Source organism: Sinohyriopsis cumingii, chromosome 17 (genome assembly GCF_028554795.1).
Source record: "Sinohyriopsis cumingii isolate HCF-2022 chromosome 17, ASM2855479v2, whole genome shotgun sequence".
NCBI classification, from domain to species: Eukaryota; Metazoa; Mollusca; class Bivalvia; order Unionida; family Unionidae; genus Sinohyriopsis; species Sinohyriopsis cumingii.
This window is the reverse complement of record NC_142977.1, coordinates 6,043,326-6,115,414: the sequence shown is the minus strand read 5'-3', so window position 1 is coordinate 6,115,414 and position 72,089 is coordinate 6,043,326.

Sequence of the window (72,089 nt, the reverse complement as noted above, 5' to 3'; positions counted from 1 at the left end):
AGTATTAGAATGTTAGAAATGTTGTAGTGCAAGACTGATAAAGGGAATAGGTAAAATACAATCATAATACCAGATATGCAAATGTATTTAAAACCAGATACTGCTATATAATTCTACAGGAGGAAATGAAGATATTGTAAAAGTTATACAATAAAGAATTGATTATTTGAATACCTTCATATCATCTATGTTTTGTCCATCTTAACTATTATTTCTTTTATTTTAACATTGATTACACTTTCCTCATTGTGGCCTCCAATATCTCACTGCAGTTAGACCCAATTGGCGTGATAAGATTGTTGTATGATTACACTCCTGTACCGGTTATACAGCGACTGACCTTTGTTTGCATTACCTTTACCTCACATCACTAAAGTTTACATTTACAATACAAACACAATCGCTAACCAATCCGATGGTCACGGCAATGGTGTCCAAAATATTTTATACATTGAATGGTAATATGCGGTAATGACATCAAACATTATCTAAGGTGGCAAACATTTAGCATGTACATACCCATCTTTGTTGCTTTATAATCATTTATAAACCAAAGTCATTGGCTGTAGACAAAATTTAGCTGCACCAGGAAAGTTTCGCCATGTTGGGCCACAGCAAACCCGAAGTCTCTTTGACACATTTGGTCTTGACATTCTCTATTATATTGATTTTCAATTTTCCAAACCTCCTAAACTTCTAATCCGTAATTCCAAACTTAAAAGGGTAATTGGTCTAGACTATAACTTAAATTTTCGAGTATGTGGTGTATTAATTTATGTGATAATTCTTAAAGCTATGTTTTTAACTTTTAAATTGCCCCTTGAGCTCGGATGGCTATATGATTCTATAAGATATCTTATAGTGGTTGAAACAATAAAAAATAGACCTATCCTCCCAAAGCAAAGGATTAACATTCGTATTGCCAGACATCAAGACCGTATAATTAACGTGCTTTTATATGTATGATCAAATGCAGTAGAACAAAACTACCTAAATCCAGCATCCCAAAGTGTAAAACGACCGTCAACATTACAGATGCAGAATTTGGAAACAAAATGACTATACTTTAACCTGTTCAAAATGTCTTTATTGACTATACTATGGATACGGGTTACCACAGGATTATATGTCGACATCCTAAACGTATGTGGAATATTTCCATATAATCTTGAAATAGCGACATCTTGTTAAGCATGATATTAAAATGTAGGTCACTACATTCGCACTGTCGCTATAGCCCACCAACTCTATTGGTAACTACAAAGGTAGATAAAATTCGTTGACCCAAATGTAAATATTTTTCATGGTCGACTCTTTGAGAATTCTAATTTTGCTCCTATGTAACACTGTGCGGACCGCTGAAGGTAAACAGGGTGGCCCGTCATCAGTACCCTGGCGAGTCGTTACACATTTCACATCTAGGCACTACTCCTTGCAACAAAACAATGCCAATCAATCATTTTCCTGGGTGAATATTGGACAGCAAAAACTTCTTATTAAATTACAGAGGACAAACAAGGTTCTGATAATGATATGTCGAATCGCCATACGGCAACGCTACAGCAAATATTTTCCTTGATGTATTACTCGATAAATGAATGCTGTTTCTACTGAGAAAAGCTATTTTTATTATCAAGCGTGCAATTTGCAGCTAAGACAGTTGTAGTACTATATTCGTATTTCCATTCAAATGTTCTAATTAATCTATTCCGATCATGAGTATCACGATTCCTCAATCTCAGGTCAATGGTATCCCTTACCCCGGCCGGCGATCGAACCCACGACCTCCCGCATCCTAGGCGGACGCTCTAACCATTAGGCAACCGGAGCGGTTATGTACATTGAACTGTATTTGCAACAAAATCTGATATATATGTTAATTTCTAATAGTGTAATTTCCGAACAATTAAATTCAGTTCAATTATTGCGGTCTTACAGTCGTAGGCATATAATATTTACTGCAGCTGAGGTACTATATTTGAAATAGCAAAAACTCAAATAAAATTTAAGAAGGAGTTTTATGCTGTCTGGCTGCGGCAGCGGCGTCAAATGAGAGCAGACTTGGTGCAAGCAATTATGTCAAATAATCATGAAAGGAAGATAATGAAATTTTTCGATTTCATGTTTTGCCATAGGTTTTGTTTAAAGAGTATAAAATAACGGAACGTATTACACGGAACCCTCGTTTCCAAATGTGATGTTATAGAAAATGCAAATACATTTTTGACACTATCGGCCTCGTCTCTTCTCCTATATCACTCTAAATGTCTGGGTTGGGGAAACCGTTTGTTCTACACATTTTTAAAATACACATGTTTTTATAGATTTTAGTTGTTCTATAGAAATGACTGGCTCTTTGTCAAAGCTAACATTATCTAGCAAAACTTGTTACTCTCCTTCTGCCGATATAGTATTATTTTAGTTAAATTTGATTGACTGACTGATTGAGAGACATACATATAGTGAGACAGAAACAATTCTATACACCAATGCAATATAGTTATTTCCAGACCTGCTAGCACATGGATACGGGTGATCAAGGTTATTACATAAACATAAAAGATCTCCTTTACTAATTATGTGTAAATTATTGGACTACAACGGTAGTTAATGCAATGAAGGTATTGACTGAAGACTAGACTTTAATGTTTCATATTAGTAGGCTATCGATAGCCTGACATGCAGGTCACTGACTATTGCGCCAAACTAAAGATTTCTAACGACGACATTGTTAACGTGCAGCCAACAAGCGGACTATACATATCAATTTGCTCTTGATAATATGACAAAAACGTATTACTGATTAATAACTCCTTTAACGTGGTCGAATGCCATGGAAGTTGTTCCTGCTGTCATTTTTCCTCTTATTGCACAGTTCATACAATTCCTTCAGAATTGTAAAAGTGCTAGTATTATAAAATGAAAACACCTAGGCCTTGAATGTGCTTGAAAGTTAGTGCTAAATTGAATGTGCTTGACATCTTTGCATTTATGACAAAGGTCAAGTGTTATTTGCATAATTTTCTATAGCAAAGAATTGTCATGTCGACAGAAACAGAACAAATCCATTTTGGAAATTAACTGTTTTCCCTTGAATGCAGTCAAGATTACCCGGAGTATAAATGATCAATAATTTAGTTTTTCAGAATGATCAAAAGAAAAAATAAACAACCAATACTATCACATAGGCTATAATTCAGATCTTTGAAAATATGTTCTTTACGTTAAATTACTTTTTTAATCGCTTAAGCGTCTATAAGCACAATTAATTGTATATATGAATGAATGCATAATTTGTGTTGCCGTTGTTGTTGTTGTTGTTATTAGTATTAGTAGTAGTAGTAGTATTAGGATTACATACTCACAGATCATTCATCAAGTGTTTGCTCACGTTGCGATTTGGAGATTGGTTACATTATCACGAAAATACCTGTTTATTAACTATATTAAAAAGGCTTAACTGCTCTTTCACTGAATGGTCAATGAAATTATCAGTTTGGTTGTCATTCATTCATCCCTCTTTGCTTGCTCAAGGATGTACGTTTCATTGGCTAAATTGATGTCGGACTTATGGAGGCAGAATACACGATGAATTAGTGGTTAGCGTTCCGAACTCGCGACCAAAAGGATGTGGTTTCGAATTCTGATACTGGATCGATCCATGTCAAAGTAAAGGACTTAGATCGGCAGCTCTGCCAAAAATAAGAAAGTTAAACTAAACCATTGTTTAATTAAAATTATGTAAAGTATAGGCCGTCAATATCGACTGAGTGTGTTCTTTTCCGTTTTTAGCAACGTACATTTACATCAAAAACATTTCTGGTCATGCGAAATGTTGTTGATCTAATAAACTAATTTTAGAAGGCTCGGTACTGAATTCGGTAACAAGTTCACAAGTTTACAAGTTCAAATGTATATTTACATCTATGCAAAGTACACAAAACTTATTGTCTTTTCCCAATTTAAAACCGCATGATTCAAAGATTGTTGTCTATGTGTAATTATAGTTAAGAGAATGTATGTGATAAATATAATATAACTGTCTACATAGTGGCTTTTTATTTTCGTAAATGAGATGTGATTTTAATGTTAAAAGCAATTAAATTTCAGCCCCTTAGATAGCTATGAAAAATATTATTGATATGTTTTGATGTTATGAAATATGTTCTATTAGGCTCTTAAAAAAATGACATCGAGGTCAAAGGAAAAAATAATGTTTCTTCTGGGAAGCAGCAGTGCACCCCATCCCACGAAATTTAATGTGCAGTTTTAGAATGTTAGAAATATGATATTGCAAGGTTATTAAAGGAGATATGAAAACTGAATGCACAATGCCAGAGATGTAGGATAAATACTATTCTGTATATTATCAAATGTATGTTTGATTCACAACTGAATCTAACATGAAATCCTTGTGCATTTCCTCTTCTACAACGAAGATGGAGCGTCATTTCTTGTTTCTAAATCAATGGTCAAGCCCTTGTCTCCGACTCTTGATTTCATTCTGGACCTTCCTTCCCTATTATTATTATTTTAAATAAATGCTTATTTTGTCAAATCTACCCTAGCGTTTTTGATGAATAGTGGTAAATTTGTAGCCATCCATTCTCAACATTGCTTCCTTGTCTTGAAATATGTACATTTTCGCTATGATAGTTTCATGTTCTTGTTTGTAGATGCATAGTACAGAGGAAATCCTTTGAACTTATTCGGACACTAATTGCACATACTCTAACATGAAGTATATCATAAGTCTTAAACTTTTCAACTGGCTGCTAGAGGGATACTTTAAGATGTGTACCAGTGAACATTTTTACTGTGTCTAACAGTCTATTTTGACGGCTTTATATTTTTTTCTGCTGCTGATTATATATTTATTTTCCTCTTCTAGCTTTAATGCTATTTTTCTCGTTGACCACTAACACAAACCTACGTTTTCTCTCCAGCTTGATTTTTTCCCAGTATTAGGTTTCCAGTACCTCTCTGAAAAACCAGACTTGTCGTGCTAGGGTCTGAATTGGTATGCATACGTTGCTGAGAGTTTCAAATATGTAAGGTTTCCTATGCCGTTGAAAAGAATCATAAATAGATGGTTTGTTTCATTCCTCCGTGACTTACTGAGAGTCTGCAATGTAAACGGAGTATTGTCCATTCGCTATTCAAGGACAAAACAAGAGTATAAATGTGCTCATGCAAGTTTGAGCAAAGCTAACTTGCACGCAAAGGTTTCTAATGCAAACTTCATTCATATATACTTTTCGAATATTCTTGTTTTGCTATTCCCAATAAAGGATGCCCCATGTGTTACAGTTAGTTTTACCACAGAAGTTTCCAGTTTCGAGTCTGTCAAGCAACGTCAAATTTGGTGGATAACTGACAAAGTAAGAAATCTCGTGGCCATGGTCTGTTAGACAGCGTCATTAGATTTTAACATTCTCTGCATTCCAATATGCTATTTATAAAATTGAGGTAAGTTGTATCTCTGTATAAGGTCTTGTCTAGAAGATTCTTATTTATACCATCTACATCACAATTAGCATGGCATTTAAAGTGTAAGTATCAAGCAAAATTGATATACCAATAATATTGGTATATTAAATTGTGTTCCGCCCATGATGCAATAATACGTATATATACACATTCTCGCAACCGTGTGCTATTGATTCTAGATCAACGATGAATTTCCACACAATAATCATTAGTGACATAGAAAAATAACAATAAAAAGTGTTGATAATATGGTACATAATTTCATTCCAATACTATCTTCTTTATGTTGCCCTGTTTGTTCTCATGCATTACGGAAAACACTACGTAGAAATCTGGAGTTTGAGACAAATACTGTGTGGTGGATGAAAACCTTGAAAATGAACTTACACCAAGTAACCTACAAGAATATGGTTCGTCGTATATGTGCATTTTCTTGGAATTTATCTACAACGTTTATGTAATATTTATGATAGAAAGTTACCAACTATGTCGACAGTATCCGACAAATTTCTCGGTTACGGGGTACACATACCGTGAAGTGTTTAATGTTTTGTTGTTGTTGTCCTTGTTTCTTTAACCTGTTATAACATTCTAAAGAAGTATGAATTAAGTTTGTAAAGGCCCTCCTCTTTCATTCTATCTGTCTGTCTGTCTCTGTCAGTCTATCTCTCTCTCTCTCTCTCTCTCTCTCTCTCTCTCTCTTTCTGCACTATCGTAGGAAAATAAATGGAAAATCTATGCACAGAGGAGCGTAGAGGATGTTTGCTTATGGTATCTAACGATGGCTCGGGACTTATGAATGATGGTAGAAGTTGAGTCAAACCGACCAAAGGATGTGAGAGAGAGAGAGAGAGAGAGAGAGAGAGAGAGAGAGAGAGAGAGAGAGTGAGAGAGATAGAGCGTTCGCAAGTTTCAAAGTCAAATCGACTAAAGTGCGTGAGAGGGAGAATTAGTTTTAGGGTCAGTAGTACTATTATTAAAGCGGTATAATGATCTTGATCAATTGTTCATATATTAAAATATATTAATTACCTCTTGTTGGTTCGTCATTTTGCTTAGTTTCTATTCCACATTTATTTCCATGCGATAATTCGTTCATTTGAATGGCGTAATTAACCATGTGTCTATTTCGCCTTTCTTTCTTTAGTAAAACCGTCCGTCATGTTTGAACCATTAGTATATCTTATATCGATTGAATCAATGTGAAGAAAAATCGAAACTCAAAAATGAAAACAATCAACTTATAAATATGCAAAGGTGATTGTTAATAGCCACAAAAGGAATAGACACACTCTATGTACTGGACACAGTCGGCAGCGATGTGAGGAATTCATTCACTCGGTCAGTACACAGCTGCCTGTAGTACTTCTCAACTCCATTCAAATGGCTAATATATGTATTTGCATGTGATATAAATGAAATATATTTATAGCATGCACGCAATATCAAGGATATACCAAAACTGTTCACATTTCGTAGACAATCATTAATACAGGTTACATACTATACAGATATTCTATATCTATACACGTATTTCTTTCCTCCTTTCCCGGCGTGGAACATTTCTCTTACTTCAGAAGGTATTTCAAACGCAAAAGTAATAAAATTGTGTACATTTATTGTACTCCTCTAAGATGTAAATGAATTGCTAAGGAGATATCTTAAAGAATGTAAGTCTATGCATTTTGCCCATTTCCAAATCTACCTCCCACATTCCGGAAACTCAATAGTTTTGGACACGGCAGCATGGTACATCTCCTTTTGACAAATTCCTTGTTAATAGCAATTGACGTGTAACAGCTATTGTACATGAAACATAAGACAGTACATGTAAAAATAAACAGAGTACGGTACATCTCCTTTTGACAAACTCCTTGGTAATAGCAATTGACGTGTAACAGCTATTGTGCATGAAACATAAGACAGTACATGTAAAAATGAACAGAGTCCAAAATGGAAGTGGGGGAGCCCTTAAATATTTGTACCCATGTAGGTAATTTTCTGTATGTAATGCCTACATGAATTAAAATCCCCTCTCTTCTCTCTATGTCTCTCGTAGGCAAGAAAAATTAAATGAAACGAACATGAAAGCAGTGCATGATGTCTGAATAATACATTTCGAAACCGGGTAGGCTCAGTTTCCTGTTTGTTTAAATGATGCATTTCATTTGTATTAAAAGTAACAAAACAGGCTGATAGTTACAATTTCAGACGAACATCGGCCTCAGAAAAGTCCCTGAGGCTGTGCTAAACCTGAGCTACGAGGATGCGAGAATAGGGTGAAAAGGGCACAGACAACATAGTTACAAAGACAGGTGTATAATGACCTTGAACAGCTATTCATATAAAGGTGTGATCCAGGATTGTGAGCATGAAGTAAGTCAACTGTTAGACAGTTAGCAACACCGAATTTGATCATCAAACAGGTTGGTACATCTTTTTCCACTCCATTCTCTTTCGCTCCACCACCCCCCAGAGTATTTATTAATGCTACAGATGAGTTCTGAAACACAATTGTTGAAATGTATCTGTTATAACGTTCATCAGAGCAGACTGTCTGCATTTCAGAAAATGAAGTTGTTTGCTTTAACAGCGGTGACTGCGTTGACGTTCGTCGTAAAGAACGCGATATCGGTTTGTCCGCCAAGGTAAATTACTTTGTAGTTTGTTCATTCCTTTTTAATAGAATTATCTATTTAAACAAACTGATTATAGTCAAGACTACAATTCTGATGATAACGAATAATACAAAATAGCTTATGTGGCCATTTAGAATCCATTGAAAACTACGAACCTACCGAATATAGGAGACAGTGTTTTTCTGTTTTGTTATAATGGAATTTGGAAATGTGCACCTTATATTGATATAATGTTCGACGCGAACAGCTAAAAACCTATGTCTTTACTAATGAATGCATCTATTTCATAATATAAATCAAATTTTCTACAGTTTTTATAGATATGCATTTGGATGGAGCGCTATATCGATATATTTTCCAATATAAAGTGGTATAGATGGATGATAAATTGATGTATGGTTATATATAGAGAGAAATATAGGTTGAAGGATACATGTGTATATAAATAATAGGTACAGACAAACGGATATATATATATATATATATATATATATATATATATATATATATATATATATATATATATATATATATATATATAACGATTTATTGATACATATATAATCAGATTGATTATAAAACAATTAACATCGGACGTTATGGGTATATTGATAGCTATATGGTTTCCATTTGTGATCGGCATATTGTAGACACTCACTGCATAATTCAACTTTTAATATACAATTTCCTCTCCTTCAGCGGATGCGAGTGTGGTGAATTTTGTGTTGACAGCAACAACACATGGTGCAACAGTAACAATGATCAGGAATGCTCGTGCAGAGAGGGTACTACAAATATTTCGCTTTGCTAGTTGTTTAAATACCTTTCCTTTCATCTTCTATTTTTGCTCATGAGGATAGCGTTAGCTCTACTGCTACAAATCAGTCCATTACTAATGTTTTTTCGTTACTAACTGCTACTGCTACTGGAGGTACTAATAATAACACGAAAACTAATGCTAGCACTATTATTCCATCTTCAATGACGAGGTTGATGATTATTATTATAACTACCATCGCAATGACTACCACTATCATTATTATCACAGGTACAAAAATCATCATCACCATCATCATCGTCATGATCATCATCATCAATATTATTCTTACAGGATGCCTGGTATTTGACCGAATGCTGACTCGGGGACAGAACGATAAAATTTACTGTAATTATTGCCGGTGTTCAGACCAGTCAACTGATGGAGAAGCAGTTGTAAGTAACAACACGTTTTGCTATCGTTTTACACGAAAGGTTTACAAAAATGAACATACCGTAACACCCACAAGAGAACATCAAAGTAGAATAAATACCGAAAAAATGTCATATTTAGTTTGTTGCCATATTAACACATACAATTGGTCTGCGTGCAGTGTACATGGCGATGCCCAAATGGATACTGACATTGCTATTAAGAGTTGCGTCTGATTCTAACAATAGAAAGTCAGCTTAGTTCGGCCGTTAATACTGTCTGACGTATATTCTCTCCCATATCATTTTCTAGTCTTTTGATTAAAATATAAATTCTTGAAGACAACAAACAGTAACAAATGCCGTTATTGATTGTGGTTAGAGAAAGCTCCTAACATAATTAATATAACTTTGATCAATTTGAATTTATATCTAATGCGCTGGGGGAATTGAAGTATGAAGTAAATATTCAAGGAAATCAATTAGTGGAGTGAGACCTATAAAATGCATCTATTTCCTGCAAATCATAGATTTCCAATCACATCGCCAGGATAATCTCGCTTCCTGTAAGATTTGTTTTTGTGAATTATCTTATCACGAATGTCTCTTAAGGAGGAGGCAAAAAATCTGACATAGTTTGAAAATATTAGAATGGTATTGGTTTCTTATCTCCAAACGTACCCATGCTGGGATTCCGACTAAGTTGAAACCATATTTGGTAAGTTATAATAAAAATAATAAAAGCCAGGCTTTTAAGTGTATGATTGTCTGCTCGCTACCTTCCTCTTTCCCCCTCCTCTCTCTCTCTCTCTCTCTGGAATAAAATACGGATCTTTTATTTTAGTGTACCATATTACTTATTCCTATACACCATAAGCACAAGGGGTGATCTGATATGTATTTTATACGCTTGTTTGACTCTTCGTTTCTTCAGTAATGACTGAAATGAAAAAGTGAATATATCTTGTTTCAGTGTACTCGTGCCAGCTGGTGTAAACCTGATAATCTTACTCTCTATGTCGACTATCCTCATCCTGATGAAGAAAGTCCAAATTGCCTGGATGATTACGACTACACAACCACAACAGGTATTATATTATATTATATTTTATCATATGCTCATTTTTTCTCGGTTAATGTTACATTGTCAGAATCGTTCAGTGTTTTACGTTATTGAACTCGAGCGCACTTCATATCCTACTCATAAAAGAACTACTTTTTATTTTAAACAAACAATGGATGCAGACGCCAACACTTTTGATTTGTAAACAGATGATGTAAACTCACGTAGTAGACCCTATACATGTTGTTTGATTAAATTTGTTTTTGAATGAACTAAAGCAGATGATTTGTGCTCAGCCACATACCAGCTGCTTTTATAAATTCCGCAATAAGATTTTTGATACAATGTTTTGGATTTATGTGGGCGATAGACCCTATATTTCATAAAATTACACGGTACATGCAAATAACATGCAAGTGACAAGGTATAAATTGTCTTCATTAGCTGGTAATAAGAATGACTACAAATATACTTATCGTTTTACACCCTGAATTTCCTCAGAATGCAATTTCTTAGTCCTGCAAATCCGAATTACATGAACCATGTCATGAGTTCTCAAGGTTTATTACACATTTCGATATTGCGCTCTAATTTCGACTATATTCCAAGTGCAATTACACCCTCTTTACTGCACTCAAAATGAAATGAATATTACATTGATAATTGCAAATGAAAGACTTCATATTTTTATCACATTATGATTTCAAACGTTCAATGACAGAACAGAAACATACTTGCAGATGTCAACACGCTTCTCCCTGGTGCTTCAATCCGATGTATTTCATGTAGAATTAGCACAGATAAATCCAGTCCATAATCACGACATTTCGTAGAATCGACAAAAATAGCAAATCTATTCATTCCAGATCAAATAGAGAAAAGTTGTTGCAATGTGCTTTCATTCACAATATGACTCCAACTATCAAATTTAAGTAGACCAAAACGATATTTTCTTTCAAGAGTTATGTGTTACGCGACTAAGTTCAAATTTATCAGGGTGACGTTTTGTGCTTATTAATATAATTAAGCCTTAGGTAGAATAAGAAAATGTTCATATAATACAAAGATTGCTGCATTTGTATGGGAAAATATAAACTCGTTTATTCGTTTTACTTTGCAGAAACCACATACCCTAAAGAGGAATGATGCGTCCTGTCGTTGAGTCAAAACCTAGTGAACATTATTAAATATGTACACACTGAAAATGGAATTCCGTCTTTTTGAAATTAGTCTGCGTCATCTTTCATTATATATGGATTGTGTCAGTCTCTGCAAGAATTGTTCAGGTGTACATATTATGTGCGCCATATCAATCGTTTAAAGAATTATTTAATATGACAAGGTAAAATAGATGGACATGAATAAAGTTTTCATAGGGATAAATATACCTCTCCCATCTCTCTCTCCCTCCCTCCTCTCGCTCTCTCTCTGTCTGTCTCTTTATACATAATTTGAAATCATGTTATATTCCTGAATTCCAAATTTTTTCTGCCATGCTGCTTAGATAAGTAGATGCTGTTCTCAGTGTCAACCACCCTCAAAATGTATCTATTAATTGAAAGGAGGAAATTCTTTTTGGTTTCTCCTACATACTGCATTTATCAGTTCAAGCTATGCACTACGCCGTTCGTGTTTGTGGATACTTGATAGCGTGGACCCGAAAGTAATATCATCTAGGTTCTCACCACGTTTATAAGCAGCAACCAACACGAATGTTCTGAAAGATACATAAATCTTTTGTTGCAAACTACAACAGTTTTCTTCAATCCTTTGGTGCAGATAATCAATGTCTATTGAAATAATCAATATAAGGCTCATTTGTGTATATTGCTTTGAAACATGTATTCTTGTCAAAATATCAAATTTGATTTTCCTAACATTCCTCTTTGTGTAACCTATTGGTCGCAATGGTTTCAAATGTAATCAACAAGCGCCGCAGAAGTCTTGCTTATTATTCATATATGGCGTAATGTCACTATTTTATAATTTAACGATGCTCTTAAAATTATGCAGTGGATGAAAACGATAATACGTTGCAACTGATGAGTGAGAAAGTATATCAGAAAGTATGCTGAAATAAAGATGATAGAAGTGATAGAAACTAAAATTATAAAGCATAGGCGTATAAGAGGGGGAATGGATTTTTTGGCTGCTTTATTTGCTGAATCGTCGACTATGTCACTGACTGGATCATAGATTCGTCGACTGTGTCGCCGACGTGCTTACAGAGAGGTCGACTGTGTCGCTGACTAACGTGTACTGGGTCGCAAATTGGGCCGTAGAATTGTCGACAGTGTCGCCGACAAAATCGTGGTCTCTCGTCGTTAATCGATCAAGAGCGAGAGAGAGAGAGAGAGAGAGAGAGCCCAACAGTGCGAAGTGATGAGAGAAGAGATATCTTCAGATAAAATGTGTATTATCGCAAGGTTTCTGCGTTTCTCAGACGAGCCTTAAAGCGCCCGCATCTTGGATAACAAGAGACCTAGTCGCTACACTATTTAAAATCCCATGCCATGCCATTTGTGTTAGGTGAACTACAACACAACGTGCTGGCTCTGCTGCGTGGTGATACATGATACAGCTTCATTTGCAAGGGGACTTTTCAGTGTAGCTACTGTTGGCACCAATATATATATATATATATATATATATATATATATATATATATATATATATATATATATATATATATATATATATATATATATATATATATATATATATATATATATATATATATATATATTCCTACGTCTAACCACGTGACCCAAACTAATATAATAAATGGCACTACAAAGCACGCGAACATTTAAAATCAGACAAACTTTAACGACACGAAAATGAGCTGATATGAAATGAAAATTACTATCCATGGGTTTTTCTCATTACAGTATTATAAATCAAATTGCTTTTTGACTAGTTTTTAACAGATTCCAGATACCTTTCATAGGTTACCGTTTGTTATTCATCTAAATTCTGTGACAAAAGAAAGACAGAGATAAAGAGATTGTGCAAGAGGAACAAGCATACATCACTCAACGAAATGAAAATAAGGTCGAGGCTATTCGCACGGCCACCGTACAACTTCTTTGTAACTGATCTAGAAAAATTATTTATAATTTACATATGATTCACTCTTACTAATGGCGCATACATAATCCGTGAAAAATACTCATTTTCGCTACTGAATACGTTTAATTCCGTATTTGCAAGTCATTGCTGTTAAAACTTGTACAATGTTATACTCCTTCACCTCCGGTAAAATTAGAACTTTTCTAACAAAGAGTGAATCTAGTGGTTGATCCATTCCAGTATTGTCACCTATTCCTTGAACTTTCCCATTATTGATTTAGAAGAAACAGGTTTTCTTTTAGTAATTTGCTCAAGAGAGTTGGCTAGCTCAAGTCTATGGAGAATCTTGAAGTACCTGATTTCTTTAATAATAATGTCAGCTGTTTAGTGTTTATTATTCTGAAGTGTATTGCTTACCTTTGCACAGCAACTATGAGTAACATAATTCTGTCTTCATTCAAGATAATAAAGTATACGCTGAAAACGTATATGGACACAGTAAATCTGAATAACGTAATTCTGTCTTCATTCAACATAATAAAGTATACACTGAAAACTTGCATTCACACTGTAGATCAGTGTAAAGTAATTCTGTTATCATTCAAGTTAACAATAAATACACTGAAGACGTACATTCCAACAGTAAATCCGAGTAACATGATTCTGTCTTCATTCAAGATAAATCATCCATTAAATAGTTTTTTCTTAAAAAGCTCCGATTGAGATTAGACACAGGATTTTGGGTTACATCTTTACATGTTTCCACTCTAAATCCGTGATTGTTGTGTTGAAGGAGGATATTTATTTACCTATAGGTGTCTTTTGTCAAATAATCTGGACTGTAAAGTAGAATTGAATTATCAACATTTTGGTATCTTGTGGAAAACCAGTAATTCTTTGACTAAACTGTCACACCATATCATACAGTTTATTATCCGAACTGTGAGACAGACATCGTATCAGTGCGAATATTATTGGCGAACGAGAGATGTGCGAATAGTCTTTGTTAAACGTAGCACACAGCCGCTATATGAAATAGATACTATAGAACGATTTCCATTTTTGTGGTATTTTGTAGTTTAATAAATGCGTTGCCAATCTTTTAATGGAATTGATGCATATATCTTTTATTAACAGGAATATTTTGGACTTGTCCCTAATGCACTTACTGGTAGCCGTGCGGATAGTCATTTCTATTTGGTAGAACCAAAAGTGTATATGTTTACTATCTTGCCTTCAGATAATACAAAATATGCCCCACCCCCAATTGTGTACTCCGTCAAACAAAATCAAAAACACAAGAAACACAAAAAACAAATAAAAAGAAAGAAAAAAATCAAAATAACAACAGCAACATTCCTCCAAAAATAATAAATAAACCCTCAAGACGACTAATACATTATACATGTCTACATATCTTTGAATTAAACAGTAAAATTCAAAATTGTGCAATATAATCCTTTCTTGCATAAATTTGTAGAGGAAACAACTGCAATAAATTTGATATCTAGTTCAGTTTTCGCTTTTTGTGTACTGAATGATTCCTCAAATCGGAAACGAATAATGATGCATGTTAAATATTTACAATGTTGTTCTTCTCTATAGCTTGTATGTGAATAATGCAAATTATTATTTAATATTCTGATGATGTTTGTCAGAGTTGAAGATTGTGAATTCATACCACGGTAAAATATCTTCTGAAAAGTTAAAATAATAACTCCTATTGAAAATCATAAAGGCAAGATAAATATACACGATAATCGTTATTTATATCATCATTCCTTATACTTCAGACCCTGTTAATAAGATAATACCATAAGCTGCTGTTTGTTGTTATCGTGGCTCGACTGCCTTCATGCGCATCTTCTTTAATTAACTGTCATAACCCCAATATTCATATTAAGAACAGACAGTCCAAACACTCACTCAGAAAAAGACAGGAATTCTATCCTGCATGCAAATGACAGTCGACCTTTGAATGTCAGACAGTTGAAGAAAGAACAAGCAACAAATAAAACGACCTTTTGTGTTTCTTTTTATTTGAACGTTTAGTGCAACATGGCGGCCTAAATTGGAGATGAGTTAAGATCACAGTGTGTCTTCAATTTCTTTTAGTTAGGGATTTTAGCATTTATTGTTTACTGTTAAGTTAGCCAGGTTTTCGTGCAGTGGAATTGGTGGAAAGATGTTGAAAAACAGGTGTACTGTACTGTTAAATTTTGTGTCTTTGGTATCATCTGCCCATTGTATGATTGGTGATCAATCAGCTTGCATTGCTTTAATTTGTGTTAATTATTGGAGTTTGTAGATCGCTGGCTGCATATCTGCAGTTTTGCCCAGAAAGAAAATTAATATTTGTACAATCTGATTCAATGTACGCTTAACATCTGGATCCAGACTTTATTGATAGTTACTGACCGTGTTTATTGTTGCAATAATCAAGCTCATTTTTCATTCATTATCAGTTTCTCCAGCAACTGAGTCTACCAATGATATGATAGCCTGATTCACGTTTCGAAAATATATCGTTTATACAGAGGAACAATAAATGCAAGGCATACATGATCTCCGCGTCTAAATTGTCTTTCGTCTGGTTCAACATTTCCATTTTGATGAATTATTTTCTGCCTGTCTCCATTTCAGTCTGGCTTCCATAAGAAACATATGAGTATCTTCTTTAATGACAGAGGTTCCTACCTCGACCAGGCGATGGCATTTATCCTTCCCGATTGTGTCAGGTGGGCATATGCCAATAATGTGCATAATTTCTCGTTTGTAGGAACAAGTTCCTAAAAATATGTTGTCTGGCTTTCTTTCGTCCCGAAACCGAGCTTTGATATTTACCAGTAATTTTTAAGTCGGGAACTTAAATATATAGTTGCCATATCGTAATGTTGGATGAATTTCTAAGTAGCATGCAAGTACATCACTTAAATGTGTACTTAAGGTTATTATATATAATATATTTGGGTTAATAGATTAATGCACAGCAGCTACACAGTAGTTAAGGACATTATTCGAATTCACGTATTGGTACAACTCTAGGTCTTAAACTATGTGACAGTATCTCATAAGGACCCCATTTTTCACATAATATCAAACCTGGATTGGTGTGGCTTCAGCTTCACTAAAACACTGTCTGAAACAAACGGTATATTCGGTCTCTTGTTTCTGTTAAACTATGAGCGATTGTCTTCTGTCACCCACATTCGAAGAGAGACAATGAGTAGTAAAAGCAGGATCATTGTCTGCTAAAGCAATAATTTCATCATCAACACCATTATCTGGATCTCTTTTTACCACTTATCTGTTAACTGCACAAGCAGGACACAAATCAGGCATTTCTCTATCAATTGATCCAAACAAGTCCTGTATGTTACAAGTGAATTAACCAGTACCTTATCTCCAGATAGGTCATTGCCTAGTATTAAACGGCTACCCTCAATAGGAAACAAAACTCACTGCTGCAACATTTACGGGTCCCGAAACTAAGTTTAAAGGCTAAGAAGCACTTTATGATACATTGTTTTGATCTCCAACCTACACGCGATCGCTTCTACAATGTTCAGCACAGGAATAATCGTTTTTTATACAATAAATGTGTCTTGTCTTTTAAATTGCTTGAAAGAATGTGTAGCAAGATAACCGGCTTGGGTTTCGGATTTATAACAGAACACTTTGTGATATAAATAGTGTTTACTGATGAATGACGTGAATGGAAAAAGAATAATGATTAATAAGTGCATGAATAACATCCAAATATTGGCAAAGTTAACAAAATCCGCACGAACCTAATAATGTAAAATATATGTGAATACAGTTAAATGACCTTACACAGTACAATGATAAAGGTTACTGATTCACAGTAATTTAACATGACGAAACGAATGATGTGTTTTACTCAAATAATAAAAATGATGTACTTTACTCATATAGCAAAATGCATTAACTCAAATAGTGAAAAATGAGGTACTTTACTCAAATAGTAAAATTATGAAAACAACAAGACATATTTCAAACAAATTATCTTTACAGTCACAAAATGTATGCAGTGTACACAAATCACCCTCGGGCATTGTTGTAAATATAAAACGAAACTCGAGTAGATATTTTTAATAAATAAAGGGTCTTGTACAATTCCGTGTCAGAAGGTCACATCAATTCTAAAAATTATGTTTGTATGCAACTCTGTTTTCATTGAGCATTATTAAGCAACATTTGTCCTATTAATCGCAATAATTGATCATTTATTATTGAATTACCGGTTATATTCACCATTACATTCCTACTTGATTGATGACCTTCATATATTGTCACCCTATCATCGTTGCGTTTTTTTTTTCTTCTACTGTTATCGTTCGTTGGTAATAAACCTTTCTGATAGCACTTATTTATCATATGACCATATTTTGTATCTCTATATAGCCTTAAAGTGCTTGCGTGCCGTAAGGTCCAAAACCAACAAATCTGAGAACAAACGAATGAGAAGCTCCTGTGTCACTTATTATTTTAATACAGATAGGCTTGGCAGAATCACTAATAAGGGATATAGAACCTTCCGACATGAATTGTTTATATTTCTCCAAATGAGTGATCAAACATATTGTCAGTTTGTTCGTCATTCATTTATCCCAACTTAAGTGCCCTAAGATGCAGGTCCGATACTACTAACTTGATGTCGGACTAATGGAGACAGAAAGCACGGCTACTTAGATATTATCATTCAAAACACGGGACCAAAAGATGTGGTTTCAAATCCTGCCATTGGGTCATTCCATATCGGTTAAATAACTTAAACGTGCTGTTGTGCAAGAAACAACCCATCTAAAGTAAACCATTATTTAATTGAAAGTATAAAACGTATTGGGCCTCAATATCGACTGGGTTTTGTTTATTTTCCATTTGAAATAAAGTACATTGACATCTGGAAAAGTTTTGGTCATTTAAATGTTGATTATCTAAGAAACTAGTTTTAGGTTGCTCGGTTCTGAATTTTAAGTTCAAATATGTATTTGCAGATATGAAAACTACATAAGCAGAGTTTCTTTTGCCAAATTCAAAACCATATCATTCAAAGACTGATGTTGAAGTGTCTTTATATTGAAGAGGACATTATATGATAAGTAGAAAACAATTGTCTGCATTATGGCTTTTGAGGTTCATAAATGATTTCTTATTATCAAAGACCCTGTCTTCATTGATGCGCGATACTAGAATTAATGCCGGAGGTTTTTCTAAGCACTCACAATCAAGACCATGTTGATCTAGACCCGACAAAAAACGACTTTCTACAGCAGTTTATTGATTCATTTAATCATCATAGGAAATGTTTTCCTTGCTTATACAATATATTGACACAATCATCCTTCTATCACTCTGTACGGCTCTCTCTCTATCTCTCTCTCGTTCTCTTTGTATATATATATATATATATATATATATATATATATATATATATATATATATATATATATATATATATATATATACACATGGGGGTTCATGCTAGTGTGTTTATATCGTTTTATATATCTGTCAGATGGAGTGGAAGTGGTAATTGACAGTAGTTAAATTCATGTTAATTGCCATAATTAATTTCAATTTAGACAAAACTAAATTTAGAGAATTGTGAAGATGTAAGTTGCCAATATTTATGTGATTTGTTGTGTTCTATTAACCTTTGGGAGTTTGGAATATATGTGACAAAAGGTTTTACTTTGAGGTTCTATTCGAATTGTGGGTTTGATGTTAAAAGCAATTAAATTTCACGCTCTTAGATAGCATGAGAAAATATATTTCTGATCTGATTTTATAAAATAGGCATTATTAGATTCTTAAAAAAACTAATCTCTTCTTTCAGGAAAATAATCTTTTCTTCTGGAAAAATCAATACGCACAACGCCATATAATTTGATGTGCAGTATTAGAATGTTAGAAATGTTGTAGTGCAAGACTGATAAAGGGAATAGGTAAAATACAATCATAATACCAGATATGCAAATGTATTTAAAACCAGATACTGCTATATAATTCTACAGGAGGAAATGAAGATATTGTAAAAGTTATACAATAAAGAATTGATTATTTGAATACCTTCATATCATCTATGTTTTGTCCATCTTAACTATTATTTCTTTTATTTTAACATTGATTACACTTTCCTCATTGTGGCCTCCAATATCTCACTGCAGTTAGACCCAATTGGCGTGATAAGATTGTTGTATGATTACACTCCTGTACCGGTTATACAGCGACTGACCTTTGTTTGCATTACCTTTACCTCACATCACTAAAGTTTACATTTACAATACAAACACAATCGCTAACCAATCCGATGGTCACGGCAATGGTGTCCAAAATATTTTATACATTGAATGGTAATATGCGGTAATGACATCAAACATTATCTAAGGTGGCAAACATTTAGCATGTACATACCCATCTTTGTTGCTTTATAATCATTTATAAACCAAAGTCATTGGCTGTAGACAAAATTTAGCTGCACCAGGAAAGTTTCGCCATGTTGGGCCACAGCAAACCCGAAGTCTCTTTGACACATTTGGTCTTGACATTCTCTATTATATTGATTTTCAATTTTCCAAACCTCCTAAACTTCTAATCCGTAATTCCAAACTTAAAAGGGTAATTGGTCTAGACTATAACTTAAATTTTCGAGTATGTGGTGTATTAATTTATGTGATAATTCTTAAAGCTATGTTTTTAACTTTTAAATTGCCCCTTGAGCTCGGATGGCTATATGATTCTATAAGATATCTTATAGTGGTTGAAACAATAAAAAATAGACCTATCCTCCCAAAGCAAAGGATTAACATTCGTATTGCCAGACATCAAGACCGTATAATTAACGTGCTTTTATATGTATGATCAAATGCAGTAGAACAAAACTACCTAAATCCAGCATCCCAAAGTGTAAAACGACCGTCAACATTACAGATGCAGAATTTGGAAACAAAATGACTATACTTTAACCTGTTCAAAATGTCTTTATTGACTATACTATGGATACGGGTTACCACAGGATTATATGTCGACATCCTAAACGTATGTGGAATATTTCCATATAATCTTGAAATAGCGACATCTTGTTAAGCATGATATTAAAATGTAGGTCACTACATTCGCACTGTCGCTATAGCCCACCAACTCTATTGGTAACTACAAAGGTAGATAAAATTCGTTGACCCAAATGTAAATATTTTTCATGGTCGACTCTTTGAGAATTCTAATTTTGCTCCTATGTAACACTGTGCGGACCGCTGAAGGTAAACAGGGTGGCCCGTCATCAGTACCCTGGCGAGTCGTTACACATTTCACATCTAGGCACTACTCCTTGCAACAAAACAATGCCAATCAATCATTTTCCTGGGTGAATATTGGACAGCAAAAACTTCTTATTAAATTACAGAGGACAAACAAGGTTCTGATAATGATATGTCGAATCGCCATACGGCAACGCTACAGCAAATATTTTCCTTGATGTATTACTCGATAAATGAATGCTGTTTCTACTGAGAAAAGCTATTTTTATTATCAAGCGTGCAATTTGCAGCTAAGACAGTTGTAGTACTATATTCGTATTTCCATTCAAATGTTCTAATTAATCTATTCCGATCATGAGTATCACGATTCCTCAATCTCAGGTCAATGGTATCCCTTACCCCGGCCGGCGATCGAACCCACGACCTCCCGCATCCTAGGCGGACGCTCTAACCATTAGGCAACCGGAGCGGTTATGTACATTGAACTGTATTTGCAACAAAATCTGATATATATGTTAATTTCTAATAGTGTAATTTCCGAACAATTAAATTCAGTTCAATTATTGCGGTCTTACAGTCGTAGGCATATAATATTTACTGCAGCTGAGGTACTATATTTGAAATAGCAAAAACTCAAATAAAATTTAAGAAGGAGTTTTATGCTGTCTGGCTGCGGCAGCGGCGTCAAATGAGAGCAGACTTGGTGCAAGCAATTATGTCAAATAATCATGAAAGGAAGATAATGAAATTTTTCGATTTCATGTTTTGCCATAGGTTTTGTTTAAAGAGTATAAAATAACGGAACGTATTACACGGAACCCTCGTTTCCAAATGTGATGTTATAGAAAATGCAAATACATTTTTGACACTATCGGCCTCGTCTCTTCTCCTATATCACTCTAAATGTCTGGGTTGGGGAAACCGTTTGTTCTACACATTTTTAAAATACACATGTTTTTATAGATTTTAGTTGTTCTATAGAAATGACTGGCTCTTTGTCAAAGCTAACATTATCTAGCAAAACTTGTTACTCTCCTTCTGCCGATATAGTATTATTTTAGTTAAATTTGATTGACTGACTGATTGAGAGACATACATATAGTGAGACAGAAACAATTCTATACACCAATGCAATATAGTTATTTCCAGACCTGCTAGCACATGGATACGGGTGATCAAGGTTATTACATAAACATAAAAGATCTCCTTTACTAATTATGTGTAAATTATTGGACTACAACGGTAGTTAATGCAATGAAGGTATTGACTGAAGACTAGACTTTAATGTTTCATATTAGTAGGCTATCGATAGCCTGACATGCAGGTCACTGACTATTGCGCCAAACTAAAGATTTCTAACGACGACATTGTTAACGTGCAGCCAACAAGCGGACTATACATATCAATTTGCTCTTGATAATATGACAAAAACGTATTACTGATTAATAACTCCTTTAACGTGGTCGAATGCCATGGAAGTTGTTCCTGCTGTCATTTTTCCTCTTATTGCACAGTTCATACAATTCCTTCAGAATTGTAAAAGTGCTAGTATTATAAAATGAAAACACCTAGGCCTTGAATGTGCTTGAAAGTTAGTGCTAAATTGAATGTGCTTGACATCTTTGCATTTATGACAAAGGTCAAGTGTTATTTGCATAATTTTCTATAGCAAAGAATTGTCATGTCGACAGAAACAGAACAAATCCATTTTGGAAATTAACTGTTTTCCCTTGAATGCAGTCAAGATTACCCGGAGTATAAATGATCAATAATTTAGTTTTTCAGAATGATCAAAAGAAAAAATAAACAACCAATACTATCACATAGGCTATAATTCAGATCTTTGAAAATATGTTCTTTACGTTAAATTACTTTTTTAATCGCTTAAGCGTCTATAAGCACAATTAATTGTATATATGAATGAATGCATAATTTGTGTTGCCGTTGTTGTTGTTGTTGTTATTAGTATTAGTAGTAGTAGTAGTATTAGGATTACATACTCACAGATCATTCATCAAGTGTTTGCTCACGTTGCGATTTGGAGATTGGTTACATTATCACGAAAATACCTGTTTATTAACTATATTAAAAAGGCTTAACTGCTCTTTCACTGAATGGTCAATGAAATTATCAGTTTGGTTGTCATTCATTCATCCCTCTTTGCTTGCTCAAGGATGTACGTTTCATTGGCTAAATTGATGTCGGACTTATGGAGGCAGAATACACGATGAATTAGTGGTTAGCGTTCCGAACTCGCGACCAAAAGGATGTGGTTTCGAATTCTGATACTGGATCGATCCATGTCAAAGTAAAGGACTTAGATCGGCAGCTCTGCCAAAAATAAGAAAGTTAAACTAAACCATTGTTTAATTAAAATTATGTAAAGTATAGGCCGTCAATATCGACTGAGTGTGTTCTTTTCCGTTTTTAGCAACGTACATTTACATCAAAAACATTTCTGGTCATGCGAAATGTTGTTGATCTAATAAACTAATTTTAGAAGGCTCGGTACTGAATTCGGTAACAAGTTCACAAGTTTACAAGTTCAAATGTATATTTACATCTATGCAAAGTACACAAAACTTATTGTCTTTTCCCAATTTAAAACCGCATGATTCAAAGATTGTTGTCTATGTGTAATTATAGTTAAGAGAATGTATGTGATAAATATAATATAACTGTCTACATAGTGGCTTTTTATTTTCGTAAATGAGATGTGATTTTAATGTTAAAAGCAATTAAATTTCAGCCCCTTAGATAGCTATGAAAAATATTATTGATATGTTTTGATGTTATGAAATATGTTCTATTAGGCTCTTAAAAAAATGACATCGAGGTCAAAGGAAAAAATAATGTTTCTTCTGGGAAGCAGCAGTGCACCCCATCCCACGAAATTTAATGTGCAGTTTTAGAATGTTAGAAATATGATATTGCAAGGTTATTAAAGGAGATATGAAAACTGAATGCACAATGCCAGAGATGTAGGATAAATACTATTCTGTATATTATCAAATGTATGTTTGATTCACAACTGAATCTAACATGAAATCCTTGTGCATTTCCTCTTCTACAACGAAGATGGAGCGTCATTTCTTGTTTCTAAATCAATGGTCAAGCCCTTGTCTCCGACTCTTGATTTCATTCTGGACCTTCCTTCCCTATTATTATTATTTTAAATAAATGCTTATTTTGTCAAATCTACCCTAGCGTTTTTGATGAATAGTGGTAAATTTGTAGCCATCCATTCTCAACATTGCTTCCTTGTCTTGAAATATGTACATTTTCGCTATGATAGTTTCATGTTCTTGTTTGTAGATGCATAGTACAGAGGAAATCCTTTGAACTTATTCGGACACTAATTGCACATACTCTAACATGAAGTATATCATAAGTCTTAAACTTTTCAACTGGCTGCTAGAGGGATACTTTAAGATGTGTACCAGTGAACATTTTTACTGTGTCTAACAGTCTATTTTGACGGCTTTATATTTTTTTCTGCTGCTGATTATATATTTATTTTCCTCTTCTAGCTTTAATGCTATTTTTCTCGTTGACCACTAACACAAACCTACGTTTTCTCTCCAGCTTGATTTTTTCCCAGTATTAGGTTTCCAGTACCTCTCTGAAAAACCAGACTTGTCGTGCTAGGGTCTGAATTGGTATGCATACGTTGCTGAGAGTTTCAAATATGTAAGGTTTCCTATGCCGTTGAAAAGAATCATAAATAGATGGTTTGTTTCATTCCTCCGTGACTTACTGAGAGTCTGCAATGTAAACGGAGTATTGTCCATTCGCTATTCAAGGACAAAACAAGAGTATAAATGTGCTCATGCAAGTTTGAGCAAAGCTAACTTGCACGCAAAGGTTTCTAATGCAAACTTCATTCATATATACTTTTCGAATATTCTTGTTTTGCTATTCCCAATAAAGGATGCCCCATGTGTTACAGTTAGTTTTACCACAGAAGTTTCCAATTTCGAGTCTGTCAAGCAACGTCAAATTTGGTGGATAACTGACAAAGTAAGAAATCTCGTGGCCATGGTCTGTTAGACAGCGTCATTAGATTTTAACATTCTCTGCATTCCAATATGCTATTTATAAAATTGAGGTAAGTTGTATCTCTGTATAAGGTCTTGTCTAGAAGATTCTTATTTATACCATCTACATCACAATTAGCATGGCATTTAAAGTGTAAGTATCAAGCAAAATTGATATACCAATAATATTGGTATATTAAATTGTGTTCCGCCCATGATGCAATAATACGTATATATACACATTCTCGCAACCGTGTGCTATTGATTCTAGATCAACGATGAATTTCCACACAATAATCATTAGTGACATAGAAAAATAACAATAAAAAGTGTTGATAATATGGTACATAATTTCATTCCAATACTATCTTCTTTATGTTGCCCTGTTTGTTCTCATGCATTACGGAAAACACTACGTAGAAATCTGGAGTTTGAGACAAATACTGTGTGGTGGATGAAAACCTTGAAAATGAACTTACACCAAGTAACCTACAAGAATATGGTTCGTCGTATATGTGCATTTTCTTGGAATTTATCTACAACGTTTATGTAATATTTATGATAGAAAGTTACCAACTATGTCGACAGTATCCGACAAATTTCTCGGTTACGGGGTACACATACCGTGAAGTGTTTAATGTTTTGTTGTTGTTGTCGTTGTTTCTTTAACCTGTTATAACATTCTAAAGAAGTATGAATTAAGTTTGTAAAGGCCCTCCTCTTTCATTCTATCTGTCTGTCTGTCTCTGTCAGTCTATCTCTCTCTCTCTCTCTCTCTCTCTCTTTCTGCACTATCGTAGGAAAATAAATGGAAAATCTATGCACAGAGGAGCGTAGAGGATGTTTGCTTATGGTATCTAACGATGGCTCGGGACTTATGAATGATGGTAGAAGTTGAGTCAAACCGACCAAAGGATGTGAGAGAGAGAGAGAGAGAGAGAGAGAGAGAGAGAGAGAGAGAGAGTGAGAGAGATAGAGCGTTCGCAAGTTTCAAAGTCAAATCGACTAAAGTGCGTGAGAGGGAGAATTAGTTTTAGGGTCAGTAGTACTATTATTAAAGCGGTATAATGATCTTGATCAATTGTTCATATATTAAAATATATTAATTACCTCTTGTTGGTTCGTCATTTTGCTTAGTTTCTATTCCACATTTATTTCCATGCGATAATTCGTTCATTTGAATGGCGTAATTAACCATGTGTCTATTTCGCCTTTCTTTCTTTAGTAAAACCGTCCGTCATGTTTGAACCATTAGTATATCTTATATCGATTGAATCAATGTGAAGAAAAATCGAAACTCAAAAATGAAAACAATCAACTTATAAATATGCAAAGGTGATTGTTAATAGCCACAAAAGGAATAGACACACTCTATGTACTGGACACAGTCGGCAGCGATGTGAGGAATTCATTCACTCGGTCAGTACACAGCTGCCTGTAGTACTTCTCAACTCCATTCAAATGGCTAATATATGTATTTGCATGTGATATAAATGAAATATATTTATAGCATGCACGCAATATCAAGGATATACCAAAACTGTTCACATTTCGTAGACAATCATTAATACAGGTTACATACTATACAGATATTCTATATCTATACACGTATTTCTTTCCTCCTTTCCCGGCGTGGAACATTTCTCTTACTTCAGAAGGTATTTCAAACGCAAAAGTAATAAAATTGTGTACATTTATTGTACTCCTCTAAGATGTAAATGAATTGCTAAGGAGATATCTTAAAGAATGTAAGTCTATGCATTTTGCCCATTTCCAAATCTACCTCCCACATTCCGGAAACTCAATAGTTTTGGACACGGCAGCATGGTACATCTCCTTTTGACAAATTCCTTGTTAATAGCAATTGACGTGTAACAGCTATTGTACATGAAACATAAGACAGTACATGTAAAAATAAACAGAGTACGGTACATCTCCTTTTGACAAACTCCTTGGTAATAGCAATTGACGTGTAACAGCTATTGTGCATGAAACATAAGACAGTACATGTAAAAATGAACAGAGTCCAAAATGGAAGTGGGGGAGCCCTTAAATATTTGTACCTATGTAGGTAATTTTCTGTATGTAATGCCTACATGAATTAAAATCCCCTCTCTTCTCTCTATGTCTCTCGTAGGCAAGAAAAATTAAATGAAACGAACATGAAAGCAGTGCATGATGTCTGAATAATACATTTCGAAACCGGGTAGGCTCAGTTTCCTGTTTGTTTAAATGATGCATTTCATTTGTATTAAAAGTAACAAAACAGGCTGATAGTTACAATTTCAGACGAACATCGGCCTCAGAAAAGTCCCTGAGGCTGTGCTAAACCTGAGCTACGAGGATGCGAGAATAGGGTGAAAAGGGCACAGACAACATAGTTACAAAGACAGGTGTATAATGACCTTGAACAGCTATTCATATAAAGGTGTGATCCAGGATTGTGAGCATGAAGTAAGTCAACTGTTAGACAGTTAGCAACACCGAATTTGATCATCAAACAGGTTGGTACATCTTTTTCCACTCCATTCTCTTTCGCTCCACCACCCCCCAGAGTATTTATTAATGCTACAGATGAGTTCTGAAACACAATTGTTGAAATGTATCTGTTATAACGTTCATCAGAGCAGACTGTCTGTATTTCAGAAAATGAAGTTGTTTGCTTTAACAGCGGTGACTGCGTTGACGTTCGTCGTAAAGAACGCGATATCGGTTTGTCCGCCAAGGTAAATTACTTTGTAGTTTGTTCATTCCTTTTTAATAGAATTATCTATTTAAACAAACTGATTATAGTCAAGACTACAATTCTGATGATAACGAATAATAAAAAATAGCTTATGTGGGCATTTAGAATCCATTGAAAACTACGAACCTACCGAATATAGGAGACAGTGTTTTTCTGTTTTGTTATAATGGAATTTGGAAATGTGCACCTTATATTGATATAATGTTCGACGCGAACAGCTAAAAACCTATGTCTTTACTAATGAATGCATCTATTTCATAATATAAATCAAATTTTCTACAGTTTTTATAGATATGCATTTGGATGGAGCGCTATATCGATATATTTTCCAATATAAAGTGGTATAGATGGGTGATAAATTGATGTATGGTTATATATAGAGAGAAATATAGGTTGAAGGATACATGTGTATATAAATAATAGGTACAGACAAATGGATATATATATATATATATATATATATATATATATATATATATATATATATATATATATATATATATATATATATATATATAACGATTTATTGATACATATATAATCAGATTGATTATAAAACAATTAACCTCGGACGTTATGGGTATATTTATAGCTATATGGTTTCCATTTGTGATAGGCATATTGTAGACACTCACTGCATAATTCAACTTTTAATATATAATTTCCTCTCCTTCAGCGGATGCGAGTGTGGTGAATTTTGTGTTGACAGCAACAACACATGGTGCAACAGTAACAATGATCAGGAATGCTCGTGCAGAGAGGGTACTACAAATATTTCGCTTTGCTAGTTGTTTAAATACCTTTCCTTTCATCTTCTATTTTTGCTCATGAGGATAGCGTTAGCTCTACTGCTACAAATCAGTCCATTACTAATGTTTTTTCGTTACTAACTGCTACTGCTACTGGAGGTACTAATAATAACACGAAAACTAATGCTAGCACTATTATTCCATCTTCAATGACGAGGTTGATGATTATTATTATAACTACCATCGCAATGACTACCACTATCATTATTATCACAGGTACAAAAATCATCATCACCATCATCATCGTCATGATCATCATCATCAATATTATTCTTACAGGATGCCTGGTATTTGACCGAATGCTGACTCGGGGACAGAACGATAAAATTTACTGTAATTATTGCCGGTGTTCAGACCAGTCAACTGATGGAGAAGCAGTTGTAAGTAACAACACGTTTTGCTATCGTTTTACACGAAAGGTTTACAAAAATGAACATACCGTAACACCCACAAGAGAACATCAAAGTAGAATAAATACCGAAAAAATGTCATATTTAGTTTGTTGCCATATTAACACATACAATTGGTCTGCGTGCAGTGTACATGGCGATGCCCAAATGGATACTGACATTGCTATTAAGAGTTGCGTCTGATTCTAACAATAGAAAGTCAGCTTAGTTCGACCGTTAATACTGTCTGACGTATATTCTCTCCCATATCATTTTCTAGTCTTTTGATTAAAATATAAATTCTTGAAGACAACAAACAGTAACAAATGCCGTTATTGATTGTGGTTAGAGAAAGCTCCTAACATAATTAATATAACTTTGATCAATTTGAATTTATATCTAATGCGCTGGGGGAATTGAAGTATGAAGTAAATATTCAAGGAAATCAATTAGTGGAGTGAGACCTATAAAATGCATCTATTTCCTGCAAATCATAGATTTCCAATCACATCGCCAGGATAATCTCGCTTCCTGTAAGATTTGTTTTTGTGAATTATCTTATCACGAATGTCTCTTAAGGAGGAGGCAAAAAATCTGACATAGTTTGAAAATATTAGAATGGTATTGGTTTCTTATCTCCAAACGTACCCATGCTGGGATTCCGACTAAGTTGAAACCATATTTGGAAAGTTATAATAAAAATAATAAAAGCCAGGCTTTTAAGTGTATGATTGTCTGCTCGCTACCTTCCTCTTTCCCCCTCCTCTCTCTCTCTCTCTCTCTCTGGAATAAAATACGGATCTTTTATTTTAGTGTACCATATTACTTATTCCTATACACCATAAGCACAAGGGGTGATCTGATATGTATTTTATACGCTTGTTTGACTCTTCGTTTCTTCAGTAATGACTGAAATGAAAAAGTGAATATATCTTGTTTCAGTGTACTCGTGCCAGCTGGTGTAAACCTGATAATCTTACTCTCTATATCGACTATCCTCATCCTGATGAAGAAAGTCCAAATTGCCTGGATGATTACGACTACACAACCACAACAGGTATTATATTATATTATATTTTATCATATGCTCATTTTTTCTCGGTTAATGTTACATTGTCAGAATCGTTCAGTGTTTTACGTTATTGAACTCGAGCGCACTTCATATCCTACTCATAAAAGAACTACTTTTTATTTTAAACAAACAATGGATGCAGACGCCAACACTTTTGATTTGTAAACAGATGATGTAAACTCACGTAGTAGACCCTATACATGTTGTTTGATTAAATTTGTTTTTGAATGAACTAAAGCAGATGATTTGTGCTCAGCCACATACCAGCTGCTTTTATAAATTCCGCAATAAGATTTTTGATACAATGTTTTGGATTTATGTGGGCGATAGACCCTATATTTCATAAAATTACACGGTACATGCAAATAACATGCAAGTGACAAGGTATAAATTGTCTTCATTAGCTGGTAATAAGAATGACTACAAATATACTTATCGTTTTACACCCTGAATTTCCTCAGAATGCAATTTCTTAGTCCTGCAAATCCGAATTACATGAACCATGTCATGAGTTCTCAAGGTTTATTACACATTTCGATATTGCGCTCTAATTTCGACTATATTCCAAGTGCAATTACACCCTCTTTACTGCACTCAAAATGAAATGAATATTACATTGATAATTGCAAATGAAAGACTTCATATTTTTATCACATTATGATTTCAAACGTTCAATGACAGAACAGAAAAATACTTGCAGATGTCAACACGCTTCTCCCTGGTGCTTCAATCCGATGTATTTCATGTAGAATTAGCACAGATAAATCCAGTCCATAATCACGACATTTCGTAGAATCGACAAAAATAGCAAATCTATTCATTCCAGATCAAATAGAGAAAAGTTGTTGCAATGTGCTTTCATTCACAATATGACTCCAACTATCAAATTTAAGTAGACCAAAACGATATTTTCTTTCAAGAGTTATGTGTTACGCGACTAAGTTCAAATTTATCAGGGTGACGTTTTGTGCTTATTAATATAATTAAGCCTTAGGTAGAATAAGAAAATGTTCATATAATACAAAGATTGCTGCATTTGTATGGGAAAATATAAACTCGTTTATTCGTTTTACTTTGCAGAAACCACATACCCTAAAGAGGAATGATGCGTCCTGTCGTTGAGTCAAAACCTAGTGAACATTATTAAATATGTACACACTGAAAATGGAATTCCGTCTTTTTGAAATTAGTCTGCGTCATCTTTCATTATATATGGATTGTGTCAGTCTCTGCAAGAATTGTTCAGGTGTACATATTATGTGCGCCATATCAATCGTTTAAAGAATTATTTAATATAACAAGGTAAAATAGATGGACATGAATAAAGTTTTCATAGGGATAAATATACCTCTCCCATCTCTCTCTCCCTCCCTCCTCTCGCTCTCTCTCTGTCTGTCTCTATGTCTGTCTCTTTATACATAATTTGAAATCATGTTATATTCCTGAATTCCAAATTTTTTCTGCCATGCTGCTTAGATAAGTAGATGCTGTTCTCAGTGTCAACCACCCTCAAAATGTATCTATTAATTGAAAGGAGGAAATTCTTTTTGGTTTCTCCTACATACTGCATTTATCAGTTCAAGCTATGCACTACGCCGTTCGTGTTTGTGGATACTTGATAGCGTGGACCCGAAAGTAATATCATCTAGGTTCTCACCACGTTTATAAGCAGCAACCAACACGAATGTTCTGAAAGATACATAAATCTTTTGTTGCAAACTACAACAGTTTTCTTCAATCCTTTGGTGCAGATAATCAATGTCTATTGAAATAATCAATATAAGGCTCATTTGTGTATATTGCTTTGAAACATGTATTCTTGTCAAAATATCAAATTTGATTTTCCTAACATTCCTCTTTGTGTAACCTATTGGTCGCAATGGTTTCAAATGTAATCAACAAGCGCCGCAGAAGTCTTGCTTATTATTCATATATGGCGTAATGTCACTATTTTATAATTTAACGATGCTCTTAAAATTATGCAGTGGATGAAAACGATAATACGTTGCAACTGATGAGTGAGAAAGTATATCAGAAAGTATGCTGAAATAAAGATGATAGAAGTGATAGAAACTAAAATTATAAAGCATAGGCGTATAAGAGGGGGAATGGATTTTTTGGCTGCTTTATTTGCTGAATCGTCGACTATGTCACTGACTGGATCATAGATTCGTCGACTGTGTCGCCGACGTGCTTACAGAGAGGTCGACTGTGTCGCTGACTAACGTGTACTGGGTCGCAAATTGGGCCGACAAAAGCGTGGTCTCTCGTCGTTAATCGATCAAGAGAGAGAGAGAGAGAGAGAGAGAGAGAGAGAGAGCCCAACAGTGCGAAGTGATGAGAGAAGAGATATCTTCAGTTAAAATGTGTATTATCGCAAGGTTTCTGCGTTTCTCAGACGAGCCTTAAAGCGCCCGCATCTTGGATAACAAGAGACCTAGTCGCTACACTATTTAAAATCCCATGCCATGCCATTTGTGTTAGGTGAACTACAACACAACGTGCTGGCTCTGCTGCGTGGTGATACATGATACAGCTTCATTTGCAAGGGGACTTTTCAGTGTAGCTACTGTTGGCACCAATATATATATATATATATATATATATATATATATATATATATATATATATATATATATATATATATATATATATATATATATATATATATATATATATATATATATATTCATTCCTACGTCTAACCACGTAACCCAAACTAATATAATAAATGGCACTACAAAGCACGCGAACATTTAAAATCAGACAAACTTTAACGACACGAAAATGAGCTGATATGAAATGAAAATTGCTATCCATGGGTTTTTCTCATTACAGTATTATAAATCAAATTGCTTTTTGACTAGTTTTTAACAGATTCCAGATACCTTTGATAGGTTACCGTTTGTTATTCATCTAAATTCTGTGACAAAAGAAAGACAGAGATAAAGAGATTGTGCAAGAGGAACAAGCATACATCACTCAACGAAATGAAAATAAGGTCGAGGCTATTCGCACGGCCACCGTACAACTTCTTTGTAACTGATCTAGAAAAATTATTTATAATTTACATATGATTCACTCTTACTAATGGCGCATACATAATCCGTGAAAAATACTCATTTTCGCTACTGAATACGTTTAATTCCGTATTTGCAAGTCATTGCTGTTAAAACTTGTACAATGTTATACTCCTTCACCTCCGGTAAAATTAGAACTTTTCTAACAAAGAGTGAATCTAGTGGTTGATCCATTCCAGTATTGTCACCTATTCCTTGAACTTTCCCATTATTGATTTAGAAGAAACAGGTTTTCTTTTAGTAATTTGCTCAAGAGAGTTGGCTAGCTCAAGTCTATGGAGAATCTTGAAGTACCTGATTTCTTTAATAATAATGTCAGCTGTTTAGTGTTTATTATTCTGAAGTGTATTGCTTACCTTTGCACAGCAACTATGAGTAACATAATTCTGTCTTCATTCAAGATAATAAAGTATACGCTGAAAACGTATATGGACACAGTAAATCTGAATAACGTAATTCTGTCTTCATTCAAGATAATAAAGTATACACTGAAAACTTGCATTCACACTGTAGATCAGTGTAAAGTAATTCTGTTATCATTCAAGTTAACAATAAATACACTGAAGACGTACATTCCAACAGTAAATCCGAGTAACATGATTCTGTCTTCATTCAAGATAAATCATCCATTAAATAGTTTTTTCTTAAAAAGCTCCGATTGAGATTAGACACAGGATTTTGGGTTACATCTTTACATGTTTCCACTCTAAATCCGTGATTGTTGTGTTGAAGGAGGATATTTATTTACCTATAGGTGTCTTTTGTCAAATAATCTGGACTGTAAAGTAGAATTGAATTATCAACATTTTGGTATCTTGTGGAAAACCAGTAATTCTTTGACTAAACTGTCACACCATATCATACAATTTATTATCCGAACTGTGAGACAGACATCGTATCAGTGCGAATATTATTGGCGAACGAGAGATGTGCGAATAGTCTTTGTTAAACGTAGCACACAGCCGCTATATGAAATAGATACTATAGAACGATTTCCATTTTTGTGGTATTTTGTAGTTTAATAAATGCGTTGCCAATCTTTTAATGGAATTGATGCATATATCTTTTATTAACAGGAATATTTTGGACTTGTCCCTAATGCACTTACTGGTAGCCGTGCGGATAGTCATTTCTATTTGGTAGAACCAAAAGTGTATATGTTTACTATCTTGCCTTCAGATAATACAAAATATGCCCCACCCCCAATTGTGTACTCCGTCAAACAAAATCAAAAACACAAGAAACACAAAAAACAAATAAAAAGAAAGAAAAAAATCAAAATAACAACAGCAACATTCCTCCAAAAATAATAAATAAACCCACAAGACGACTAATACATTATACATGTCTACATATCTTTGAATTAAACAGTAAAATTCAAAATTGTGCAATATAATCCTTTCTTGCATAAATTTGTAGAGGAAACAACTGCAATAAATTTGATATCTAGTTCAGTTTTCGCTTTTTGTGTACTGAATGATTCCTCAAATCGGAAACGAATAATGATGCATGTTAAATATTTACAATGTTGTTCTTCTCTATAGCTTGTATGTGAATAATACAAATTATTATTTAATATTCTGATGATGTTTGTCAGAGTTGAAGATTGTGAATTCATACCACGGTAAAATATCTTCTGAAAAGTTAAAATAATAACTCCTATTGAAAATCATAAAGGCAAGATAAATATACACGATAATCGTTATTTATATCATCATTCCTTATACTTCAGACCCTGTTAATAAGATAATACCATAAGCTGCTGTTTGTTGTTATCGTGGCTCGACTGCCTTCATGCGCATCTTCTTTAATTAACTGTCATAACCCCAATATTCATATTAAGAACAGACAGTCCAAACACTCACTCAGAAAAAGACAGGAATTCTATCCTGCATGCAAATGACAGTCGACCTTTGAATGTCAGACAGTTGAAGAAAGAACAAGCAACAAATAAAACGACCTTTTGTGTTTCTTTTTATTTGAACGTTTAGTGCAACATGGCGGCCTAAATTGGAGATGAGTTAAGATCACAGTGTGTCTTCAATTTCTTTTAGTTAGGGATTTTAGCATTTATTGTTTACTGTTAAGTTAGCCAGGTTTTCGTGCAGTGGAATTGGTGGAAAGATGTTGAAAAACAGGTGTACTGTACTGTTAAATTTTGTGTCTTTGGTATCATCTGCCCATTGTATGATTGGTGATCAATCAGTTTGCATTGCTTTAATTTGTGTTAATTATTGGAGTTTGTAGATCGCTGGCTGCATATCTGCAGTTTTGCCCAGAAAGAAAATTAATATTTGTACAATCTGATTCAATGTACGCTTAACATCTGGATCCAGACTTTATTGATAGTTACTGACCGTGTTTATTGTTGCAATAATCAAGCTCATTTTTCATTCATTATCAGTTTCTCCAGCAACTGAGTCTACCAATGATATGATAGCCTGATTCACGTTTCGAAAATATATCGTTTATACAGAGGAACAATAAATGCAAGGCATACATGATCTCCGCGTCTAAATTGTCTTTCGTCTGGTTCAACATTTCCATTTTGATGAATTATTTTCTGCCTGTCTCCATTTCAGTCTGGCTTCCATAAGAAACATATGAGTATCTTCTTTAATGACAGAGGTTCCTACCTCGACCAGGCGATGGCATTTATCCTTCCCGATTGTGTCAGGTGGGCATATGCCAATAATGTGCATAATTTCTCGTTTGTAGGAACAAGTTCCTAAAAATATGTTGTCTGGCTTTCTTTCGTCCCGAAACCGAGCTTTGATATTTACCAGTAATTTTTAAGTCGGGAACTTAAATATATAGTTGCCATATCGTAATGTTGGATGAATTTCTAAGTAGCATGCAAGTACATCACTTAAATGTGTACTTAAGGTTATTATATATAATATATTTGGGTTAATAGATTAATGCACAGCAGCTACACAGTAGTTAAGGACATTATTCGAATTCACGTATTGGTACAACTCTAGGTCTTAAACTATGTGACAGTATCTCATAAGGACCCCATTTTTCACATAATATCAAACCTGGATTGGTGTGGCTTCAGCTTCACTAAAACACTGTCTGAAACAAACGGTATATTCGGTCTCTTGTTTCTGTTAAACTATGAGCGATTGTCTTCTGTCACCCACATTCGAAGAGAGACAATGAGTAGTAAAAGCAGGATCATTGTCTGCTAAAGCAATAATTTCATCATCAACACCATTATCTGGATCTCTTTTTACCACTTATCTGTTAACTGCACAAGCAGGACACAAATCAGGCATTTCTCTATCAATTGATCCAAACAAGTCCTGTATGTTACAAGTGAATTAACCAGTACCTTATCTCCAGATAGGTCATTGCCTAGTATTAAACGGCTACCCTCAATAGGAAACAAAACTCACTGCTGCAACATTTACGGGTCCCGAAACTAAGTTTAAAGGCTAAGAAGCACTTTATGATACATTGTTTTGATCTCCAACCTACACGCGATCGCTTCTACAATGTTCAGCACAGGAATAATCGTTTTTTATACAATAAATGTGTCTTGTCTTTTAAATTGCTTGAAAGAATGTGTAGCAAGATAACCGGCTTGGGTTTCGGATTTATAACAGAACACTTTGTGATATAAATAGTGTTTACTGATGAATGACGTGAATGGAAAAAGAATAATGATTAATAAGTGCATGAATAACATCCAAATATTGGCAAAGTTAACAAAATCCGCACGAACCTAATAATGTAAAATATATGTGAATACAGTTAAATGACCTTACACAGTACAATGATAAAGGTTACTGATTCACAGTAATTTAACATGACGAAACGAATGATGTGTTTTACTCAAATAATAAAAATGATGTACTTTACTCATATAGCAAAATGCATTAACTCAAATAGTGAAAAATGAGGTACTTTACTCAAATAGTAAAATTATGAAAACAACAAGACATATTTCAAACAAATTATCTTTACAGTCACAAAATGTATGCAGTGTACACAAATCACCCTCGGGCATTGTTGTAAATATAAAACGAAACTCGAGTAGATATTTTTAATAAATAAAGGGTCTTGTACAATTCCGTGTCAGAAGGTCACATCAATTCTAAAAATTATGTTTGTATGCAACTCTGTTTTCATTGAGCATTATTAAGCAACATTTGTCCTATTAATCGCAATAATTGATCATTTATTATTGAATTACCGGTTATATTCACCATTACATTCCTACTTGATTGATGACCTTCATATATTGTCACCCTATCATCGTTGCGTTTTTTTTTCTTCTACTGTTATCGTTCGTTGGTAATAAACCTTTCTGATAGCACTTATTTATCATATGACCATATTTTGTATCTCTATATAGCCTTAAAGTGCTTGCGTGCCGTAAGGTCCAAAACCAACAAATCTGAGAACAAACGAATGAGAAGCTCCTGTGTCACTTATTATTTTAATACAGATAGGCTTGGCAGAATCACTAATAAGGGATATAGAACCTTCCGACATGAATTGTTTATATTTCTCCAAATGAGTGATCAAACATATTGTCAGTTTGTTCGTCATTCATTTATCCCAACTTAAGTGCCCTAAGATGCAGGTCCGATACTACTAACTTGATGTCGGACTAATGGAGACAGAAAGCACGGCTACTTAGATATTATCATTCAAAACACGGGACCAAAAGATGTGGTTTCAAATCCTGCCATTGGGTCATTCCATATCGGTTAAATAACTTAAACGTGCTGTTGTGCAAGAAACAACCCATCTAAAGTAAACCATTATTTAATTGAAAGTATAAAACGTATTGGGCCTCAATATCGACTGGGTTTTGTTTATTTTCCATTTGAAATAAAGTACATTGACATCTGGAAAAGTTTTGGTCATTTAAATGTTGATTATCTAAGAAACTAGTTTTAGATTGCTCGGTTCTGAATTTTAAGTTCAAATATGTATTTGCAGATATGAAAACTACATAAGCAGAGTTTCTTTTGCCAAATTCAAAACCATATCATTCAAAGACTGATGTTGAAGTGTCTTTATATTGAAGAGGACATTATATGATAAGTAGAAAACAATTGTCTGCATTATGGCTTTTGAGGTTCATAAATGATTTCTTATTATCAAAGACCCTGTCTTCATTGATGCGCGATAATAGAATTAATGCCGGAGGTTTTTCTAAGCACTCACAATCAAGACCATGTTGATCTAGACCCGACAAAAAACGACTTTCTACAGCAGTTTATTGATTCATTTAATCATCATAGGAAATGTTTTCCTTGCTTATACAATATATTGACACAATCATCCTTCTATCACTCTGTACGGCTCTCTCTCTATCTCTCTCTCGTTCTCTTTGTAAATATATATATATATATATATATATATATATATATATATATATATATATATATATATATATATATATATATATATATATACACATGGGGGTTCATGCTAGTGTGTTTATATAGTTTTATATATCTGTCAGATGGAGTGGAAGTGGTAATTGACAGTAGTTAAATTCATGTTAATTGCCATAATTAATTTCAATTTAGACAAAACTAAATTTAGAGAATTGTGAAGATGTAAGTTGCCAATATTTATGTGATTTGTTGTGTTCTATTAACCTTTGGGAGTTTGGAATATATGTGACAAAAGGTTTTACTTTGAGGTTGGATTCGAATTGTGGGTTTGATGTTAAAAGCAATTAAATTTCACGCTCTTAGATAGCATGAGAAAATATATTTCTGATCTGATTTTATAAAATAGGCATTATTAGATTCTTAAAAAAACTAATCTCTTCTTTCAGGAAAATAATCTTTTCTTCTGGAAAAATCAATACGCACAACGCCATATAATTTGATGTGCAGTATTAGAATGTTAGAAATGTTGTAGTGCAAGACTGATAAAGGGAATAGGTAAAATACAATCATAATACCAGATATGCAAATGTATTTAAAACCAGATACTGCTATATAATTCTACAGGAGGAAATGAAGATATTGTAAAAGTTATACAATAAAGAATTGATTATTTGAATACCTTCATATCATCTATGTTTTGTCCATCTTAACTATTATTTCTTTTATTTTAACATTGATTACACTTTCCTCATTGTGGCCTCCAATATCTCACTGCAGTTAGACCCAATTGGCGTGATAAGATTGTTGTATGATTACACTCCTGTACCGGTTATACAGCGACTGACCTTTGTTTGCATTACCTTTACCTCACATCACTAAAGTTTACATTTACAATACAAACACAATCGCTAACCAATCCGATGGTCACGGCAATGGTGTCCAAAATATTTTATACATTGAATGGTAATATGCGGTAATGACATCAAACATTATCTAAGGTGGCAAACATTTAGCATGTACATACCCATCTTTGTTGCTTTATAATCATTTATAAACCAAAGTCACTGGCTGTAGACAAAATTTAGCTGCACCAGGAAAGTTTCGCCATGTTGGGCCACAGCAAACCCGAAGTCTCTTTGACACATTTGGTCTTGACATTCTCTATTATATTGATTTTCAATTTTCCAAACCTCCTAAACTTCTAATCCGTAATTCCAAACTTAAAAGGGTAATTGGTCTAGACTATAACTTAAATTTTCGAGTATGTGGTGTATTAATTTATGTGATAATTCTTAAAGCTATGTTTTTAACTTTTAAATTGCCCCTTGAGCTCGGATGGCTATATGATTCTATAAGATATCTTATAGTGGTTGAAACAATAAAAAATAGACCTATCCTCCCAAAGCAAAGGATTAACATTCGTATTGCCAGACATCAAGACCGTATAATTAACGTGCTTTTATATGTATGATCAAATGCAGTAGAACAAAACTACCTAAATCCAGCATCCCAAAGTGTAAAACGACCGTCAACATTACAGATGCAGAATTTGGAAACAAAATGACTATACTTTAACCTGTTCAAAATGTCTTTATTGACTATACTATGGATACGGGTTACCACAGGATTATATGTCGACATCCTAAACGTATGTGGAATATTTCCATATAATCTTGAAATAGCGACATCTTGTTAAGCATGATATTAAAATGTAGGTCACTACATTCGCACTGTCGCTATAGCCCACCAACTCTATTGGTAACTACAAAGGTAGATAAAATTCGTTGACCCAAATGTAAATATTTTTCATGGTCGACTCTTTGAGAATTCTAATTTTGCTCCTATGTAACACTGTGCGGACCGCTGAAGGTAAACAGGGTGGCCCGTCATCAGTACCCTGGCGAGTCGTTACACATTTCACATCTAGGCACTACTCCTTGCAACAAAACAATGCCAATCAATCATTTTCCTGGGTGAATATTGGACAGCAAAAACTTCTTATTAAATTACAGAGGACAAACAAGGTTCTGATAATGATATGTCGAATCGCCATACGGCAACGCTACAGCAAATATTTTCCTTGATGTATTACTCGATAAATGAATGCTGTTTCTACTGAGAAAAGCTATTTTTATTATCAAGCGTGCAATTTGCAGCTAAGACAGTTGTAGTACTATATTCGTATTTCCATTCAAATGTTCTAATTAATCTATTCCGATCATGAGTATCACGATTCCTCAATCTCAGGTCAATGGTATCCCTTACCCCGGCCGGCGATCGAACCCACGACCTCCCGCATCCTAGGCGGACGCTCTAACCATTAGGCAACCGGAGCGGTTATGTACATTGAACTGTATTTGCAACAAAATCTGATATATATGTTAATTTCTAATAGTGTAATTTCCGAACAATTAAATTCAGTTCAATTATTGCGGTCTTACAGTCGTAGGCATATAATATTTACTGCAGCTGAGGTACTATATTTGAAATAGCAAAAACTCAAATAAAATTTAAGAAGGAGTTTTATGCTGTCTGGCTGCGGCAGCGGCGTCAAATGAGAGCAGACTTGGTGCAAGCAATTATGTCAAATAATCATGAAAGGAAGATAATGAAATTTTTCGATTTCATGTTTTGCCATAGGTTTTGTTTAAAGAGTATAAAATAACGGAACGTATTACACGGAACCCTCGTTTCCAAATGTGATGTTATAGAAAATGCAAATACATTTTTGACACTATCGGCCTCGTCTCTTCTCCTATATCACTCTAAATGTCTGGGTTGGGGAAACCGTTTGTTCTACACATTTTTAAAATACACATGTTTTTATAGATTTTAGTTGTTCTATAGAAATGACTGGCTCTTTGTCAAAGCTAACATTATCTAGCAAAACTTGTTACTCTCCTTCTGCCGATATAGTATTATTTTAGTTAAATTTGATTGACTGACTGATTGAGAGACATACATATAGTGAGACAGAAACAATTCTATACACCAATGCAATATAGTTATTTTCAGACCTGCTAGCACATGGATACGGGTGATCAAGGTTATTACATAAACATAAAAGATCTCCTTTACTAATTATGTGTAAATTATTGGACTACAACGGTAGTTAATGCAATGAAGGTATTGACTGAAGACTAGACTTTAATGTTTCATATTAGTAGGCTATCGATAGCCTGACATGCAGGTCACTGACTATTGCGCCAAACTAAAGATTTCTAACGACGACATTGTTAACGTGCAGCCAACAAGCGGACTATACATATCAATTTGCTCTTGATAATATGACAAAAACGTATTACTGATTAATAACTCCTTTAACGTGGTCGAATGCCATGGAAGTTGTTCCTGCTGTCATTTTTCCTCTTATTGCACAGTTCATACAATTCCTTCAGAATTGTAAAAGTGCTAGTATTATAAAATGAAAACACCTAGGCCTTGAATGTGCTTGAAAGTTAGTGCTAAATTGAATGTGCTTGACATCTTTGCATTTATGACAAAGGTCAAGTGTTATTTGCATAATTTTCTATAGCAAAGAATTGTCATGTCGACAGAAACAGAACAAATCCATTTTGGAAATTAACTGTTTTCCCTTGAATGCAGTCAAGATTACCCGGAGTATAAATGATCAATAATTTAGTTTTTCAGAATGATCAAAAGAAAAAATAAACAACCAATACTATCACATAGGCTATAATTCAGATCTTTGAAAATATGTTCTTTACGTTAAATTACTTTTTTAATCGCTTAAGCGTCTATAAGCACAATTAATTGTATATATGAATGAATGCATAATTTGTGTTGCCGTTGTTGTTGTTGTTGTTATTAGTATTAGTAGTAGTAGTAGTATTAGGATTACATACTCACAGATCATTCATCAAGTGTTTGCTCACGTTGCGATTTGGAGATTGGTTACATTATCACGAAAATACCTGTTTATTAACTATATTAAAAAGGCTTAACTGCTCTTTCACTGAATGGTCAATGAAATTATCAGTTTGGTCGTCATTCATTCATCCCTCTTTGCTTGCTCAAGGATGTACGTTTCATTGGCTAAATTGATGTCGGACTTATGGAGGCAGAATACACGATGAATTAGTGGTTAGCGTTCCGAACTCGCGACCAAAAGGATGTGGTTTCGAATTCTGATTCCATGTCAAAGTAAAGGACTTAGATCGGCAGCTCTGCCAAAAATAAGAAAGTTAAACTAAACCATTGTTTAATTAAAATTATGTAAAGTATAGGCCGTCAATATCGACTGAGTGTGTTCTTTTCCGTTTTTAGCAACGTACATTTACATCAAAAACATTTCTGGTCATGCGAAATGTTGTTGATCTAATAAACTAATTTTAGAAGGCTCGGTACTGAATTCGGTAACAAGTTCACAAGTTTACAAGTTCAAATGTATATTTACATCTATGCAAAGTACACAAAACTTATTGTCTTTTCCCAATTTAAAACCGCATGATTCAAAGATTGTTGTCTATGTGTAATTATAGTTAAGAGAATGTATGTGATAAATATAATATAACTGTCTACATAGTGGCTTTTTATTTTCGTAAATGAGATGTGATTTTAATGTTAAAAGCAATTAAATTTCAGCCTCTTAGATAGCTATGAAAAATATTATTGATATGTTTTGATGTTATGAAATATGTTCTATTAGGCTCTTAAAAAAATGACATCGAGGTCAAAGGAAAAAATAATGTTTCTTCTGGGAAGCAGCAGTGCACCCCATCCCACGAAATTTAATGTGCAGTTTTAGAATGTTAGAAATATGATATTGCAAGGTTATTAAAGGAGATATGAAAACTGAATGCACAATGCCAGAGATGTAGGATAAATACTATTCTGTATATTATCAAATGTATGTTTGATTCACAACTGAATCTAACATGAAATCCTTGTGCATTTCCTCTTCTACAACGAAGATGGAGCGTCATTTCTTGTTTCTAAATCAATGGTCAAGCCCTTGTCTCCGACTCTTGATTTCATTCTGGACCTTCCTTCCCTATTATTATTATTTTAAATAAATGCTTATTTTGTCAAATCTACCCTAGCGTTTTTGATGAATAGTGGTAAATTTGTAGCCATCCATTCTCAACATTGCTTCCTTGTCTTGAAATATGTACATTTTCGCTATGATAGTTTCATGTTCTTGTTTGTAGATGCATAGTACAGAGGAAATCCTTTGAACTTATTCGGACACTAATTGCACATACTCTAACATGAAGTATATCATAAGTCTTAAACTTTTCAACTGGCTGCTAGAGGGATACTTTAAGATGTGTACCAGTGAACATTTTTACTGTGTCTAACAGTCTATTTTGACGGCTTTATATTTTTTTCTGCTGCTGATTATATATTTATTTTCCTCTTCTAGCTTTAATGCTATTTTTCTCGTTGACCACTAACACAAACCTACGTTTTCTCTCCAGCTTGATTTTTTCCCAGTATTAGGTTTCCAGTACCTCTCTGAAAAACCAGACTTGTCGTGCTAGGGTCTGAATTGGTATGCATACGTTGCTGAGAGTTTCAAATATGTAAGGTTTCCTATGCCGTTGAAAAGAATCATAAATAGATGGTTTGTTTCATTCCTCCGTGACTTACTGAGAGTCTGCAATGTAAACGGAGTATTGTCCATTCGCTATTCAAGGACAAAACAAGAGTATAAATGTGCTCATGCAAGTTTGAGCAAAGCTAACTTGCACGCAAAGGTTTCTAATGCAAACTTCATTCATATATACTTTTCGAATATTCTTGTTTTGCTATTCCCAATAAAGGATGCCCCATGTGTTACAGTTAGTTTTACCACAGAAGTTTCCAATTTCGAGTCTGTCAAGCAACGTCAAATTTGGTGGATAACTGACAAAGTAAGAAATCTCGTGGCCATGGTCTGTTAGACAGCGTCATTAGATTTTAACATTCTCTGCATTCCAATATGCTATTTATAAAATTGAGGTAAGTTGTATCTCTGTATAAGGTCTTGTCTAGAAGATTCTTATTTATACCATCTACATCACAATTAGCATGGCATTTAAAGTGTAAGTATCAAGCAAAATTGATATACCAATAATATTGGTATATTAAATTGTGTTCCGCCCATGATGCAATAATACGTATATATACACATTCTCGCAACCGTGTGCTATTGATTCTAGATCAACGATGAATTTCCACACAATAATCATTAGTGACATAGAAAAATAACAATAAAAAGTGTTGATAATATGGTACATAATTTCATTCCAATACTATCTTCTTTATGTTGCCCTGTTTGTTCTCATGCATTACGGAAAACACTACGTAGAAATCTGGAGTTTGAGACAAATACTGTGTGGTGGATGAAAACCTTGAAAATGAACTTACACCAAGTAACCTACAAGAATATGGTTCGTCGTATATGTGCATTTTCTTGGAATTTATCTACAACGTTTATGTAATATTTATGATAGAAAGTTACCAACTATGTCGACATTATCCGACAAATTTCTCGGTTACGGGGTACACATACCGTGAAGTGTTTAATGTTTTGTTGTTGTTGTCGTTGTTTCTTTAACCTGTTATAACATTCTAAAGAAGTATGAATTAAGTTTGTAAAGGCCCTCCTCTTTCATTCTATCTGTCTGTCTGTCTCTGTCAGTCTATCTCTCTCTCTCTCTCTCTCTCTCTCTTTCTGCACTATCGTAGGAAAATAAATGGAAAATCTATGCACAGAGGAGCGTAGAGGATGTTTGCTTATGGTATCTAACGATGGCTCGGGACTTATGAATGATGGTAGAAGTTGAGTCAAACCGACCAAAGGATGTGAGAGAGAGAGAGAGAGAGAGAGAGAGAGAGAGAGAGAGAGAGAGAGAGAGAGAGAGAGAGAGAGAGAGAGTGAGAGAGATAGAGCGTTCGCAAGTTTCAAAGTCAAATCGACTAAAGTGCGTGAGAGGGAGAATTAGTTTTAGGGTCAGTAGTACTATTATTAAAGCGGTATAATGATCTTGATCAATTGTTCATATATTAAAATATATTAATTACCTCTTGTTGGTTCGTCATTTTGCTTAGTTTCTATTCCACATTTATTTCCATGCGATAATTCGTTCATTTGAATGGCGTAATTAACCATGTGTCTATTTCGCCTTTCTTTCTTTAGTAAAACCGTCCGTCATGTTTGAACCATTAGTATATCTTATATCGATTGAATCAATGTGAAGAAAAATCGAAACTCAAAAATGAAAACAATCAACTTATAAATATGCAAAGGTGATTGTTAATAGCCACAAAAGGAATAGACACACTCTATGTACTGGACACAGTCGGCAGCGATGTGAGGAATTCATTCACTCGGTCAGTACACAGCTGCCTGTAGTACTTCTCAACTCCATTCAAATGGCTAATATATGTATTTGCATGTGATATAAATGAAATATATTTATAGCATGCACGCAATATCAAGGATATACCAAAACTGTTCACATTTCGTAGACAATCATTAATACAGGTTACATACTATACAGATATTCTATATCTATACACGTATTTCTTTCCTCCTTTCCCGGCGTGGAACATTTCTCTTACTTCAGAAGGTATTTCAAACGCAAAAGTAATAAAATTGTGTACATTTATTGTACTCCTCTAAGATGTAAATGAATTGCTAAGGAGATATCTTAAAGAATGTAAGTCTATGCATTTTGCCCATTTCCAAATCTACCTCCCACATTCCGGAAACTCAATAGTTTTGGACACGGCAGCATGGTACATCTCCTTTTGACAAATTCCTTGTTAATAGCAATTGACGTGTAACAGCTATTGTACATGAAACATAAGACAGTACATGTAAAAATGAACAGAATACGGTACATCTCCTTTTGACAAACTCCTTGGTAATAGCAATTGACGTGTAACAGCTATTGTGCATGAAACATAAGACAGTACATGTAAAAATGAACAGAGTCCAAAATGGAAGTGGGGGAGCCCTTAAATATTTGTACCCATGTAGGTAATTTTCTGTATGTAATGCCTACATGAATTAAAATCCCCTCTCTTCTCTCTATGTCTCTCGTAGGCAAGAAAAATTAAATGAAACGAACATGAAAGCAGTGCATGATGTCTGAATAATACATTTCGAAACCGGGTAGGCTCAGTTTCCTGTTTGTTTAAATGATGCATTTCATTTGTATTAAAAGTAACAAAACAGGCTGATAGTTACAATTTCAGACGAACATCGGCCTCAGAAAAGTCCCTGAGGCTGTGCTAAACCTGAGCTACGAGGATGCGAGAATAGGGTGAAAAGGGCACAGACAACATAGTTACAAAGACAGGTGTATAATGACCTTGAACAGCTATTCATATAAAGGTGTGATCCAGGATTGTGAGCATGAAGTAAGTCAACTGTTAGACAGTTAGCAACACCGAATTTGATCATCAAACAGGTTGGTACATCTTTTTCCACTCCATTCTCTTTCGCTCCACCACCCCCCAGAGTATTTATTAATGCTACAGATGAGTTCTGAAACACAATTGTTGAAATGTATCTGTTATAACGTTCATCAGAGCAGACTGTCTGTATTTCAGAAAATGAAGTTGTTTGCTTTAACAGCGGTGACTGCGTTGACGTTCGTCGTAAAGAACGCGATATCGGTTTGTCCGCCAAGGTAAATTACTTTGTAGTTTGTTCATTCCTTTTTAATAGAATTATCTATTTAAACAAACTGATTATAGTCAAGACTACAATTCTGATGATAACGAATAATAAAAAATAGCTTATGTGGGCATTTAGAATCCATTGAAAACTACGAACCTACCGAATATAGGAGACAGTGTTTTTCTGTTTTGTTATAATGGAATTTGGAAATGTGCACCTTATATTGATATAATGTTCGACGCGAACAGCTAAAAACCTATGTCTTTACTAATGAATGCATCTATTTCATAATATAAATCAAATTTCCTACAGTTTTTATAGATATGCATTTGGATGGAGCGCTATATCGATATATTTTCCAATATAAAGTGGTATAGATGGGTGATAAATTGATGTATGGTTATATATAGAGAGAAATATAGGTTGAAGGATACATGTGTATATAAATAATAGGTACAGACAAATGGATATATATATATATATATATATATATATATATATATATATATATATATATATATATATATATATATATATATATATATATATATATATATAGATATATATATATATATATATATATATATATATATATATATATATATTATATATATATATATATATATATATATATATATATATATAACGATTTATTGATACATATATAATCAGATTGATTATAAAACAATTAACATCGGACGTTATGGGTATATTGATAGCTATATGGTTTCCATTTGTGATAGGCATATTGTAGACACTCACTGCATAATTCAACTTTTAATATATAATTTCCTCTCCTTCAGCGGATGCGAGTGTGGTGAATTTTGTGTTGACAGCAACAACACATGGTGCAACAGTAACAATGATCAGGAATGCTCGTGCAGAGAGGGTACTACAAATATTTCGCTTTGCTAGTTGTTTAAATACCTTTCCTTTCATCTTCTATTTTTGCTCATGAGGATAGCGTTAGCTCTACTGCTACAAATCAGTCCATTACTAATGTTTTTTCGTTACTAACTGCTACTGCTACTGGAGGTACTAATAATAACACGAAAACTAATGCTAGCACTATTATTCCATCTTCAATGACGAGGTTGATGATTATTATTATAACTACCATCGCAATGACTACCACTATCATTATTATCACAGGTACAAAAATCATCATCACCATCATCATCGTCATGATCATCATCATCAATATTATTCTTACAGGATGCCTGGTATTTGACCGAATGCTGACTCGGGGACAGAACGATAAAATTTACTGTAATTATTGCCGGTGTTCAGACCAGTCAACTGATGGAGAAGCAGTTGTAAGTAACAACACGTTTTGCTATCGTTTTACACGAAAGGTTTACAAAAATGAACATACCGTAACACCCACAAGAGAACATCAAAGTAGAATAAATACCGAAAAAATGTCATATTTAGTTTGTTGCCATATTAACACATACAATTGGTCTGCGTGCAGTGTACATGGCGATGCCCAAATGGATACTGACATTGCTATTAAGAGTTGCGTCTGATTCTAACAATAGAAAGTCAGCTTAGTTCGACCGTTAATACTGTCTGACGTATATTCTCTCCCATATCATTTTCTAGTCTTTTGATTAAAATATAAATTCTTGAAGACAACAAACAGTAACAAATGCCGTTATTGATTGTGGTTAGAGAAAGCTCCTAACATAATTAATATAACTTTGATCAATTTGAATTTATATCTAATGCGCTGGGGGAATTGAAGTATGAAGTAAATATTCAAGGAAATCAATTAGTGGAGTGAGACCTATAAAATGCATCTATTTCCTGCAAATCATAGATTTCCAATCACATCGCCAGGATAATCTCGCTTCCTGTAAGATTTGTTTTTGTGAATTATCTTATCACGAATGTCTCTTAAGGAGGAGGCAAAAAATCTGACATAGTTTGAAAATATTAGAATGGTATTGGTTTCTTATCTCCAAACGTACCCATGCTGGGATTCCGACTAAGTTGAAACCATATTTGGTAAGTTATAATAAAAATAATAAAAGCCAGGCTTTTAAGTGTATGATTGTCTGCTCGCTACCTTCCTCTTTCCCCCTCCTCTCTCTCTCTCTCTCTCTGGAATAAAATACGGATCTTTTATTTTAGTGTACCATATTACTTATTCCTATACACCATAAGCACAAGGGGTGATCTGATATGTATTTTATACGCTTGTTTGACTCTTCGTTTCTTCAGTAATGACTGAAATGAAAAAGTGAATATATCTTGTTTCAGTGTACTCGTGCCAGCTGGTGTAAACCTGATAATCTTACTCTCTATGTCGACTATCCTCATCCTGATGAAGAAAGTCCAAATTGCCTGGATGATTACGACTACACAACCACAACAGGTATTATATTATATTATATTTTATCATATGCTCATTTTTTCTCGGTTAATGTTACATTGTCAGAATCGTTCAGTGTTTTACGTTATTGAACTCGAGCGCACTTCATATCCTACTCATAAAAGAACTACTTTTTATTTTAAACAAACAATGGATGCAGACGCCAACACTTTTGATTTGTAAACAGATGATGTAAACTCACGTAGTAGACCCTATACATGTTGTTTGATTAAATTTGTTTTTGAATGAACTAAAGCAGATGATTTGTGCTCAGCCACATACCAGCTGCTTTTATAAATTCCGCAATAAGATTTTTGATACAATGTTTTGGATTTATGTGGGCGATAGACCCTATATTTCATAAAATTACACGGTACATGCAAATAACATGCAAGTGACAAGGTATAAATTGTCTTCATTAGCTGGTAATAAGAATGACTACAAATATACTTATCGTTTTACACCCTGAATTTCCTCAGAATGCAATTTCTTAGTCCTGCAAATCCGAATTACATGAACCATGTCATGAGTTCTCAAGGTTTATTACACATTTCGATATTGCGCTCTAATTTCGACTATATTCCAAGTGCAATTACACCCTCTTTACTGCACTCAAAATGAAATGAATATTACATTGATAATTGCAAATGAAAGACTTCATATTTTTATCACATTATGATTTCAAACGTTCAATGACAGAACAGAAAAATACTTGCAGATGTCAACACGCTTCTCCCTGGTGCTTCAATCCGATGTATTTCATGTAGAATTAGCACAGATAAATCCAGTCCATAATCACGACATTTCGTAGAATCGACAAAAATAGCAAATCTATTCATTCCAGATCAAATAGAGAAAAGTTGTTGCAATGTGCTTTCATTCACAATATGACTCCAACTATCAAATTTAAGTAGACCAAAACGATATTTTCTTTCAAGAGTTATGTGTTACGCGACTAAGTTCAAATTTATCAGGGTGACGTTTTGTGCTTATTAATATAATTAAGCCTTAGGTAGAATAAGAAAATGTTCATATAATACAAAGATTGCTGCATTTGTATGGGAAAATATAAACTCGTTTATTCGTTTTACTTTGCAGAAACCACATACCCTAAAGAGGAATGATGCGTCCTGTCGTTGAGTCAAAACCTAGTGAACATTATTAAATATGTACACACTGAAAATGGAATTCCGTCTTTTTGAAATTAGTCTGCGTCATCTTTCATTATATATGGATTGTGTCAGTCTCTGCAAGAATTGTTCAGGTGTACATATTATGTGCGCCATATCAATCGTTTAAAGAATTATTTAATATAACAAGGTAAAATAGATGGACATGAATAAAGTTTTCATAGGGATAAATATACCTCTCCCATCTCTCTCTCCCTCCCTCCTCTCGCTCTCTCTCTGTCTGTCTCTTTATACATAATTTGAAATCATGTTATATTCCTGAATTCCAAATTTTTTCTGCCATGCTGCTTAGATAAGTAGATGCTGTTCTCAGTGTCAACCACCCTCAAAATGTATCTATTAATTGAAAGGAGGAAATTCTTTTTGGTTTCTCCTACATACTGCATTTATCAGTTCAAGCTATGCACTACGCCGTTCGTGTTTGTGGATACTTGATAGCGTGGACCCGAAAGTAATATCATCTAGGTTCTCACCACGTTTATAAGCAGCAACCAACACGAATGTTCTGAAAGATACATAAATCTTTTGTTGCAAACTACAACAGTTTTCTTCAATCCTTTGGTGCAGATAATCAATGTCTATTGAAATAATCAATATAAGGCTCATTTGTGTATATTGCTTTGAAACATGTATTCTTGTCAAAATATCAAATTTGATTTTCCTAACATTCCTCTTTGTGTAACCTATTGGTCGCAATGGTTTCAAATGTAATCAACAAGCGCCGCAGAAGTCTTGCTTATTATTCATATATGGCGTAATGTCACTATTTTATAATTTAACGATGCTCTTAAAATTATGCAGTGGATGAAAACGATAATACGTTGCAACTGATGAGTGAGAAAGTATATCAGAAAGTATGCTGAAATAAAGATGATAGAAGTGATAGAAACTAAAATTATAAAGCATAGGCGTATAAGAGGGGGAATGGATTTTTTGGCTGCTTTATTTGCTGAATCGTCGACTATGTCACTGACTGGATCATAGATTCGTCGACTGTGTCGCCGACGTGCTTACAGAGAGGTCGACTGTGTCGCTGACTAACGTGTACTGGGTCGCAAATTGGGCCGTAGAATTGTCGACAGTGTCGCCGACAAAATCGTGGTCTCTCGTCGTTAATCGATCAAGAGAGAGAGAGAGAGAGAGAGAGAGAGAGAGAGCCCAACAGTGCGAAGTGATGAGAGAAGAGATATCTTCAGTTAAAATGTGTATTATCGCAAGGTTTCTGCGTTTCTCAGACGAGCCTTAAAGCGCCCGCATCTTGGATAACAAGAGACCTAGTCGCTACACTATTTAAAATTCCATGCCATGCCATTTGTGTTAGGTGAACTACAACACAACGTGCTGGCTCTGCTGCGTGGTGATACATGATACAGCTTCATTTGCAAGGGGACTTTTCAGTGTAGCTACTGTTGGCACCAATATATATATATATATATTCATTCCTACGTCTAACCACGTGACCCAAACTAATATAATAAATGGCACTACAAAGCACGCGAACATTTAAAATCAGACAAACTTTAACGACACGAAAATGAGCTGATATGAAATGAAAATTGCTATCCATGGGTTTTTCTCATTACAGTATTATAAATCAAATTGCTTTTTGACTAGTTTTTAACAGATTCCAGATACCTTTGATAGGTTACCGTTTGTTATTCATCTAAATTCTGTGACAAAAGAAAGACAGAGATAAAGAGATTGTGCAAGAGGAACAAGCATACATCACTCAACGAAATGAAAATAAGGTCGAGGCTATTCGCACGGCCACCGTACAACTTCTTTGTAACTGATCTAGAAAAATTATTTATAATTTACATATGATTCACTCTTACTAATGGCGCATACATAATCCGTGAAAAATACTCATTTTCGCTACTGAATACGTTTAATTCCGTATTTGCAAGTCATTGCTGTTAAAACTTGTACAATGTTATACTCCTTCACCTCCGGTAAAATTAGAACTTTTCTAACAAAGAGTGAATCTAGTGGTTGATCCATTCCAGTATTGTCACCTATTCCTTGAACTTTCCCATTATTGATTTAGAAGAAACAGGTTTTCTTTTAGTAATTTGCTCAAGAGAGTTGGCTAGCTCAAGTCTATGGAGAATCTTGAAGTACCTGATTTCTTTAATAATAATGTCAGCTGTTTAGTGTTTATTATTCTGAAGTGTATTGCTTACCTTTGCACAGCAACTATGAGTAACATAATTCTGTCTTCATTCAAGATAATAAAGTATACGCTGAAAACGTATATGGACACAGTAAATCTGAATAACGTAATTCTGTCTTCATTCAAGATAATAAAGTATACACTGAAAACTTGCATTCACACTGTAGATCAGTGTAAAGTAATTCTGTTATCATTCAAGTTAACAATAAATACACTGAAGACGTACATTCCAACAGTAAATCCGAGTAACATGATTCTGTCTTCATTCAAGATAAATCATCCATTAAATAGTTTTTTCTTAAAAAGCTCCGATTGAGATTAGACACAGGATTTTGGGTTACATCTTTACATGTTTCCACTCTAAATCCGTGATTGTTGTGTTGAAGGAGGATATTTATTTACCTATAGGTGTCTTTTGTCAAATAATCTGGACTGTAAAGTAGAATTGAATTATCAACATTTTGGTATCTTGTGGAAAACCAGTAATTCTTTGACTAAACTGTCACACCATATCATACAATTTATTATCCGAACTGTGAGACAGACATCGTATCAGTGCGAATATTATTGGCGAACGAGAGATGTGCGAATAGTCTTTGTTAAACGTAGCACACAGCCGCTATATGAAATAGATACTATAGAACGATTTCCATTTTTGTGGTATTTTGTAGTTTAATAAATGCGTTGCCAATCTTTTAATGGAATTGATGCATATATCTTTTATTAACAGGAATATTTTGGACTTGTCCCTAATGCACTTACTGGTAGCCGTGCGGATAGTCATTTCTATTTGGTAGAACCAAAAGTGTATATGTTTACTATCTTGCCTTCAAATAATATAAAATATGCCCCACCCCCAATTGTGTACTCCGTCAAACAAAATCAAAAACACAAGAAACACAAAAAACAAATAAAAAGAAAGAAAAAAATCAAAATAACAACAGCAACATTCCTCCAACAATAATAAATAAACCCACAAGACGACTAATACATTATACATGTCTACATATCTTTGAATTAAACAGTAAAATTCAAAATTGTGCAATATAATCCTTTCTTGCATAAATTTGTAGAGGAAACAACTGCAATAAATTTGATATCTAGTTCAGTTTTCGCTTTTTGTGTACTGAATGATTCCTCAAATCGGAAACGAATAATGATGCATGTTAAATATTTACAATGTTGTTCTTCTCTATAGCTTGTATGTGAATAATACAAATTATTATTTAATATTCTGATGATGTTTGTCAGAGTTGAAGATTGTGAATTCATACCACGGTAAAATATCTTCTGAAAAGTTAAAATAATAACTCCTATTGAAAATCATAAAGGCAAGATAAATATACACGATAATCGTTATTTATATCATCATTCCTTATACTTCAGACCCTGTTAATAAGATAATACCATAAGCTGCTGTTTGTTGTTATCGTGGCTCGACTGCCTTCATGCGCATCTTCTTTAATTAACTGTCATAACCCCAATATTCATATTAAGAACAGACAGTCCAAACACTCACTCAGAAAAAGACAGGAATTCTATCCTGCATGCAAATGACAGTCGACCTTTGAATGTCAGACAGTTGAAGAAAGAACAAGCAACAAATAAAACGACCTTTTGTGTTTCTTTTTATTTGAACGTTTAGTGCAACATGGCGGCCTAAATTGGAGATGAGTTAAGATCACAGTGTGTCTTCAATTTCTTTTAGTTAGGGATTTTAGCATTTATTGTTTACTGTTAAGTTAGCCAGGTTTTCGTGCAGTGGAATTGGTGGAAAGATGTTGAAAAACAGGTGTACTGTACTGTTAAATTTTGTGTCTTTGGTATCATCTGCCCATTGTATGATTGGTGATCAATCAGCTTGCATTGCTTTAATTTGTGTTAATTATTGGAGTTTGTAGATCGCTGGCTGCATATCTGCAGTTTTGCCCAGAAAGAAAATTAATATTTGTACAATCTGATTCAATGTACGCTTAACATCTGGATCCAGACTTTATTGATAGTTACTGACCGTGTTTATTGTTGCAATAATCAAGCTCATTTTTCATTCATTATCAGTTTCTCCAGCAACTGAGTCTACCAATGATATGATAGCCTGATTCACGTTTCGAATATATATCGTTTATACAGAGGAACAATAAATGCAAGGCATACATGATCTCCGCGTCTAAATTGTCTTTCGTCTGGTTCAACATTTCCATTTTGATGAATTATTTTCTGCCTGTCTCCATTTCAGTCTGGCTTCCATAAGAAACATATGAGTATCTTCTTTAATGACAGAGGTTCCTACCTCGACCAGGCGATGGCATTTATCCTTCCCGATTGTGTCAGGTGGGCATATGCCAATAATGTGCATAATTTCTCGTTTGTAGGAACAAGTTCCTAAAAATATGTTGTCTGGCTTTCTTTCGTCCCGAAACCGAGCTTTGATATTTACCAGTAATTTTTAAGTCGGGAACTTAAATATATAGTTGCCATATCGTAATGTTGGATGAATTTCTAAGTAGCATGCAAGTACATCACTTAAATGTGTACTTAAGGTTATTATATATAATATATTTGGGTTAATAGATTAATGCACAGCAGCTACACAGTAGTTAAGGACATTATTCGAATTCACGTATTGGTACAACTCTAGGTCTTAAACTATGTGACAGTATCTCATAAGGACCCCATTTTTCACATAATATCAAACCTGGATTGGTGTGGCTTCAGCTTCACTAAAACACTGTCTGAAACAAACGGTATATTCGGTCTCTTGTTTCTGTTAAACTATGAGCGATTGTCTTCTGTCACCCACATTCGAAGAGAGACAATGAGTAGTAAAAGCAGGATCATTGTCTGCTAAAGCAATAATTTCATCATCAACACCATTATCTGGATCTCTTTTTACCACTTATCTGTTAACTGCACAAGCAGGACACAAATCAGGCATTTCTCTATCAATTGATCCAAACAAGTCCTGTATGTTACAAGTGAATTAACCAGTACCTTATCTCCAGATAGGTCATTGCCTAGTATTAAACGGCTACCCTCAATAGGAAACAAAACTCACTGCTGCAACATTTACGGGTCCCGAAACTAAGTTTAAAGGCTAAGAAGCACTTTATGATACATTGTTTTGATCTCCAACCTACACGCGATCGCTTCTACAATGTTCAGCACAGGAATAATCGTTTTTTATACAATAAATGTGTCTTGTCTTTTAAATTGCTTGAAAGAATGTGTAGCAAGATAACCGGCTTGGGTTTCGGATTTATAACAGAACACTTTGTGATATAAATAGTGTTTACTGATGAATGACGTGAATGGAAAAAGAATAATGATTAATAAGTGCATGAATAACATCCAAATATTGGCAAAGTTAACAAAATCCGCACGAACCTAATAATGTAAAATATATGTGAATACAGTTAAATGACCTTACACAGTACAATGATAAAGGTTACTGATTCACAGTAATTTAACATGACGAAACGAATGATGTGTTTTACTCAACTAATAAAAATGATGTACTTTACTCATATAGCAAAATGCATTAACTCAAATAGTGAAAAATGAGGTACTTTACTCAAATAGTAAAATTATGAAAACAACAAGACATATTTCAAACAAATTATCTTTACAGTCACAAAATGTATGCAGTGTACACAAATCACCCTCGGGCATTGTTGTAAATATAAAACGAAACTCGAGTAGATATTTTTAATAAATAAAGGGTCTTGTACAATTCCGTGTCAGAAGGTCACATCAATTCTAAAAATTATGTTTGTATGCAACTCTGTTTTCATTGAGCATTATTAAGCAACATTTGTCCTATTAATCACAATAATTGATCATTTATTATTGAATTACCGGTTATATTCACCATTACATTCCTACTTGATTGATGACCTTCATATATTGTCACCCTATCATCGTTGCGTTTTTTTTTTCTTCTACTGTTATCGTTCGTTGGTAATAAACCTTTCTGATAGCACTTATTTATCATATGACCATATTTTGTATCTCTATATAGCCTTAAAGTGCTTGCGTGCCGTAAGGTCCAAAACCAACAAATCTGAGAACAAACGAATGAGAAGCTCCTGTGTCACTTATTATTTTAATACAGATAGGCTTGGCAGAATCACTAATAAGGGATATAGAACCTTCCGACATGAATTGTTTATATTTCTCCAAATGAGTGATCAAACATATTGTCAGTTTGTTCGTCATTCATTTATCCCAACTTAAGTGCCCTAAGATGCAGGTCCGATACTACTAACTTGATGTCGGACTAATGGAGACAGAAAGCACGGCTACTTAGATATTATCATTCAAAACACGGGACCAAAAGATGTGGTTTCAAATCCTGCCATTGGGTCATTCCATATCGGTTAAATAACTTAAACGTGCTGTTGTGCAAGAAACAACCCATCTAAAGTAAACCATTATTTAATTGAAAGTATAAAACGTATTGGGCCTCAATATCGACTGGGTTTTGTTTATTTTCCATTTGAAATAAAGTACATTGACATCTGAAAAAGTTTTGGTCATTTAAATGTTGATTATCTAAGAAACTAGTTTTAGGTTGCTCGGTTCTGAATTTTAAGTTCAAATATGTATTTGCAGATATGAAAACTACATAAGCAGAGTTTCTTTTGCCAAATTCAAAACCATATCATTCAAAGACTGATGTTGAAGTGTCTTTATATTGAAGAGGACATTATATGATAAGTAGAAAACAATTGTCTGCATTATGGCTTTTTAGGTTCATAAATGATTTCTTATTATCAAAGACCCTGTCTTCATTGATGCGCGATAATAGAATTAATGCCGGAGGTTTTTCTAAGCACTCACAATCAAGACCATGTTGATCTAGACCCGACAAAAAACGACTTTCTACAGCAGTTTATTGATTCATTTAATCATCATAGGAAATGTTTTCCTTGCTTATACAATATATTGACACAATCATCCTTCTATCACTCTGTACGGCTCTCTCTCTATCTCTCTCTCGTTCTCTTTGTAAATATATATATATATATATATATATATATATATATATATATATATATATATATACATATACACATGGGGGTTCATGCTAGTGTGTTTATATCGTTTTATATATCTGTCAGATGGAGTGGAAGTGGTAATTGACAGTAGTTAAATTCATGTTAATTGCCATAATTAATTTCAATTTAGACAAAACTAAATTTAGAGAATTGTGAAGATGTAAGTTGCCAATATTTATGTGATTTGTTGTGTTCTATTAACCTTTGGGAGTTTGGAATATATGTGACAAAAGGTTTTACTTTGAGGTTCTATTCGAATTGTGGGTTTGATGTTAAAAGCAATTAAATTTCACGCTCTTAGATAGCATGAGAAAATATATTTCTGATCTGATTTTATAAAATAGGCATTATTAGATTCTTAAAAAACTAATCTCTTCTTTCAGGAAAATAATCTTTTCTTCTGGAAAAATCAATACGCACAACGCCATATAATTTGATGTGCAGTATTAGAATGTTAGAAATGTTGTAGTGCAAGACTGATAAAGGGAATAGGTAAAATACAATCATAATACCAGATATGCAAATGTATTTAAAACCAGATACTGCTATATAATTCTACAGGAGGAAATGAAGATATTGTAAAAGTTATACAATAAAGAATTGATTATTTGAATACCTTCATATCATCTATGTTTTGTCCATCTTAACTATTATTTCTTTTATTTTAACATTGATTACACTTTCCTCATTGTGGCCTCCAATATCTCACTGCAGTTAGACCCAATTGGCGTGATAAGATTGTTGTATGATTACACTCCTGTACCGGTTATACAGCGACTGACCTTTGTTTGCATTACCTTTACCTCACATCACTAAAGTTTACATTTACAATACAAACACAATCGCTAACCAATCCGATGGTCACGGCAATGGTGTCCAAAATATTTTATACATTGAATGGTAATATGCGGTAATGACATCAAACATTATCTAAGGTGGCAAACATTTAGCATGTACATACCCATCTTTGTTGCTTTATAATCATTTATAAACCAAAGTCATTGGCTGTAGACAAAATTTAGCTGCACCAGGAAAGTTTCGCCATGTTGGGCCACAGCAAACCCGAAGTCTCTTTGACACATTTGGTCTTGACATTCTCTATTATATTGATTTTCAATTTTCCAAACCTCCTAAACTTCTAATCCGTAATTCCAAACTTAAAAGGGTAATTGGTCTAGACTATAACTTAAATTTTCGAGTATGTGGTGTATTAATTTATGTGATAATTCTTAAAGCTATGTTTTTAACTTTTAAATTGCCCCTTGAGCTCGGATGGCTATATGATTCTATAAGATATCTTCCAGTGGTTGAAACAATAAAAAATAGACCTATCCTCCCAAAGCAAAGGATTAACATTCGTATTGCCAGACATCAAGACCGTATAATTAACGTGCTTTTATATGTATGATCAAATGCAGTAGAACAAAACTACCTAAATCCAGCATCCCAAAGTGTAAAACGACCGTCAACATTACAGATGCAGAATTTGGAAACAAAATGACTATACTTTAACCTGTTCAAAATGTCTTTATTGACTATACTATGGATACGGGTTACCACAGGATTATATGTCGACATCCTAAACGTATGTGGAATATTTCCATATAATCTTGAAATAGCGACATCTTGTTAAGCATGATATTAAAATGTAGGTCACTACATTCGCACTGTCGCTATAGCCCACCAACTCTATTGGTAACTACAAAGGTAGATAAAATTCGTTGACCCAAATGTAAATATTTTTCATGGTCGACTCTTTGAGAATTCTAATTTTGCTCCTATGTAACACTGTGCGGACCGCTGAAGGTAAACAGGGTGGCCCGTCATCAGTACCCTGGCGAGTCGTTACACATTTCACATCTAGGCACTACTCCTTGCAACAAAACAATGCCAATCAATCATTTTCCTGGGTGAATATTGGACAGCAAAAACTTCTTATTAAATTACAGAGGACAAACAAGGTTCTGATAATGATATGTCGAATCGCCATACGGCAACGCTACAGCAAATATTTTCCTTGATGTATTACTCGATAAATGAATGCTGTTTCTACTGAGAAAAGCTATTTTTATTATCAAGCGTGCAATTTGCAGCTAAGACAGTTGTAGTACTATATTCGTATTTCCAATGTTCTAATTAATCTATTCCGATCATGAGTATCACGATTCCTCAATCTCAGGTCAATGGTATCCCTTACCCCGGCCGGCGATCGAACCCACGACCTCCCGCATCCTAGGCGGACGCTCTAACCATTAGGCAACCGGAGCGGTTATGTACATTGAACTGTATTTGCAACAAAATCTGATATATATGTTAATTTCTAATAGTGTAATTTCCGAACAATTAAATTCAGTTCAATTATTGCCGTCCTACAGTCGTAGGCATATAATATTTACTGCAGCTGATGTACTATATTTGAAATAGCAAAAACTCAAATAAAATTTAAGAAGGAGTTTTATGCTGTCTGGCTGCGGCAGCGGCGTCAAATGAGAGCAGTCTTGGTGCAAGCAATTATGTCAAATAATCATGAAAGGAAGATAATGAAATTTTTCGATTTCATGTTTTGCCATAGGTTTTGTTTAAAGAGTATAAAATAACGGAACGTATTACACGGAACCCTCGTTTCCAAATGTGATGTTATAGAAAATGCAAATACATTTTTGACACTATCGGCCTCGTCTCTTCTCCTATATCACTCTAAATGTCTGGGTTGGGGAAACCGTTTGTTCTACACATTTTTAAAATACACATGTTTTTATAGATTTTAGTTGTTCTATAGAAATGACTGGCTCTTTGTCAAAGCTAACATTATCTAGCAAAACTTGTTACTCTCCTTCTGCCGATATAGTATTATTTTAGTTAAATTTGATTGACTGACTGATTGAGAGACATACATATAGTGAGACAGAAACAATTCTATACACCAATGCAATATAGTTATTTTCAGACCTGCTAGCACATGGATACGGGTGATCAAGGTTATTACATAAACATAAAAGATCTCCTTTACTAATTATGTGTAAATTATTGGACTACAACGGTAGTTAATGCAATGAAGGTATTGACTGAAGACTAGACTTTAATGTTTCATATTAGTAGGCTATCGATAGCCTGACATGCAGGTCACTGACTATTGCGCCAAACTAAAGATTTCTAACGACGACATTGTTAACGTGCAGCCAACAAGCGGACTATACATATTAATTTGCTCTTGATAATATGACAAAAACGTATTACTGATTAATAACTCCTTTAACGTGGTCGAATGCCATGGAAGTTGTTCCTGCTGTCATTTTTCCTCTTATTGCACAGTTCATACAATTCCTTCAGAATTGTAAAAGTGCTAGTATTATAAAATGAAAACACCTAGGCCTTGAATGTGCTTGAAAGTTAGTGCTAAATTGAATGTGCTTGACATCTTTGCATTTATGACAAAGGTCAAGTGTTATTTGCATAATTTTCTATAGCAAAGAATTGTCATGTCGACAGAAACAGAACAAATCCATTTTGGAAATTAACTGTTTTCCCTTGAATGCAGTCAAGATTACCCGGAGTATAAATGATCAATAATTTAGTTTTTCAGAATGATCAAAAGAAAAAATAAACAACCAATACTATCACATAGGCTATAATTCAGATCTTTGAAAATATGTTCTTTACGTTAAATTACTTTTTTAATCGCTTAAGCGTCTATAAGCACAATTAATTGTATATATGAATGAATGCATAATTTGTGTTGCCGTTGTTGTTGTTGTTGTTATTAGTATTAGTAGTAGTAGTAGTATTAGGATTACATACTCACAGATCATTCATCAAGTGTTTGCTCACGTTGCGATTTGGAGATTGGTTACATTATCACGAAAATACCTGTTTATTGACTATATTAAAAAGGCTTAACTGCTCTTTCACTGAATGGTCAATGAAATTATCAGTTTGGTCGTCATTCATTCATCCCTCTTTGCTTGCTCAAGGATGTACGTTTCATTGGCTAAATTGATGTCGGACTTATGGAGGCAGAATACACGATGAATTAGTGGTTAGCGTTCCGAACTCGCGACCAAAAGGATGTGGTTTCGAATTCTGATTCCATGTCAAAGTAAAGGACTTAGATCGGCAGCTCTGCCAAAAATAAGAAAGTTAAACTAAACCATTGTTTAATTAAAATTATGTAAAGTATAGGCCGTCAATATCGACTGAGTGTGTTCTTTTCCGTTTTTAGCAACGTACATTTACATCAAAAACATTTCTGGTCATGCGAAATGTTGTTGATCTAATAAACTAATTTTAGAAGGCTCGGTACTGAATTCGGTAACAAGTTCACAAGTTTACAAGTTCAAATGTATATTTACATCTATGCAAAGTACACAAAACTTATTGTCTTTTCCCAATTTAAAACCGCATGATTCAAAGATTGTTGTCTATGTGTAATTATAGTTAAGAGAATGTATGTGATAAATATAATATAACTGTCTACATAGTGGCTTTTTATTTTCGTAAATGAGATGTGATTTTAATGTTAAAAGCAATTAAATTTCAGCCTCTTAGATAGCTATGAAAAATATTATTGATATGTTTTGATGTTATGAAATATGTTCTATTAGGCTCTTAAAAAAATGACATCGAGGTCAAAGGAAAAAATAATGTTTCTTCTGGGAAGCAGCAGTGCACCCCATCCCACGAAATTTAATGTGCAGTTTTAGAATGTTAGAAATATGATATTGCAAGGTTATTAAAGGAGATATGAAAACTGAATGCACAATGCCAGAGATGTAGGATAAATACTATTCTGTATATTATCAAATGTATGTTTGATTCACAACTGAATCTAACATGAAATCCTTGTGCATTTCCTCTTCTACAACGAAGATGGAGCGTCATTTCTTGTTTCTAAATCAATGGTCAAGCCCTTGTCTCCGACTCTTGATTTCATTCTGGACCTTCCTTCCCTATTATTATTATTTTAAATAAATGCTTATTTTGTCAAATCTACCCTAGCGTTTTTGATGAATAGTGGTAAATTTGTAGCCATCCATTCTCAACATTGCTTCCTTGTCTTGAAATATGTACATTTTCGCTATGATAGTTTCATGTTCTTGTTTGTAGATGCATAGTACAGAGGAAATCCTTTGAACTTATTCGGACACTAATTGCACATACTCTAACATGAAGTATATCATAAGTCTTAAACTTTTCAACTGGCTGCTAGAGGGATACTTTAAGATGTGTACCAGTGAACATTTTTACTGTGTCTAACAGTCTATTTTGACGGCTTTATATTTTTTTCTGCTGCTGATTATATATTTATTTTCCTCTTCTAGCTTTAATGCTATTTTTCTCGTTGACCACTAACACAAACCTACGTTTTCTCTCCAGCTTGATTTTTTCCCAGTATTAGGTTTCCAGTACCTCTCTGAAAAACCAGACTTGTCGTGCTAGGGTCTGAATTGGTATGCATACGTTGCTGAGAGTTTCAAATATGTAAGGTTTCCTATGCCGTTGAAAAGAATCATAAATAGATGGTTTGTTTCATTCCTCCGTGACTTACTGAGAGTCTGCAATGTAAACGGAGTATTGTCCATTCGCTATTCAAGGACAAAACAAGAGTATAAATGTGCTCATGCAAGTTTGAGCAAAGCTAACTTGCACGCAAAGGTTTCTAATGCAAACTTCATTCATATATACTTTTCGAATATTCTTGTTTTGCTATTCCCAATAAAGGATGCCCCATGTGTTACAGTTAGTTTTACCACAGAAGTTTCCAATTTCGAGTCTGTCAAGCAACGTCAAATTTGGTGGATAACTGACAAAGTAAGAAATCTCGTGGCCATGGTCTGTTAGACAGCGTCATTAGATTTTAACATTCTCTGCATTCCAATATGCTATTTATAAAATTGAGGTAAGTTGTATCTCTGTATAAGGTCTTGTCTAGAAGATTCTTATTTATACCATCTACATCACAATTAGCATGGCATTTAAAGTGTAAGTATCAAGCAAAATTGATATACCAATAATATTGGTATATTAAATTGTGTTCCGCCCATGATGCAATAATACGTATATATACACATTCTCGCAACCGTGTGCTATTGATTCTAGATCAACGATGAATTTCCACACAATAATCATTAGTGACATAGAAAAATAAGAATAAAAAGTGTTGATAATATGGTACATAATTTCATTCCAATACTATCTTCTTTATGTTGCCCCGTTTGTTCTCATGCATTACGGAAAACACTACGTAGAAATCTGGAGTTTGAGACAAATACTGTGTGGTGGATGAAAACCTTGAAAATGAACTTACACCAAGTAACCTACAAGAATATGGTTCGTCGTATATGTGCATTTTCTTGGAATTTATCTACAACGTTTATGTAATATTTATGATAGAAAGTTACCAACTATGTCGACATTATCCGACAAATTTCTCGGTTACGGGGTACACATACCGTGAAGTGTTTAATGTTTTGTTGTTGTTGTCGTTGTTTCTTTAACCTGTTATAACATTCTAAAGAAGTATGAATTAAGTTTGTAAAGGCCCTCCTCTTTCATTCTATCTGTCTGTCTGTCTCTGTCAGTCTATCTCTCTCTCTCTCTCTCTCTCTCTCTCTCTCTCTCTCTCTTTCTGCACTATCGTAGGAAAATAAATGGAAAATCTATGCACAGAGGAGCGTAGAGGATGTTTGCTTATGGTATCTAACGATGGCTCGGGACTTATGAATGATGGTAGAAGTTGAGTCAAACCGACCAAAGGATGTGAGAGAGAGAGAGAGAGAGAGAGAGAGAGAGAGTGAGAGAGATAGAGCGTTCGCAAGTTTCAAAGTCAAATCGACTAAAGTGCGTGAGAGGGAGAATTAGTTTTAGGGTCAGTAGTACCATTATTAAAGCGGTATAATGATCTTGATCAATTGTTCATATATTAAAATATATTAATTACCTCTTGTTGGTTCGTCATTTTGCTTAGTTTCTATTCCACATTTATTTCCATGCGATAATTCGTTCATTTGAATGGCGTAATTAACCATGTGTCTATTTCGCCTTTCTTTCTTTAGTAAAACCGTCCGTCATGTTTGAACCATTAGTATATCTTATATCGATTGAATCAATGTGAAGAAAAATCGAAACTCAAAAATGAAAACAATCAACTTATAAATATGCAAAGGTGATTGTTAATAGCCACAAAAGGAATAGACACACTCTATGTACTGGACACAGTCGGCAGCGATGTGAGGAATTCATTCACTCGGTCAGTACACAGCTGCCTGTAGTACTTCTCAACTCCATTCAAATGGCTAATATATGTATTTGCATGTGATATAAATGAAATATATTTATAGCATGCACGCAATATCAAGGATATACCAAAACTGTTCACATTTCGTAGACAATCATTAATACAGGTTACATACTATACAGATATTCTATATCTATACACGTATTTCTTTCCTCCTTTCCCGGCGTGGAACATTTCTCTTACTTCAGAAGGTATTTCAAACGCAAAAGTAATAAAATTGTGTACATTTATTGTACTCCTCTAAGATGTAAATGAATTGCTAAGGAGATATCTTAAAGAATGTAAGTCTATGCATTTTGCCCATTTCCAAATCTACCTCCCACATTCCGGAAACTCAATAGTTTTGGACACGGCAGCATGGTACATCTCCTTTTGACAAATTCCTTGTTAATAGCAATTGACGTGTAACAGCTATTGTACATGAAACATAAGACAGTACATGTAAAAATGAACAGAGTACGGTACATCTCCTTTTGACAAACTCCTTGGTAATAGCAATTGACGTGTAACAGCTATTGTGCATGAAACATAAGACAGTACATGTAAAAATGAACAGAGTCCAAAATGGAAGTGGGGGAGCCCTTAAATATTTGTACCCATGTAGGTAATTTTCTGTATGTAATGCCTACATGAATTAAAATCCCCTCTCTTTTCTCTGTCTCTCGTAGGCAAGAAAAATTAAATGAAACGAACATGAAAGCAGTGCATGATGTCTGAATAATACATTTCGAAACCGGGTAGGCTCAGTTTCCTGTTTGTTTAAATGATGCATTTCATTTGTATTAAAAGTAACAAAACAGGCTGATAGTTACAATTTCAGACGAACATCGGCCTCAGAAAAGTCCCTGAGGCTGTGCTAAACCTGAGCTACGAGGATGCGAGAATAGGGTGAAAAGGGCACAGACAGCATAGTTACAAAGACAGGTGTATAATGACCTTGAACAGCTATTCATATAAAGGTGTGATCCAGGATTGTGAGCATGAAGTAAGTCAACTGTTAGGCAGTTAGCAACACCGAATTTGATCATCAAACAGGTTGGTACATCTTTTTCCACTCCATTCTCTTTCGCTCCACCACCCCCCAGAGTATTTATTAATGCTACAGATGAGTTCTGAAACACAATTGTTGAAATGTATCTGTTATAACGTTCATCAGAGCAGACTGTCTGTATTTCAGAAAATGAAGTTGTTTGCTTTAACAGCGGTGACTGCGTTGACGTTCGTCGTAAAGAACGCGATATCGGTTTGTCCGCCAAGGTAAATTACTTTGTAGTTTGTTCATTCCTTTTTAATAGAATTATCTATTTAAACAAACTGATTATAGTCAAGACTACAATTCTGATGATAACGAATAATACAAAATAGCTTATGTGGCCATTTAGAATCCATTGAAAACTACGAACCTACCGAATATAGGAGACAGTGTTTTTCTGTTTTGTTATAATGGAATTTGGAAATGTGCACCTTATATTGATATAATGTTCGACGCGAACAGCTAAAAACCTATGTCTTTACTAATGAATGCATCTATTTCATAATATAAATCAAATTTTCTACAGTTTTTATAGATATGCATTTGGATGGAGCGCTATATCGATATATTTTCCAATATAAAGTGGTATAGATGGATGATAAATTGATGTATGGTTATATATAGAGAGAAATATAGGTTGAAGGATACATGTGTATATAAATAATAGGTACAGACAAATGGATATATATATATATAAATATATATATATATATATATATATATATATATATATATATATATATATATATATATATATATATATATATATATATATATATATATATATATTTATATATATATATATAACGATTTATTGATACATATATAATCAGATTGATTATAAAACAATTAACATCGGACGTTATGGGTATATTGATAGCTATATGGTTTCCATTTGTGATAGGCATATTATAGACACTCACTGCATAATTCAACTTTTAATATACAATTTCCTCTCCTTCAGCGGATGCGAGTGTGGTGAATTTTGTGTTGACAGCAACAACACATGGTGCAACAGTAACAATGATCAGGAATGCTCGTGCAGAGAGGGTACTACAAATATTTCGCTTTGCTAGTTGTTTAAATACCTTTCCTTTCATCTTCTATTTTTGCTCATGAGGATAGCGTTAGCTCTACTGCTACAAATCAGTCCATTACTAATGTTTTTTCGTTACTAACTGCTACTGCTACTGGAGGTACTAATAATAACACGAAAACTAATGCTAGCACTATTATTCCATCTTCAATGACGAGGTTGATGATTATTATTATAACTACCATCGCAATGACTACCACTATCATTATTATCACAGGTACAAAAATCATCATCACCATCATCATCGTCATGATCATCATCATCAATATTATTCTTACAGGATGCCTGGTATTTGACCGAATGCTGACTCGGGGACAGAACGATAAAATTTACTGTAATTATTGCCGGTGTTCAGACCAGTCAACTGATGGAGAAGCAGTTGTAAGTAACAACACGTTTTGCTATCATTTTACACGAAAGGTTTACAAAAATGAACATACCGTAACACCCACAAGAGAAAATCAAAGTAGAATAAATACCGAAAAAATGTCATATTTAGTTTGTTGCCATATTAACACATACAATTGGTCTGCGTGCAGTGTACATGGCGATGCCCAAATGGATACTGACATTGCTATTAAGAGTTGCGTCTGATTCTAACAATAGAAAGTCAGCTTAGTTCGGCCGTTAATACTGTCTGACGTATATTCTCTCCCATATCATTTTCTAGTCTTTTGATTAAAATATAAATTCTTGAAGACAACAAACAGTAACAAATGCCGTTATTGATTGTGGTTAGAGAAAGCTCCTAACATAATTAATATAACTTTGATCAATTTGAATTTATATCTAATGCGCTGGGGGAATTGAAGTATGAAGTAAATATTCAAGGAAATCAATTAGTGGAGTGAGACCTATAAAATGCATCTATTTCCTGCAAATCATAGATTTCCAATCACATCGCCAGGATAATCTCGCTTCCTGTAAGATTTGTTTTTGTGAATTATCTTATCACGAATGTCTCTTAAGGAGGAGGCAAAAAATCTGACATAGTTTGAAAATATTAGAATGGTATTGGTTTCTTATCTCCAAACGTACCCATGCTGGGATTCCGACTAAGTTGAAACCATATTTGGAAAGTTATAATAAAAATAATAAAAGCCAGGCTTTTAAGTGTATGATTGTCTGCTCGCTACCTTCCTCTTTCCCCCTCCTCTCTCTCTCTCTCTCTGGAATAAAATACGGATCTTTTATTTTAGTGTACCATATTACTTATTCCTATACAGCATAAGCACAAGGGGTGATCTGATATGTATTTTATACGCTTGTTTGACTCTTCGTTTCTTCGGTAATGACTGAAATGAAAAAGTGAATATATCTTGTTTCAGTGTACTCGTGCCAGCTGGTGTAAACCTGATAATCTTACTCTCTATGTCGACTATCCTCATCCTGATGAAGAAAGTCCAAATTGCCTGGATGATTACGACTACACAACCACAACAGGTATTATATTATATTATATTTTATCATATGCTCATTTGTTCTCGGTTAATGTTACATTGTCAGAATCGTTCAGTGTTTTACGTTATTGAACTCGAGCGCACTTCATATCCCACTCATAAAAGAACTACTTTTTATTTTAAACAAACAATGGCTGCAGACGCCAACACTTTTGATTTGTAAACAGATGATGTAAACTCACGTAGTAGACCCTATACATGTTGTTTGATTAAATTTGTTTTTGAATGAACTAAACCAGATGATTTGTGCTCAGCCACATACCAGCTGCTTTTATAAATTCCGCAATAAGATTTTTGATACAATGTTTTGGATTTATGTGGGCGATAGACGCTATATTTCATAAAATTGCATGGTACCTGCAAATGACATGCAAGTGACAAGGTATAAATTGTCTTCATTGGCCGGTAATAAGAATGACTACAAATATACTTATCGTTTTACACCCTGAATTTCCTCAGAATGCAATTTCTTAGTCCTGCAAATCCGAATTACATGAACCATGTCATGAGTTCTCAAGGTTTATTACACATTTCGATATTGCGCTCTAATTTCGACTATATTCCAAGTGCAATTACACCCTCTTTACTGCACTCAAAATGAAATGAATATTACATTGATAATTGCAAATGAAAGACTTCATATTTTTATCACATTATGATTTCAAACGTTCAATGACAGAACAGAAACATACTTGCAGATGTCAACACGCTTCTCCCTGGTGCTTCAATCCGATGTATTTCATGTAGAATTAGCACAGATAAATCCAGTCCATAATCACGACATTTCGTAGAATCGACAAAAATAGCAAATCTATTCATTCCAGATCAAATAGAGAAAAGTTGTTGCAATGTGCTTTCATTCACAATATGACTCCATCTTTCAAATTTAAGTAGACCACAACGATATTCTCTTTCAAGAGATATGTGTTACGCGCGACTAAGTTCAAATTTATCAGGGTGACGTTTTGTGCTTATTAATATAATTAAGCCTTAGGTAGAATAAGAAAATGTTCATATAATACAAAGATTGCTGCATTTGTATGGGAAAATATAAACTCGTTTATTCGTTTTACTTTGCAGAAACCACATACCCTAAAGAGGAATGATGCGTCCTGTCGTTGAGTCAAAACCTAGTGAACATTATTAAATATGTACACACTGAAAATGGAATTCCGTCTTTTTGAAATTAGTCTGCGTCATCTTTCATTATATATGGATTGTGTCAGTCTCTGCAAGAATTGTTCAGGTGTACATATTATGTGCGCCATATCAATCGTTTAAAGAATTATTTAATATAACAAGGTAAAATAGATGGACATGAATAAAGTTTTCATAGGGATAAATATACCTCTCCCATCTCTCTCTCCCTCCCTCCTCTCGCTCTCTCTCTGTCTGTCTCTATGTCTGTCTCTTTATACATAATTTGAAATCATGTTATATTCCTGAATTCCAAATTTTTTCTGCCATGCTGCTTAGATAAGTAGATGCTGTTCTCAGTGTCAACCACCCTCAAAATGTATCTATTAATTGAAAGGAGGAAATTCTTTTTGGTTTCTCCTACATACTGCATTTATCAGTTCAAGCTATGCACTACGCCGTTCGTGTTTGTGGATACTTGATAGCGTGGACCCGAAAGTAATATCATCTAGGTTCTCACCACGTTTATAAGCAGCAACCAACACGAATGTTCTGAAAGATACATAAATCTTTTGTTGCAAACTACAACAGTTTTCTTCAATCCTTTGGTGCAGATAATCAATGTCTATTGAAATAATCAATATAAGGCTCATTTGTGTATATTGCTTTGAAACATGTATTCTTGTCAAAATATCAAATTTGATTTTCCTAACATTCCTCTTTGTGTAACCTATTGGTCGCAATGGTTTCAAATGTAATCAACAAGCGCCGCAGAAGTCTTGCTTATTATTCATATATGGCGTAATGTCACTATTTTATAATTTAACGATGCTCTTAAAATTATGCAGTGGATGAAAACGATAATACGTTGCAACTGATGAGTGAGAAAGTATATCAGAAAGTATGCTGAAATAAAGATGATAGAAGTGATAGAAACTAAAATTATAAAGCATAGGCGTATAAGAGGGGGAATGGATTTTTTGGCTGCTTTATTTGCTGAATCGTCGACTATGTCACTGACTGGATCATAGATTCGTCGACTGTGTCGCCGACGTGCTTACAGAGAGGTTGACTGTGTCGCTGACTAACGTGTACTGGGTCGCAAATTGGGCCGTAGAATTGTCGACAGTGTCGCCGACAAAATCGTGGTCTCTCGTCGTTAATCGATCAAGAGAGAGAGAGAGAGAGAGAGAGAGAGAGAGAGAGAGAGAGAGCCCAACAGCGCGAAGTGATGAGAGAAGAGATATCTTCAGTTAAAATGTGTATTATCGCAAGGTTTCTGTGTTTCTCAGACGAGCCTTAAAGCGCCCGCATCTTGGATAACAAGAGACCTAGTCCCTACACTATTTAAAATCCCATGCCATGCCATTTGTGTTAGGTGAACTACAACACAACGTGCTGGCTCTGCTGCGTGATGATACATGATACAGCTTCATTTGCAAGGGGACTTTTCAGTGTAGCTACTGTTGGCACCAATATATATATATATACATATATACATATACATATATATATATATATATATATATATATATATATATATATATATATATATATATATATATATATATATATATATATATATATATATTCCTACGTCTAGCCACGTGACCCAAACTAATATAATAAATGGCACTACAAAGCACGCGAACATTTAAAATCAGACAAACTTTAACGACACGAAAATGAGCTGATATGAAATGAAAATTACTATCCATGGGTTTTTCTCATTACAGTATTATAAATCAAATTGCTTTTTGACTAGTTTTTAACAGATTCCAGATACCTTTGATAGGTTACCGTTTGTTATTCATCTAAATTCTGTGACAAAAGAAAGACAGAGATAAAGAGATTGTGCAAGAGGAACAAGCATACATCACTCAACGAAATGAAAATAAGGTCGAGGCTATTCGCACGGCCACCGTACAACTTCTTTGTAACTGATCTAGAAAAATTATTTATAATTTACATATGATTCACTCTTACTAATGGCGCATACATAATCCGTGAAAAATACTCATTTTCGCTACTGAATACGTTTAATTCCGTATTTGCAAGTCATTGCTGTTAAAACTTGTACAATGTTATACTCCTTCACCTCCGGTAAAATTAGAACTTTTCTAACAAAGAGTGAATCTAGTGGTTGATCCATTCCAGTATTGTCACCTATTCCTTGAACTTTCCCATTACTGATTTAGAAGAAACAGGTTTTCTTTTAGTAATTTGCTCAAGAGAGTTGGCTAGCTCAAGTCTATGGAGAATCTTGAAGTACCTGATTTCTTTAATAATAATGTCAGCTGTTTAGTGTTTATTATTCTGAAGTGTATTGCTTACCTTTGCACAGCAACTATGAGTAACATAATTCTGTCTTCATTCAAGATAATAAAGTATACGCTGAAAACGTATATGGAC